Source organism: Culex pipiens, chromosome 1 (genome assembly GCF_016801865.2).
Source record: "Culex pipiens pallens isolate TS chromosome 1, TS_CPP_V2, whole genome shotgun sequence".
Classification (NCBI taxonomy): domain Eukaryota; kingdom Metazoa; phylum Arthropoda; class Insecta; order Diptera; family Culicidae; genus Culex; species Culex pipiens.
Window position 1 is genome coordinate 34303709 of NC_068937.1, and position 60948 is coordinate 34364656.

Below are 60948 nucleotides of genomic sequence, written 5' to 3' on the forward strand. Positions count from 1 at the left end.
TAATTTTTGTAATTTTTGTAATTTTTGTAATTTTTGTAATTTTTGTAATTTTTGTAATTTTTGTAATTTTTGTAATTTTTGTAATTTTTGTATTTTTTTTAATTTTTGTAATTTTTGTAATTTTTGTAATTTTTGTAATTTTTGTAATTTTTGTAATTTTTGTAATTTTTGTAATTTTTGTAATTTTTGTAATTTTTGTAATTTTTGTAATTTTTGTAATTTTTGTAATTTTTGTAATTTTTGTAATTTTTGTAATTTTTGTAATTTTTGTAATTTTTGTAATTTTTGTAATTTTTGTAATTTTTGTAATTTTTGTAATTTTTGTAATTTTTGTAATTTTTGTAATTTTTGTAATTTTTGTAATTTTTGTAATTTTTGTAATTTTTGTAATTTTTGTAATTTTTGTAATTTTTGTAATTTTTGTAATTTTTGAAATTTTTGTAATTTTTGTAATTTTTGTAATTTTTGTAATTTTTGTTATTTTTGTAATTTTTGTTATTTTTGTAACTTTTGTATTTTTTTAATTTTTGTGAAACCTACGTAGTCCTACGCCATTCCGGTTACGCTCAGTCACGACGTTCTAACATTAGAGCAGTTCTCTCAGATTTCGGTCATTCGATTTTTTTTTTGTATTTTTTAATCCTACTGAAACTTTTTTGGTGCCTTCGGTATGCCCAAAGAAGCCATTTTGCATCATTAGTTTGTCCATATAATTTTCCATACAAATTTGGCAGCTGGCCATACAAAAATGATGTATGAAAATTCAAAAATCTGTATCTTTTGAAGGAATTTTTTGATCGATTTGGTGTCTTGGGCAAAGTTGTAGGTATGGATATGGACTACACTGAAAAAAATGATACACGGTAAAAAAAATTGGTGATTTTTTATTTAACTTTTTGTCACTAAAACTTGATTTGCAAAACAACACTTTTTTTATTTTTTTTTATTTTTTGATATGTTTTAGAGGACATCAAATGCCAACTTTTCAGAAATTTCCAGGTTGTGCAAAAAATCTTTGAGCGAGTTATAAATTTTTGAATCAATACTGATTTTTTCAAAAAATCGAAAAATTGGTCGCAAAATTTTTTCAACTTCATTTTTCGATGTAAAATCAAATTTGCAATCAAAAAGTACTTTAGTGAAATTTTGATAAAGTGCACCGTTTTCAAGTTAAATCCATTTTTAGGTGACTTTTTTGAAAATAATCGCAGTTTTTAATTTTTTTAAATTAGTGCACATGTTTGCCCACTTTTGAAAAAAATATTTTTGAAGAGCTGAGAAAATTCTCTATATTTTGCTTTTTTGAACTTTGTTGATACGACCCTTAGTTGCTGAGATATTGCCATGCAAAGGTTTAAAAACAGGAAAATTGATGTTTTCTAAGTCTCACCCAAAAAACACACAATTTTCTAACGTCCATATCTCAGCATCTAATGGTCCGATTTTCAATGTTAACATATGAAACATTCGTGACAATTTTTGATCTTTTCGAAAAAAAATATTTTCAATTTTTAAACCAAGAATATTTGGCCCTATTGAAATGTTAGTCTTGGTCTAAAAAAATTTAAAATATTTTTTTCGAAAAGATCGGAAAATTTCACGAATGTTTCATATGTTAACATTGAAAATTAGACCATAAGTTGCTGAGATATCGACATTAGAAAATGGTGTGTTGTTTGGGTGAGACTTAGAAAACATCAATTTTCCTGTTTTTAAACCTTTGCATGGCAATATCTCAGCAACTAAGGGTCGTATCAACAAAGTTCATAAAAGCAAAATATAGAGAATTTTCTCAGCTTTTCAAAAATATTTTTTTCAAAAGTGGGCAAACATGTGCACTAATTTAAAAAAAAATAAAAACTGCGATTATTTTCGAAAAAGTCACCTAAAAATCGATTTAACTTGAAAGCGGTGCACTTTATCAAAAGTTCACTAAAGTATTTTTGATTGCAAATTTGATTTTACATGGAAAAATGAAGTTGAAAAAATGTTGCGACTAATTTTTCGATTTTTTGAAAAAATCAATATTGATTCAAAAATTCATAACTCGCTCAAAGATTTTTTGCACAACCTGGAAATTTCTGAAAAGTTGGCATTTGATGTCCTCTAAAACATATCAAAAAAAAAATTAAAAATAGTGTTTTTTTTGCAAATCAAGTTTTAGTGACAAAAAAGTAAATAAAAAATCACCATTTTTTTTACCGTGTATCATTTTTTTTCAGTGTAGTCCATATCCATACCTACAACTTTGCCGAAGACACAAAATCGATCAAAAAATTCCTTCAAAAGATACAGATTTTTGAATTTTCATACATCATTTTTGTATAGCCAGCTGCCAAATTTGTATGGAAAATTATATGGACAAACTAATGATGCAAAATGGCTTCTTTAGGCATACCGAAGGCACCAAAAAAGTTTCAGCCGGATTAAAAAATACAAAAATTAAAATTCTAAAAAAAAGATCGATTTCGTAGAGAACTGCTCATTAGCAAAGTTCTCACAGAGCTGGATATTCTTACAGCAATGGAGCACCGGATTCGAGTGGTAGAAATGAAAGTTCTCTCATAAGGAATACATTGTAGACAGAGCCGTACCTTGGATCCGCGGCGCCCTTGGCGAAGCTTCAATTTGGCGCCCCTCCCAAATTTACCAGCATTTTGATAAATTGATGTAAATTTGCAAGGATTGCTTCAAAGAGTTTTAATTTTTTAATTGCAATTGGAGACGATATTTAAAAAAAAAAACAAAGTTTTTTATGCCGATTTAGCAATTTTTAATTCCGTTGTATGATTATAATATTAAAACTTTCTCTTCCTGCTATACCTTGCAAAAAAATAATTCATTGAAATCGTATAAATCTAAAGAAAATTATCATTTCAATCGGTAAAAAGATCTGATACGGATTCCTATCCAGATAAGATTTAATTTACTGTAGAAATAAAGTTGACTTTTTTTTTTCAATTAAATTTCATTAAATCAATAATAAAAGCAAGGTTTTGCTCTTCCGATTATTTTTTTTTAATTTTAAATATTATTGAACAGGTTTGCATGTTCAGCCGTGTTAATTTTTTTCTTAAACTTGTTTAAAAAATTTGGGGTCGAATTAATTCGACCAAGGAACCCCAAACAAATTTTGAGCCGATCGGAGAACTTTTTTTCGAATCATGCTGTTTTCGTGGGGAATTGCTGAATAAAGATAATTTAAAATACAGAGCAATTTTAAATGAAACAAATTATTTTGAAAATAATAGAAACGTATTTGAAAAAAAAAACATATGAAGATAAGAAATTTCAATTGTTTTTTTTTATTGATTTGCACAGCATTAATTTGAACAATATTTTTTATTTTTTTTTTGTTTTGGAGAGTTATATTTAAAACGAAATCTATATTTTATGTGTAGTTTTTGTATTTTATTTTCAATTGGTAAAATTTAATACACTGGTTTTTGAACAAAGTCAATAATTCTTAATATTTGTAAACCTTAAAGAAAGCTGCGTTTGAAAAATCTCCTATTTAAAACAAAATTTGGGTTTTTGCGAAATAACACTTAAGATTTGCCATTTTTCAATAAAGTTAAAACTTAAACTGAAAACTTGATGTTTGGAGCTCGGAAAAATATTTTTTTTAAATGAATTTGGTCATATTGGTTAAAAAAATACAGCTTATTCAATGTTCAAACAATGCAATTTTTAAGAGCGAGTTCACGGGCAAAGCATACCCATCTCGCATCGACCTCACTAATCTGCCTGAAATTTTCAGGGGTTGTTTGTATACATATAAAACTAGCATCTGGCCAAAATATGAGCACTCTAGGTCAACGAGAAGTGGGGAAAATCGGGACACAAATTTTTATGGTTCAAAAACCTCAAAAATCTTAGAAAGGGCAAAAGTCAAATAAATTTAAAAATTCAAAATGCATCTGAAAGAGCATAAGAATGCAACAAAATGCAGGGTGGAGCCTCACAATTGGTTAAATCTAAAGCGAGTTATTGGCATTTAAGTGAAAAAATAGGGAGGGACATCTAAGAACCCATTTTCTTGATTTTCAATAAATGTGATTTGAAGATTTTTTTAACTTTAATTTTTTAAAGGTTAAAATGGATGAATATAAACATTTTTATGCGTATTTCTATTGTGAAATTTTCTCAGGAATACGAATATGATAAAATTATCACCAGAAAATGGGATCTTAGGGGTCCACCGAGCAAAAATTTATAACCTAAATTTGAGAAATAAAATAAACTTAGTTTTTATAAAAAAAATCCAAAACATTGCGGTGCAATTATTCAAACAGTTAATTTTGGCACCCCAAGTGTTTTACATTGAAACTATTTTTTGTTTTTAAATTCAAATTATCAAGTTATTGTTTAGCACTACCTTTGTTATAGGGGCCCTTTTCTTGTTTATTTACTTTGGATTTACTGACAAATTTGTTCAATCTACGATTTCGGCGCCCCAAAGGGCTGGCGCCCTTGGCGGTCGCCAACTGCGCCAACCCCTAGGTACGGCGCTGATTGTAGATAAAAGCAAAAACTGCTCGAATGGAAGTGATTCATTGTTCAGTACAACGCACTTCAAGTACTTCTACTGAAGTCGTGTGAATCCTCGTGATGTACTTTGATATGTCCCTACGCATGGACTTACAAATGTATCAAACAACATTGTAAAACAAACTGACCAGAAATCGAAAATCGACATAACCCAACCACGCCATTGCTAAACGACAATGCTCTGCTTCACCTGATGGATGACCACGCGGTAGCCTCTTATCCAACTCTCTTCGCAAAGCTAATCCCATTAGCTTTAAAATTAACACACTTCCGACTGCAGGGTAGGGTGGTCCTGCTGTCATCTCGTGCTAAAAGTGCTACGGGACAATCGGGACCACCCTGATTCTGCAAGTCCTGCTAATTGAGCCATTACCCCAATCCGTCTCAGCCAGGTCAGTTCAGAGGACAACTCCAGGTTAACCGGTCTGCCGGTTCGTGTAGGAGGACGCGTAATCTTATGGTTAAACTGCGGAGATTTCTTGGATTCCCATACACCTTGACCAAGAAATCGAAGAAGCTCGTGAAAAAACCGCATCGTTTGCGTTCGATAAACCCTTGATAAGATAGCGATGAACAATCGCCGCTGAACTGCTGGTGAAGAGTTGCAGTCTGTGTTTGCCATTGCCAGCTAGCGAGTGTTCTTCCGCGTGCAAAATGTCCTCCGAACGTGAGTCATCCGCCGTCGCTGCCACCGAAGGAGCCCTCGTAACGGTCCGCGCCAAATACGTCGAGGCCGGATCTACGTCGTCCGTGTCCTCGACCCCAACGAATAACCGGTCCACCGACAAGCACCACTCGCTGGTGTACAACGATGGCCAGTTCAGCATCACGTTGCACCACTACGACAGCATCGTCGGCGAACTCAAGTGTCCCGGGTGTGCCCAACCGATGTACGGACCGATCTACCTGTGCACCGCCGGCCACAGCATCTGTACGCACTGCTGTCGGAAGGTGGGGCTGGCCAGCTGTCCGCTGTGTCGCAACAAGATGACCGACATGCGGAACTACACGCTGGAGGCGATCGCGGCCAAGGTGCAGTTTCCGTGTACCCATGCGGCCCGCGGATGTACGGTGAGGTTACCGCTGGAGCTGCTGTGGTGGCACAAGGATCGGTGCGGGTTTAAGGTTAGTTTGGGGATGGTATTGCTATGTTGTAAATTTGTATGTGCAACGGTCAAAACACGCTTTAAAGTTTGCAAATTGAATTGATTGCGTCAAATTGACCATAAGGAAGGTTACATTTAGTTTTTGTATGAAAAATTCACAATTTATTTAAATAAGTTCATTACTTTTAAATAAATCTAATCTAATCTAATCGAACACAAGCGCAGCCAGTTCGAAGAAAGCATCCTGGTAGAACTTGCAGTTAGATTACGCCCCAAGTCCTTTCTTGTCAATTTTTTTTTCGTTAGTACATCCGAGTTACCCCGAAAATGTATAGCAAAAATTAAAGCGGCCAGGCCTACTGCGTTGCATTAACCGCAGAGACAGATTCTGTGAACGGATCACATACCACAGAATCATCAGGGGAGGAAGTGTATAAAAATAAATATGAGAAAAGGAGGTATTGGACTATGACAAACAAACAAACTCGCATTTTTTCTTGTTTGAGAAACACTTTTGAACACTTTTTTCACAAAACTTGTACACTTGTTTGCGGCAAACTCGCAAACAAACAAAGCAATATGTATTCAGTAGTCCAGATCAAATAAATGCTCAGATCAAAAAGTATATGAGATTGCCCAAAAGAGTACTAAAAAAAAAGCGCCCAGCCGAAATTTCTGTCCATTTGCTTTAAAACTAACTTGCTAATAGCAGGAACAAATTGAAATGGGATTTGACCGTTAAAACAGTTGTTTTTTTTACACATGTCACTTTTTATGGATTATAACGCGGTAATAACCAACATCAGTGGCAAGCCAGATCTTTGCGCAACTTTTGCTATACACTGAAACCCCGATGGTTTGACACCAACTGTTGTCGAACTAACGCTTCGCTTCACTAGGAATCGGTGATTTTAGCGGATTGCAGACTGGATTTCGCCATGTGATGTGATGATTGTCTAAACCCAAGTTGCCTAGGATTGATAATTGGGAATAGAACCAACTGTTGTCGAACCAACGAGGTACAAACTAAAAAAAGTGTCAAACGGAAAAGTGACCAACCACCAGGTGTTGAGTGTTTGTAACATTGAACTTTTGAGCTTCCTCCCAGTCAAATCAATCCGAATTCTGAAACGGAATCTAATTAGAATCGTACACAAATTCCGTTTCAAACGCAACAACCGGTTCGAACACGGAACCGGTTGTTGCGTTTGAAACGGAATTTGTATACGATTCTAACTAGATTCCGTTTCAGAATTCGTATTGAGTTAACTGGGCTGTGGCCCTGTCACAGTCCCTGCGAAATATGTTGGCTGACATATCGGGCTGTCAGTAACATTTTACACATTATGTCTGAACTTTTACGACGTCGTGCCTTCCGATCAACGATGATGTAGCAAGGACTTCTTGAATACACACAAAAAAAAATACATAGAATCACCGAATTATTATTTCACAAACACCTAAGGACAATTAAAAAGTAATGTTACACCTTACACCCGAAAAAATATACCTTTTTTAAGGAGATAAAAAGGTCAATTTTTGAGCCACCGTCTCAGGTGAGGCATTGGGTCTAACAAAAATGCAGAATTTTGCATGACCCAATCTCACCCCTGATTACGGTAAATAAAACGGTGGACAGAAATTAAAATTCAAGCAAAACAATGTAAATGTTTTTTTTTTGCATTTTTTTATCTGGTGGAAACTGTTCTTTTTATTTTTTGGCAGGTATCCATACAAAAATAGATTGTGAAAATTTAAAATTGTGTATCTTTTGCAGATTTTTTTTTTATTTTGATAGATGGGTCATTCTCCGCCAACTCACACAGCAGTTGCTCCGACCCCTCTTCAATTTTTTTTGTAATTGTCTGCTCCACAAATTTGTTATAATATACACTCTAAAAAATAACCCTGCAAAACTAGAAAAATCGTGAAATTTCAAAATGAAAAATTTTGCCTAAAAGAAAAAAATACCCTTTTGGGTTATTATAGATTCGAAAAGTAAATTGAATTTCTCTTTATACAACATGTTCAAAAAAAAAATAATTATTATACAAAAACATTTTTTTTCATACGGAATAATCCCGAAAAAATCAATTTCGCTTGCGAAATCACGCAAAAGAAAATCGCTCCCGAAATTCATCAACAAAATCAATCTGCTGATGATTTTTGTGAATTTCCTTGTTAGCACCACTCAAAAATATTTATTTCACTTTGTTTACACACATCTACAAAATGTGACAGGTCATTTTTCGACGTGTGACGTTACACTTGCAAGTGTAGTAGTGAAAAAGATGTTCCGCCGAATCATCAAGATGATGATTTTTTTAGATTCTTTTTACCGATCTTTCGTGCGCAAGAGAGGAGAGCCATGCTCCCTTTGGATTTTTTCTCTTGATGAACATCCAAAGATGTTCTTTTGATGATGATGATGCGATGGACGCTGGTTTCTATGTTTAAGGATACTGAACTGAATGTGTTTTTTTTTTTTAAATTGAAGCCAAAAATGTTTCAATGTAAAATTAAATTTGCAATAAAAAATTTTAATGAGTTTTTGATAAAGAGCACCATTTTCAAGTTACAGCCAATTTAAAGTATCTTTAAAAAAAAAACGTTAATTTGGAAAAAAAAATTCCACATTTTATATGGCCATGTCATGCAAACATGTAAAGATAAAAAAATAGTTTTTTTTCAGTGTGGCCCTCGTTTGTTTATCACCCATATCTCGGGAAGTAAATGTCAAATTTTCAATGCTAAAATAGTAGTTTTTGCAATTCCGTCGTGAAACTACTTACTTTTCCTGTCATTCTTGAACGACGAAATAGCCTACTTTTCTGTACCAAAAATAACAGAATCGAATAGCAACACTTTTCAAAATAAATGCTGAAAAGTTCTACTTTTCAGCACTGAAATGGGTGCTGAAAAGTTGAACTTTTCAGCACTTGTTTCGAAAAGTAACACTTTTCAACATTTTTTTGATTTAAACGATTTATTGACAAAATACATGAAATTGTCATTCTTGAACGACGAAATAGCCTACTTTTCTGTACCAAAAATAACAGAATCGAATAGCAACACTTTTCAAAATAAATGCTGAAAAGTTCTACTTTTCAGCACTGAAATGGGTGCTGAAAAGTTGAACTTTTCAGCACTTGCTTCGAAAAGAAACACTTTTCAACATTTTGTTGATTCAAACAATTTATTGACAAAATACATGAAAATTTGACATAAAATTTCACTCAATGGGTGTTTTTCGGAATTGCAAAAAATGTTGTATGGAACTCGTTGCAAAACTTGATTTTTTCAGCACTCTTCGTATTTATCCAACTCGGTGAACCTCGTTGGATAAATGTACGACTCGTGCTGAAAAAATCCTCTTTTTGCAACTTGTTGCATAAACTACTATTTTTAAATTATTCCTCTTCTAATTAAAAATGTTTTGAAATTTTTTAATTCAGAACAACTTTTTGAAAAGGAAAAAAAAACTTTTTTACATTTTAAAAATGTTGGGTTAATGTTTCGATCTCTACAATAAAAATATTCCAATTTTTTTTTAATTCACACTGACAATTGAAAAGTGATTAAAACAATGATTTGAAATTGAAAGGGGTCAATTTCAATTGATAAAGTTAACTTTGAAGTTTTGGATGCAGTTTTATTCGAAAAATTAAAAGTTTTACGGTTTACGTCATGGAACAGCTTAACTAACAGCAGCAGGGCTGTATAATGGATTTTAATTCTTTTACTGAAGCTTTTATTTTCAGTCCGAAGAAAGCATCCTGGAAGAACTTGCGAATTCGATTACGCCCCAAGTCCTTTCTTGTCAAAATTTATAATTCCAGTTCATCCAAGTAACTCCAAAAATGTACAGCAAAAATTAAAGCAACCAGGCCTACTGCGATGCATTAACCGCAGAGACAGATTCTGTGAACGGACCAAATTTCACAGAATCATCATGGGAGGAAGGATGCGTGGACATACCGTACCAAACGCTTCGAATCAAACTTACTGAAGCTTTATTTTATTTTTATAAATGTAACTGTTTTGAACGAATTTGATATTATTTTACAATTTTTCGCTACCGAAAAATCGGAGTAACTCAATCTAAATTCTGTAAATTCCGTTATTGTTTATGTCGCAATATGTTTTTTTTTTTTATTTTAACAGATCAAAACTTTACCGAATTTTAATACTTTTGAAGCAGATTAAACTTATTCAAATATGATTTATTTCCAGATTATTTAGAATGATTTAAGATACGTACCCTTCTAAAAGTGATCAAGAAAGTTTCTATCAAAAATAATTACTTTAAACAATGAAAATCGGTAATTTTAATAACAATGGAAATAAATCTTTAACATGCTAAACATTCGTGATTTTCCCATAACTCATTAAATCAAAATCAACCAAAATTTCATTTCATTTCCCAGCAAATCGAGTGCTTCATGGGCAAGGTGTGGGAAAACTGCTCGTGGCACGGCTGCGAAAAGGACTGGAACGAGCACTGCGTGGCGGACCACCAGGACAAGGTGTACAACTCGCCGGACATCGTCCTAACCTGGAACTACGCCTCCGACGATCGGCGCGGCCTGCAGCTCCAGTCGGTGATTGCGTACTACGTGATCCGCACGTTCGGCGAGTTCTTCAACGTGTACCAAATTCTGGACCAGAACAGTCGCCGCACCATTTGGACGGTGATTTGTGCCTCGAAGGAGGCGAAAACCAGCCAGCGGTTCGCGTTCGAGCTGGAGCTGTACTCGCCGATCGACAGTGCCAAGCTGCTGGTGCAACGGTTTCCGTGTCACGCCGAAACGGACGCCGATTTTTTGAAGGACGGCAACTGCGCCAAAATTGCGATCGAAGAAGCGGTGCGGTTCATGACCAAGGAAAAGGTGGGTGGAATGTTTTTATTTTATTTGTTGTTTTAAAATATAGATAACGTGTGACTTTTTTGGAATTTGCAAATTGCTGCGGTAATCTAGACCGGAGCAGACTGGCGCGTGTCGTTATCAATTTCCAATCTCGGACGTCAGTACGATGTACAGGAGTAAAAACTTAGTTTTTTTTTCTCGTTACGATAACAGAGCTCCTCATATATCTGCATCGTCCATGAAAACACAGTAAAAAAACGTTGAATTTTATGACCTCTATTTTTAATAATTTTCCTAAAATAAAGTGTGAAATAGTAGAATTCAACAGAAACAAATTTCACCAGTTCTTTACGTTAAATTACACATTTTTTAGAAATTTTCCAAAAATCAAGGTCTTGCGGTAGAACAACCGCGGGAATTTGCCGTATAGTAACCACCACAATTTGCGCACTTGACGCGCGACTTAAGTTGCTCAACTTTTTTTTTCTCTAGATGTGTACTTTGTGGAAATAACTGAAGCTTCTTATGCGAAAATTAAGCCTTATTTTCGTTGGCCAGAAAACGCTAACTTACATTAGTTTTTTTTTCAAGAATAATAATAAATAGCTTTTTTTCTTTTTAACAGGGTGACCACTCAAATCCCATTTTGAAATTCCCGACTTTTTCCCGACTTTTCCAGAATCTCAAATAATGGGCATTTCTTATCTAAAGAATGATTTCAAACAAAAAACTCTTTGTAAAAAGTCAATATCAACCATCAAAAAATCTAAATGAATTTAAAAAAATAAAACTGTTGACAATTTTCGCAAAAACAGGAATTTATCAACAAATTCCTTTAAAAAACACCTTTAAAATGAAAGCATTCATTATTTTGATTCAAATTAGAAACATAAAAAAAGAAGAAAAACAACCGAAAACTTAAGAATATTTAAAATTTAAATGTTTATTTTTAAAGTTGGCAAAAGTAAAGTTTTTGATACTTCGTTTCAACTGGAAATTACAAAAAGTTAAAGATAACTGAATTTAAAATTTTATTCTTTATCTTTAAACATGATTGCTGTTATTATTCTTTCAATGAATTTAGAAAATATCTAGGAATACGTAAAAAAATGTTTTTTACAAACATTCCTTTTAAATGTTGTTATTGAATATTTGAATTAATGTTGATTTATCTAGTTGTCAGTATTTAACTGCTTTAATTCTTTACAATGAAAAAACGAGTTTGACAGGATTCTAAGTTTTAAAAATTATTTTATGTAAAATGTTTGAAAGAACAAATTATTTAAACATATTTGCAATAACTTAAACCAAAATTTGTTGGATTTATTTTTTTGCAAATTCAATATTTTTTCATGTTTTCAAAACGTTAAAAAATAATCATTTTTTTCATTCAGAACGAACAACGAATGGATTTTTACTTTTTAAGTTTCCGGCAATTGAAGATCAAGCTTTATGTAAAGTAATTTATCCATACTCACAAAAAAGTTCAAGGGAATCATATGGATTTTTTTAAATGACCTGAATTTAGTTCAACAGTTAAAAATATTTACAGAAAAAAACATTGCCAAACTCAAGTTGGAATCTTTTTTCAAATATTCAATCGATGTGATAAAATAAAAAAGAATCCTACGTTTATGCAAGCCATAATCGTTAAAATTATGCTCAATTTTATATCAGTTTTTCATTAACTTTGTTGTTCAAAAACTATTATAAAAATCTGTGTCAAATACATTTAGTGTTTATTAAAAAAAAATAATGCATTAAAAAATCTTTTCATTCTCAAATAGGAAAGGAACCCTAAATTTAAAGTAAGTTACCAAAGAAGAATTGAGTGAATTTAATTTGAAAATTGTACAAAATATTACAAAATCATTCGAGAATTAGATTTTTATTCCAAGCTGGTATGCTTTGAATTCCCGACTATTCCCGACTTTCTGACTAAAAATCATAAATTCCCGACTTTTTCCCGATTTTTTGCGGATTTTAGCGAATTCCCGACTTTTCCCCGACTTTCCTGATTACCCGACTTAAGTGGCAACCCTGTAATTTTTATTTTACAGATAAATTAATTTTAGAGATGATGATTATTTTTCAAAAATCATGTATCTCTGTATTTTTTTCCAAATACATGGAATGTTTTCCCTTTTTTTAAATATGTTTCAATAAAGCTTTTTAATGCAATTTTTCACACATTAAAATATTAATTTTAAAAAGAAAAATCTCTTAATATCAGGAAGTTTTTCCAGTTTTCAAATATTATGCAGCATTTATTTTTTATATGCCAACCTCAAAAGGGATGTTAATTTTGTTCTTCTTAAAAACGAATTTAAATTATGTTTTTTTTTAAACAATTTTCCATTCTTTTGTCCTTTGCAATTATTGTTTTATGCAAATTTCCCTTCATTTATTTAATATTCAACCTAAATAAGAGACATACATATTTGACAGATGAATTCTTAAGAAATTCTTTTATTTTAAATACAATTTAGAGAAGAGAAAATCTCTCAAAAGATCAAGGTTGTTAACGATAAAATTATCGAGGTTCGATAAGGATATTTTTATCGACGATAATGGACGATAACGGACGACAACTTATAATTAATATATTTCTAAAATTGACTAAAACCAACCAAATTATGTTCAATTTTCAAGCTTCCTCTTAGTAAATATATTTTGATAATATGGTAACTTTCAAAGTATAAATACTAAAAAAAAACACAAAATACCGTATTTTTTGAAAGTACTAATATTTTTATAATTTGTTTCTTAACTGTTTTAGAGTTTTTTGAGTGAAGTACTAAAATGTTCACAAAATACCATATTTTGTTGAAAATACTCAAATTTTTATAATTTGCAATATGGGTGTAAAACGATTTGAAATTTTGCATGTATTTTAACTGTTATAGATTTTTTCAACGAAATACTGAAATGTTCACAAAACACCGTATTTTCTCGAAAATACTATTTTTTTTTAATTCGCGATATGGGTGTCAAACAATAAGAAATTTTGCATGCATTTTCAATGTGTAAGAGTTTTTTGAATGAAATACTCAAATTTTCACAAAATACCGTATTTTATCGAAAATACTCAAATTTGTATGATTCGCAATATGGGTATCAAACGATTCGAAATTTTGCATGTATTTTAACTGTTTTAGAGTTTTTTGAACGTAATATTAAAATTTTCACAAAATACCGTATATTTTTATGATGCGTATATGGGTATCAAACGATTCGAAATTTTGCATGCATTTTCAATGATTTAGAGTTTTTTAATGAGATACTCAAATTTTCACAAAATACCGTATTTTACCGATAAAAGAAGGGAAAATTGGAGTAAAAAAACTTAATGGCAAAATATTTAAAGAAGAGCTAAATCTACATCGAAAAATAATACACAATTCAAAAATAAAGGGAGCCTTTGAATGTATTTAGAAATTTTCGCTTCTTCAAGTTAGATTTTGAATAAAAGTTGTAAAAGTAAAATAATACACAATTCAAAAATAAAGGGAGCCTTTGAATGTATTTAGAAATTTTCGCTTCTTCAAGTTAGATTTTGAATAAAAGTTGGGAAAGTGGCATTGGAAAATCTCAATTGTCGAAAATTGAAATAGTACATCATTAACCCTCTACAACCCAACCCCGCCTCTAGACGGGCTTCGATTTAAACAATCGCAAAAAATCCATTTTTCAACCAATTTTTGATCTTCAAAAAGCATTGGAAAGAAGAACTTTTAAAATTTTGGAAAATTTTAGGGTTTGAAGTTTGACTTGTTTTTTGTGACTTTGCCAATGTTTTTAAAAATGTAATTTTTTAGGGGTCAACTTTGGCTGTGTTTTTTACTAACATTTCCTATATTTTAAGTAAAAAGAAGTATGCAGTAATTTTTCTAGTGCCCCAGACTATGCCTCTACGCATTTATTTACAATTTAAATGATAATGGTTCCATTTTATAGCAGAAAATGTGAAAAACATACAAAAATTGAAAAAGTTACTGTAAAAACATGAAAAAATTAGATAGGCAAAATTTAATGATAGGAGGTGGTAGAGTAGGCCAAATACTACCAAAAACAAACATAAACTAAACAAGATAAATGCAAATTAAAATACTAAAAATGAAACAAGAAAAACATAAATCAAGAGAAGTAAAGTTTTTCGTAGAACAAAAGTTGCTCAAAATGACCTCTAAACACGGTAAAAATAAAAATTTTCGAAAAAAAAATTTGGGCAGTAGAGGGTTAAGGGATGTCTCTTTTCTTTAGGTTGAATGTTAAATAAAAGAAGGGAAAATTTCATTTAATAAATTTTATTGCAAAATATTTTAAAACGGGAAAAATGCTAAGGTTTCAAGAAATTTTCCCTTCATTAAAAAAAGGACCAATTTACATCTATTAGAGAAAAAGTTCAGAGATACTAGATTCTTCCAAAAAATAAACCATAATCTCTATAATTAATAAAAAAAAAGAAGAAAAAAAATCATGGTTTAAAATAAGAAATACTAATCGAACAAAACAAAAAAAGCTAGAAATAATTAGGCTAAATGTCCATTATGACAAACGTCCCTGATGGTTTTTGAACAAGTTATGCCAAATGTGGTACACCCATTTTTAAATACTCACCCTAATTCTCCTCCCTTAGATCCTCTACTACCGCATCCGGATCGTCGAAGTTACCCCAACGCGCAGCCGCAGCCTGGTTCTGCTCAGCCCAACCCATCAACGTCACTCCACCAAACGCGACTCGACCCCCTCTTCGGGCTTCCTCCCGCTCGATTACTCCGCCACCCAGATCGAGAACGTCAACATGAAGGCCGTTCCGCAAGAGGACATAATCGTACGCGCCAGCAGCACTCCACGGCTGGCCCCAAACAAAGTCACGATCCGCTCCGACTCGTCGTCCTCATCTTCGTCGTCGTCCAACTCTTCGACGGTGGTCGACGAGGAGCAGCAACGCCAGCGGGATCTTCCCGAGGAGGACCAACAGTTGGGGGCAAAGGGTCTAGCCAGGGCAAACTCGATTCCGAAGCCCCCGCGGGCGTTGACATTCCAAAGCGACGGCGAAGATTCGTCTGTCGAGCAGAAGCTGGTAAGATGTCGGATCCTGGACCGGCAGGAGAGCATCAAGATGAAACCGATTTACAGCGGAACGGTGGCGGCTGGCGAGTTGAAGAAGGCAACGACGTCGTCGTCGTCCGTGAAGGCGTCCACCGAGAGTTTGAACTCGGCGCCGGCCAAGGGATTGTCAAAGTTTTACAACATCACCACGTATAAAGGGGCGAAGCTGTTCAACAAGAAGCTATTTAAGCAGTCGTAAACCGAAAGATTTTATTAACAAAAAAAGTTATTCATTGCCAAAATACCTAAACTCTTGGGCCTGGGCGCTTTACAGCTCGCTATCGTCCGGATGGTACAACTCGCTGAGCAGTCGGTAGACGTACGAAGGGGCGTTGCCACCGCTGTAAATAAAGAGCAAGCGGAGTTTTGATGTTACAAATCAATTATTTATATTTTTTGTTAAAGTTTAATGTAAAAAACTTATTAAATCAAGTTCCAGTTAGTTCCAGTTAGTTCCAGCCAGTTCAAGCCCAGTCCAGTTCCAGATCCTGAAGAAGCCCCAGACCAGCCGGACCCGCCAGCAGCCACCAGTAGCAGAGGCCCCAGTCCAGCCGGACTTAGCGGTGGAGGCCGCAGTCCGCCGGGACTTAGCCGCTGTGAAGAGTCCGCCGGGACTTAGCCGCTGTGAAGAGTCCGCCGGGACTTAGCCGCCGTGAAGAGTCCGCCGGGACTTAGCCGCCGTGAAGAGTCCACCCGGGACTTAGGAGTTCGGGTCTGGCATGGCTCGGCGAAGAGGTCTGGAGGACAAGTCTGGCTTCAACGTAGAGAACTGGCTCGACGAAGATCTTAATGCAAAGTGATGTGATCGTGCGCGTAAAAGTTGAAAGTGTTACCGCAAAAATGTAATCTTCAAAAAGTGTAATATACAGATAAGTGAAGTTTACTGATCTGTTTTGACTCTACGAGTAAATATCACAAAAATCCTGAAAGCCTAAACCGCTCGGGCCGTTCAGGTGGTTGTCGTAAGGTTGTCAGAATGGCGTAAGGTTGTCAGAATAATGTTTGAAATACAAACAAATTTAAATTATAGGATTTAAGGTAAATAATGTAAAGTAAAGTTAGATTTATGGCATTCACAAAAAATGTTTTCTTAATAAATATTGAATAAAAATATACAAAAAATAAAACAACATACTCAATTAAGAAGACAAGTAGCCTTCTCTTTTCAAATGGTCACAGAATGTTACAAACATTAAATTTAATTGTTTAATGTGAGCTTGATTTGTCTAAAAGAAGTTACACGAATCGATCTGAACGATCACGAAGTATTATCTTGTCGTATATCGTGGTTAGGTATGTTTAACTTAGAATAAATAAAAACTAGGGCAAGCAGTGTAAAATTACCCAAACACGTTTTGTTTGGCCGACATCTGTAGGTCGGATGATGAATAACTATTGCAAGAAAAAGAAATCCAAATTCTGATGCAAACAAATCAATTTGTGTGGTTTGAATGTGTTGATAAATTGTCGACAAAAAAGAACGAAATAAAAAAAAACAGTGCTAAAAGTGCTAAAAAACTGTTACATAAAAAAAAGTGCTAGAAATTCTATAAATATGGAGCAACGCGACAAAAAATCAGAAAAGCATTTGACAGCTGGAAAAAAACTTAACAAAATTTAAATTCAGAAAAAGTTTTAAAAATCTATCAAAAAAAAAAGTTCAAAAATTGTAACAAAAAAAAGTAAAAAAATACCAGCAAAAATTGAAAAAAAAATGAAATTCGAAAATAGAAACACAAGAAAACAAAAACTTCATAAAATTCCAAAATAGTAGTTTATGCAACAAGTTGCAAAAAGAGGATTTTTTCAGCACGAGTCGTACATTTATCCAACGAGGTTCACCGAGTTGGTCAAATACGACGAGTGCTGAAAAAATCAACTTTTGCAACGAGTTCCATACAACATTTTTTGCAATTTCGAAAAACACCCATTGAGTGAAATTTTAAGTCAAATTTTCATGTATTTTGTCAATAAATCGTTTAAATCAAAAAAATGTTGAAAAGTGTTACTTTTCGAAACAAGTGCTGAAAAGTGTTGCTATTCGATTACGTTATTTTTGGTACAGAAAAGTAGGCTATTTCGTCGTTCAAGAAAAGTAAGTAGTTTCACGACGGAATTGCAAAAAAACATGTTTTGTTTTAAAGATTGCAAAATTGAAAATCACTGAAAATAAAAAATAAATAAGCTGAAAAAATTAAAATTAAATGGAAAAGAAGTTGATTAATTTTGAAACATCAGGAAAATTCAGTAAGAAACATAATAAAAAATCAATAATAAGGAAAAAATATCAAGAAAATCAACAATTTAGAAAAAAAAGTCAAAACTGCACACAATTCAAAACATCTTAACAAATCAATAAATTTAAAACATAAAAAACCGTAACATCCACGAAAATTAAAAAAAAATGCTGGTTACTGAATAATTCCAAAGCGTTGAGAAAAATCGAAAAATTAAAAAAAAAAATTAAGTTAAAAAACGTTACTTAATCCACCTTTAGGTGGTTGGTGCCTTCCTCGCTTATTTTCATCAAAATATCTGAGATCCGGCCTCAAAAAAAGTTTATTAAAAACACTAAAGTACTTATAACTTTTGATAGAGTTGTCAAATCTTCAATCTTTTGGGCTTGTTGGTCTTTTGTTTATCTAGGTCTTTTGTTTACCTATTCAACGATGGGTCGTATGATAGATTCGGACAACTTTTTTATCAAAATATTTGAGATCCGGCCTCAGAAAAGTGTATAAATAACACTTAAGTGCTCATAACTACTTTTGATGGGGTTGTCAGATCTTCAATCTTTTAAACGCGTTGGAAAGGTCTTTCAAATGCCTTTCTAAAAATATATAGCATGACGGGTGTTCTTACAAAAACCACCCTTTTTTATAATATTTCAAACTCTAGACAAACCGTTTTTTTAGCATAACTTTTGAAGTACTTTTCTAAACTTCATAATATTAACTAGGGTCTTGTGGGACCCCAAGACGAATCGAATGAGACCAAAACGGTCCAAATCGGTTCAGCCAGTCCGGAGATAATCGTGTGCATATTTTTCGGTGCACGGACTCACATCCAGACACACGCACAGACATTTGTTCAGAATTTGATTCTGAGTCGATAGGTATACGTGAAGGTGGGTCTACGAGGTCAAATAAAGAAGTTCATTTTTCGAGTGATTTTATAGCTTTTCCTCATTGAGGTGAGGAAGGCAAAAAGTTAATATAAAACCAAAACTTAAACTGAAAAATGAAATATCTAAGAAGAATTCCAGATTTTTTTTAGATCGAAAACAGTTCAAACAAAGTTCAAACAAATATAAATAAGTTCTCAAAAAATCAACAAACTAAAAAAAACAAAAACTATACATAATGCGAAACATTAAAAAATGCAATGAATTATTTAAAAAAAATCAGCATAATAAATAAAGAAAAACATAAAAAAATCAGAAAAAATAGGAAAATTCAGAAAAAACAGGATTATCAAAAATTAAAACTAAAAAAATATCGAAAAGAATAAATAAAACAATGAAAAAGTTCAAAAAAAATAGAATAATGCTAAAAAAAATATGTAAAATATTATAATATTACACAAAAACCGTATTTTTCAAAAGTACTCAAATTTTTATAATTTGCAATATGTGTATCCAACGAAGTGAAATTTTATATTGGTGTCATACTGCGAGGTATGATAAATTTAGTAATTTCGAAAAATACATTATATTGTGAAAATTTGAGTAATTTACAAAAAACACTCGGTATTTTGTGAAAAAAAAATTTGAGTATGTGTACTAAGATGTAACAAAATGGGTGAATTTTGCGGGCCTTTCAGGACATGATGCCCTAGGTGTCCGAATCCCAAATATCAGCTCGATTGGTTGCGACAGGGCCTGGCGCTTTGACTTTGAAGTTTAAGGGGTTACATACATGTAGAAAATCACAAAATTTCGTATTACAGAAAATTCACTAAAACACTAAAATAGTAGTTTATGCAACAAGTTGCAAAAAGAGGATTTTTTCAGCACGAGTCGTAAATTTATCCAACGAGGTTCACCGAGTTGGATAAATACGACGAGTGCTGAAAAAATCAAGTTTTGCAACGAGTTCCATACAACATTTTTTTGCAATTTCGAAAAACACCCATTAAGTGAAATTTTAAGTCGAATTTTCATGTATTTTGTCAATAAATCGTCTAAATCAAAAAAATGTTGAAAAGTGTTACTTTTCAAAACAAGTGCTGAAAAGTTCAACTTTTCAGCACCCATTTCAGTGCTGAAAAGTAGAACTTTTCAGCATTTATTTTGAAAAGTGTTGCTATTCGATTCTGTTATTTTTGGTACAGAAAAGTAGGCTATTTCGTCGTTAAAGAATGACAGGAAAAGTAAGTAGTTTCACGACGGAATTGCAAAAAGATTATTTTCAATCACTACTGAAAGTTTCTAAAGATATTATATGATTAAACTGAGTTAGAGACGATTTTAAGCTCAACATTTTGCCGTGCGCAAAGTGGACTGTCAAACGTTCTGAGCATTTTTCTCGAAACACCGAGTTGATTTACGGGTGCCACGATATCTCGAGATGGGATGGACCAAATTGGCTGAAATTCGGGGTGAAGACTCTTAAGACATATCCCGTGTGCATGACGGAGCCCGATTTTGAAATTTTGCTTTTAAAAAAAATTAAAAAAATCTAAAGCTAATGTTTTTTTGTATGAAAAACATAAAAATATTTTTATCTTTTTTTTTTTAAATAAGTTCATTGAAAATCGGCCTTCGTCATGCACACAGGACCGGATTAACGAGTCTTCACTAAAATTTTGAGCCGATTTTCAAGGCAGTGTTGACATAGCGTGGCACCCGTTTTTTGAAACTGCTAACTTCAAACAGCTATATCTCGGCAATGATAAAACCAAATTTCTTCTAATTTGTTTTGATAATAGATAAAAATGTGTATTTTAATGCCCTGAAAACAGATTTTAAATAAAATTAAGTGTGTGCTCACACCAACCTCTAATTTTTTTTGTCGATTTACATGTATGTAACTCCTTAAATGGGATTTAACCCGTAAAATCGGTGCGTTTTGGTTTTTGCCAGTTTTGGGCCTCTTAACGATTTTTTACATTTTTCAAAAAACTCATGAGCTCATAGTTTGTGTTAAAGAGAACAACTTTGCCGAAGATTCTTAAAATATCAAGAATGTTACAGAATTTATAACACCGCCGCTGAAAACTTCAACTTTTTCTTCACTCTCTTCTTGCACTTGCACTTGCTGAGCACACCTTTAGAAAAGGTCAATCACAGCGTGTTTCTGCTCTAACATTTCGTCAGTGTACTCACGTGTTGGTAATAAACAGCGTCACCAGCTCCGGCGGCACGTAATCAAACACCGGATTGTACGCCTTGGCGAAGCGCGCCGCACGCGAATTGTACGCCAGCACGCCCTCCGTATTTGCGAGAATGTTGAAATCGTCCTGATCGTAACTGGACAGGTGCACCGGGGTCAGTTTGTACGTCGGCGCTAGCACAATCACCGGCACCGAAAAGTGTTTCGCCGCCAGGGCCAACGAATAGGCGCCACAGACGGCGCGTAGCCCACCGTTGGCCAACACGCACTGCGTTCCGATGATAACCTTGTTGACGCGCGACATCATGGCGAAGATGGCCGAATCTGGGATGAGGGTCGTTTGGATCTTGGCTTTACCCAGATTGGTGGCCAGCTGGTGGCCCTTGCAGACGGGGGCACACTCCGCCACGATCACCTCGATGTTCCGGTTCTCGGACGCTTTCTTGAGGAACTTCTCGACCGACTTGGAGTGGCCCAGCGTCATGATCAGTTCCGCCGAGTGGATGTGCTCCGTCGCCTGGGAGGTCAAGTTTTCCGCGCACGTTTCCAGCTCGGTTTCGATCTCGCTCAGGTGCTCCAGCAGCGCGTCCTTCAGTCCCTCCTGGGGCTTCGAGTAGTCGTTGGCGCGCTTGTGGTCGCTGGTTTGCGTGACCAGTTTGTGCAGCGAAAGCGAAGTTTGGGCATCGTCGTAGTGCACCCGCAGCTGGGCCGAATCGTACTCTTCGCGGACGATTTTCAGAATCCGGCGCACCGTGTTGGCAATCACAATGTCCTGGGGAAGGGCCGCCACCAGCAAGTGGCCCTGCTGGCGGATCTGCTCCAGCAGGTTCCTGTTGGGGAGGAAATTTCAATTAAGCAATCTGACTTAGAGAGCCCAAGAGACAAACTTACTCAGCCGTGCCCCATTCCGACTTGGAGATCAGGTTCGTTAGCAGGGCCAACGTCCGGGACGTGAGCTTGTGCGAGCCGACGATTTTGCTGAAATTATTCATAACAAAAGGTAAACACCAAAGCGAAACGTTTCAAAAAAAAATAAAAAATTACTCACTTTAGCCGCACATCGTGGATGAATTGGGCAATTTCCGGCGTAGGGCAAACATCCTCTTGTCCAGTCATTTCAATATTCACGTTAAAATGCAGAAATTGTAGACAAATTTCACTTCAAACTCTAAATTTCGTCCAACGAAACCGAACACGACGACCGAGAGTTGGGAAACGTCAAATAATATCAACAATCATTGAGGACTGCACGCAGTCATCATGATCATCAGTACACGGCTCAGGGAAAGAAGGGTAAATTTAGTGGAGCTTTTACCCAGTATCAGTTAAAGGTATAGAAAAACATTACTCAAAATTGAGTATTGCGAGTAGTCTTGCGTTCCCTCAAACAATTTTACGGGTTGTTTGGACATTTATAACTAGCTTCTGAGTCAAATATGATAGCTCAAAATAAAATTGGCAAAAATCGGGACTCAAAGTTTGAAGGTTTAATAAAGTCAACAATAAAAAAATGTCTGTACCTAAGGCAAAAATCAACTGAATGAGCTCAACATAAGCAACAAAATGGAGGGTGAAACATCCGAATTGGTTAAATCTAACGAATGTTTTCAACACTTTGATGAAAAAATAGAACAAGTTTAAACTCGAATACAAAAATAGAATGAGAGAATTTAGTATTTTTTTTTGTCCAGAGCACCTTTTTAAAGATAGTTTAACAATTTTATATGAGATTTCTTTGGAAAGTCACTGAAAATTTAATGAAACGTTTATATATTTCGATTCCAGCGTGCTCTCTTGTACTAAGCTTGCTAGAATTCCTATCTAGATAGTACAAGAGAGCACACGGGCATCGAATTGTCAAATTCATCATCAATATCTCGCTTGGAAGACCCCAAAAACATATTTTGCCAAAACATATTTGAACTTAAAAGTTTTCAATCCCAAAGGGCCCTGTTTTCTATATAATTACCCAAACAAATCGAGATAAAAGTAAACTATACACCAATAAATAGCTATACCATCAGGCAGAAAAATATTTTGTAGAATAAGCCTGTACGAGGTATGATTCAACAAAATTTTTGTTGAATATAATCAACGCCGATTTTGCGTTGACACAAACCTTGATTTTCTCAATTCCACAAAAATCTTTTGTTATTTTGAAAAAGTTGCTTTGACGTTTAGCGTTGATTCAACAAAAATCTTGATTTTCAAATCAACAAAACGTTTTGTTGATTCAAATATGCCTTATTTTTCTGCGTGATGCACAAAGATCATACGAAATTGGAAAAAGTTGCCCCGACCCCTCTTCGATTTGCGTGAAACTTTGTCTTATGAGATAATTTTGGTTCCTGATTACGAATCCGAGCTCTATTTTTTTATATCCCCTGACGGAGTGGCGGTACGACATTTGAAAAAAGACACGTCTTTTTCAATAATTTGCAGTCTGAAATGGTGGTGATTTGGAAATTTGAGTAGTATTGTTAATGTAATTTTGGTTAATCGCGGTGGATACTTTTTTAACACAGTTTTCTGTGCGATCAATGTGGTAGATGCTTTGGTGGATTATTGACAGTTCGAATTATTTCAATAAAATCTACCGCGGTTAACCAAAATCTAATTAACAATACAACTTTGGTGTCAAACAGATTTTTATGTCAAATTGGACGCCCGATGATGGCAAACTCAAAATTCCGAAAAAAAAAACGTTGGTATTCTTCATCGAAAAAAAAGCAAAAGTAGTTTTAAAAATTCTGGTATTTATCGTTACTCAACTGTAATTTTTTTTGGACATGTCATTTTTTGGAAAATTTAATGTACTTTTCGAATTTCCAATTACCCAAATGGTCATTTTTTATTTAACACAAAATTTTTCATTTTTGAATTTCGTGTTTTTTTTTAATATTTTTAGGGGTGGTATTTTAGAGTGTAACAAAGTTGTTCAAAGTTGAAGAAGAGACAATAATTTTTGAATTTGAGACAATTGATTGAGTTATCGTAATTTACTTTTTCAAATACTTGTTTTGTCGTTCGTGCCTGTCGCGGGTCATGCGCCATGATCAACGACGACTAGTTAACTTTTTTGGTAAAATCGCGATAACTCGTGAGCAAATTTCTTATTTTTATACGTATTTTTTTTAAATTTTCTGCTCTACAACTTTGTACAACATTGCTAAACTATACAAAATAACTCTGCAAAGTTAGAAAAAAACACGAAATTTTAAAATGAAAAATTGTTAACTAAATGACATGTCCATAAAATTTTACAATTAAGGAACGAAAAATGGCAGAAAAAAAACTATTTTTACAAAAATTACTTCTCAGGACAAATCTTGATGCAGTTAGAAGAGGGGTCGGGGCAACTTCTGTGTGAGTTGGTGGAGAACGTAGCAAATATTGGAAGAATATAGGAGTTTCGGATTGCTTCAGAATCAAGTAAAAAAACACGTCCCCTTTCTTCAAATAGAAGTTTTGCATCAAATCATTCAATAGGTATATATTTTAATTTAATAATAAGTTGACGCACAAGTTCCGCACACGGTTCAACGAGACGTTTGTACAATCCACATCGCGTTTCGCTTCAAGCTGCGCGCACTTTTCTCTGTTCTGTCGCTACTATAGTTTGAATATGTTTTGCCCCTTTCCGTCGGAAGGAAGAATGATTTTTGTTTAAAGATTGTTTTAAATTTTGCCTACCAACCAGAGTGCAAGGTATGATGACAGTTTTGTTTTTATTTTTTACGTTCCGAATATCCTGGTGAGTATAGTGTGGATGATTATTTTTAGGTTACTTTAGTGAGTGTGAGAGACATTTACTGGTATGATTTTCTCCATCCGTTTGCAACACGCAGCTTAGGATTTGTACAGATTAGAGTAAATAGTGTATAGTTTTCTTTTTGAGTAGTGAGTAGTGTTTCTGTGTTTAACATCCAATAGTGGTAATGGTTATTCAAAATTAATTTCGAAAAGAAAGAGCTCCCATAGTTTAGGTTATATTTTGAAAAAGATTGTAAACAAAATGATATGGCTTTAAGTTCACTCGTCTAAATCTTTAAATGCATTTTTAGAGCCTTCCATTGATGTTTTGTCAACTATATGATCAGAACGCATAACTAAAAAAGACAATTTGAAGTTGTTTTTTGTTGTAATTTTTCATTTGCTTTATTTTTCGACGCTTAATATTACCGCAACTTTAGTTGCTCAATTAACGCTAATATACGGTGTGTTTCAATTGGAGGATATATAATAATACAACTATCGAATAACGCTTAGTAGTAACGATTTAAAACGAACGAACAGAAAAAAATATTCTCAAAATCGGGTCACATTTGCTTTTCTCGTTGTCTATTCGATAAAACGTTTTTAAAACGATTTTTTTTACTCATGAAACTGTTCCTAGCCGGTTTTAGTTCTCTCTGCGCACGCTAATTATGTAGGCTTGCCGTACATAGTTTGCTGGGCGCATATTGTCGTTTTCATTAGATATTGATGTTTTTTTTTTCTCATTTTTTAAAGAAGTTTAATCAGATCAATTTTGAACAATGTTTTCCAAGAAGCAAACGAAAAATATGAATCTTTTTTTTTTGTTTAAAGCAAAATTGTTGGTTTTTACTCTTCTATTGGTTAGGAAAAATTACTCAATTGAAAGTAGTGTTTAAACCCACTGAAAAAATATGTTGGAAGTTGTTATAACTCAAAATGCATAATTTCCTGTCAGAGTGTAAGATGAAAAAGAATGACAACACTTTGTTTACATCGCAACACTCTAACGCGAAACCACACTTCTAAGTTAAAATACATTTCACCGTTATTTTTTCAGTGGGCTTACAAAGCATTTATGGTTGAAAACGTCATTTATTGAACGTAAGTCACAACAAACTAACCATCGCTTCATTTACGGTGAAATATTGTTCTAGTTAGGCTAAGCTTGCAATATCACGATACCTTCTGCTCTCTTCCCGGTTCGATATATGCCAGGCCGCAATTATTTTTTTAGGTTAGAACGAATGTTTGCTAACTGGAATGTGCATTCAGCGGGAGGGTGGAGGGGGTTTGCCCTAACACCTAATCTTCTGCTTCGTATCCCGACGAAAACTTGTCTTTTTGTTTCTTCTAAGTAACGAACACCAGGCCAAAGCTTGCGCCATGGCACGGCCAGGCAAATTTTGTTAATTTTATATGAGTTTGTGTAAATATACTTGCTTGTCTGTGTGGAAGTCGTCTGCCCGTCGTGCGCTTACTCGTGCGCTTCCGACTCCTGCTGGACCAGCTTGAAGCGTCGCGGCGACTTGATCGCACTGGGCAGGGACGCGAGCGCTTTGAGGTGGCCGGCCTGGGCCAGGTGTTTGCGGATCAACCGCGACACGAGAATCTGCGGCCGCTGCTGCCACTCGTTCATGACCTCCTTCGGCGACATCACCTGGTCGCCCTTGAGCCGGTCCAGCAGCGTGACGCACACGATCGCCGCCTTGATGCCGGCGTAGTGCGTGAGCGCCGCGAAGATGGTGCACTCCATCTCGATGTTCACGACGCCAAAGTCGTGCAGCTTCTCGAGGTACTCCATCTTTTCCGTCTCGCTAAACTCGCAGAACGCACCGTCCAGGCGACCTTGACCTAAAAGGGAAGTTGGGCGTACAATTTTCAAGAACTTCTTCACACTTTTGAACCGCTTACCTTCGTAAAAGTCCGACGTGCACATGGTCTTGCCGACGATCGTGTCGTAGGGGTCGTCCTGTGACGCAAGCGATTTCAGCTCCCGCACTAGGCGTTTGTCGAGAATAGCTGGACGATGGACAATTTTACCCAGGACAGCCTGAAATCAAACAAAAAAAAATCGTTAGGTAATTTTGAAAGTCAAATGGTCTAAACTTAATTGACCGTGTACAAAACTGTCATCGCGAGCGCGCTGTCAAACCATCAGTACACGCTGAAACGGAGAAACCCAAAAAAGAGAACCCCGAACTCTAAACTGAGTCCCACTCACCAGCTCGTGGGTACTCCGCAGCAGCCCGTCGACGGCGTCCTCGGTGATGACGACGGTGCCGCCCTCGACGCCGATTCCGCCGCACGTTCCGATCCGCATGAAGATCGGGTTCTTGCACTTGGCGTGGTACATCAGCTTGATCATCTCGTGCAGCAAAATACCGAGCGAGGGCACGCCCATGCCGTGGCTGATGGACAGCACTGGGCCGACCTTTGAAGAGAATTGTAAACATTCGGGTACTTGCTTGGCATTTAGGTAATTTAAAAACAAACCTTGTACATCGAGTACCGGTAGGAGAACGCGCTGATGTCCTGCAGCTGGGTTCCGGCGGGCAGCTTGTAGCCGATCTCGTCCATGATGAAGTGTGCAAAGTTCTCCATGCGCTTCGGGGTGCCGCCCATGCAGACAAACTGAAAAGAAAAGGAGAAAATGCAAACATAAATTGAAAGATATTTCAGTTTCGCTGAAACTTGATTTTTAGATGTCTCTTGAAACATAATAATCATGTTATGCCTTAAAACACACAGTAAAAAAATATGGTCGAAATAATGTAAACTCAAAATTGCTGTGTTTAAATAAGCGTGTATTGTGTCATACGTAGAGCTGTCATATTTGCCAAAAATCGAGTTAATTTTTGATCAGGATTTTTATGAAAAATGTTGTTGGATAATTAGGTTAACTTTAAACCAAACTTAAAAATATAACTTGATCATTAGTCATTGAGTAACGCACTCAGTCAACACGAAGATTTATTCCAATTTACTCAAACCAGAATAAAATCATAAATCCTTTAAAACAACACCTGGCTTCGTTTGTCTACCCTCAGAGGACAATTGATAGGGTGAAGTGATGATACCGAAACCAAAACAATACCTGTTGGCTAAACATTCATGAAAAAAAAATTCTACCTTGATTCTTCTACACGTTTCTACGTCTAGCATGGCCCAAAGGCAGAATCCGTACAGAAGAATAAATGTTTTCATATACACAATGCACGGTGTAGCAGCGCAGAGATAGTCAAAACAATGTGGTTCGAGTGGGTGCAGCACACGTTTTGTTGTTGAAAAGTGTTGATAAGGACATACACCTACACAAAACCATTTTTGATGGAACAAAGACCTGGATATTAGCTACATTTTCAGGTTAGGGTTATTGAATTTCCTGGTTCATCGAAATAAAATTTTATCGGGTTTTCATTACCAGGCAAATTTTTTTTGACATTAACTCTATATTGATTGACTTTTCTTAAGTCAATGAATCAATGTCAGTAAACATTGAGGTAATTAAAAGTTCCACTAAAAAACTATCTAATGAATTAGCCTTCAAATGAACCAAGCAAATGAAAGAGTTAATATTACAGGGGAAATTACCCAATTCGAATTTCACAAATCTAACTTCTCTTTAGTTCAAATGCATTCGAATTAAATATCACTTAAACGTCAAAAATGAGCAGTCAAACTGCAATTTAACTCCATTGTTTGACGATTTCTGCACCCTCATTTCATATAATTCTGTCAAAACCGAACCTACACAGAAAAAAAAATGTAAATTTACCCAACACTGAAACGATGTTTTCAACGTAAACATGCTCAATGTAATTTTGAAATTCATTGTAAAAGGATGTTTCGCATTTAAACAACCTTATTGTAAAACGAGATTCAACGTAATGCATGAATCACACTTAAATGGAATTTTTGTTCCTGAGAAATCAATAATTTGAAAATATGAAAAGCATGTAAATGCTCTTTTGATGTAAAATTTTGCTAACGTAAACGCATAAAGCATTTAAATTTCAACTTTGTTTTGAGAATGACAGCTAAGCGGATGACGACAACAAACCATTCGTTGCCGTTCAGTGCAATGTTATGAATGGTTTGCGCTAATCAAAATAATGTTGTTTGTGGATAGAGTGCCCAATTTTATGAAAACAATCTCGAAAAATGTCATGGTGGATGCAAGTATTCCGGGAGATTTGAAAAACAATGGATGCTGGTGAGGGGCAACTTAAAAATAGTCGCGGACGGCATCTATTTGTTAATTTAGCAATTAAATGGTTCAGCTTCGAAAACTTCAGTAAGTATTCTATTTCTTATTTAAAACTAATTAACTTTCGTTCATCTTTAACTGCTTTTGGCTGGTTCCGCTGCCTAATTGTGGAAGTATTACATCAAATTTAATTGAATTTGTTATTCTTTTAGAATGCAACGGAACAGCCAATCACAGAAGGCCCGTTATTGTTAAAAAAAGGATCGCGGTCTGAATTTGTGGGGGGAGAGCTTAACAGCTAGCCTTCATCGCAGGGGTCGCGGCCGATTCCTCGGTGTATTTGCCCTTGTCCTTGGAAAACGCCACCCTGCGTCCAGCGACGGCGACCCAGGATCCTCTTGCGAACCTTGTTCATCTTCAGCTTGACGATCAGACACATGAATGGGTGCAAACCGACGTACACGTTCGTTCCGTTGGCCTTCTTACGCTGGATCCGCTCAATGTGAACGACAACCTTCTAACGGTAAACCTGGAAGTTTTTGCCGATCTAGTTTCCCTTGTAGTGGCCACACACAACCTGAAATTCGTCGTCCTTGCGACTGGGATCATGCGGATGGTGTACTTCTGCTTCATCTCCTGCCTGAAGACAAAGGGCGAGCAGTATCTGGAGCGAGGAACCTTACAATTTCACCTTGGCACGCTTGGCGTGAATCACGCCAAAACTAACCAGTTTAACTTCATGTGCACTGATGGAGAGCCCAGATCAATGGAACGGAAAGGCACCGTATCTGGTATTTTTTCCAAGACAGTAAAATACGGGGCACTTAAATTATGGATCGTTACTGCTGCTATTTTTATATGCTTCAGCGGTAAAAAAAAATCTTTAATGTTTTTGTGATCATTGCTACGAAGAAAAACTGTCCAAAAGACTGCTACGAAAAAGAACTGTCACAGTTGTTGGAGTTTGCATTCATGTGCACGGCTATCTTGGCATACTTATGATTAAGATATTTTACAACTCCGACAAGAAATGCATTCTTATTTTAAAACACAGCTTTATCCAAAATTGAGTTTTTTCTCAAGCTTGGGAGTAAAATTGTTTGTGAAACTGGAGCAAAACCTAAAGGGATTTTTCCCCTTATTTTTCCCAAATTTGAACTGTTCTAGTGCTTTTTTATAAACTATTGTCTTTTGTATGTTTATAGGACCTATTAAAAAAACTCTGGATTTAAAGTTTTTGTCATCCCTTCAATGTTGGACCGAAAAATCAGGGGGCAAGAAAAATATCATTAGAATCATTTTCAGCATGTTCAGGTTGATTTTGAATTTTTGAAAATGTTCGATGTTTCGTATCGCTATATGTTTTTTTTTCGCTATAATTTTTGTTTTCGTCAAATCTTACTTTTTTTTTAAACTGATGATTGAAAAACAACTGAACTAGTGTAAAATTTTAACGAAAAACCTGTTTCAAAATAGGGTGACAATAAAAAAATCGAAATTAGGGTACCCCCTGATTCGATTCCTTAGGTAAAAATAAGTATCTGTATCACCCAACATTTTCCAGTATGAGATTCTTGAAGGAAATTCAATTCCCTACAACTTTGTCGAAATGTGCAAAACGCTCCGAGTCTGCAATCACCTGCCGGCTAAATTCTGAAGCGATGTTTTTCATCATACATTTTTGCGATTTTTTCCATACAAACTTCAACGATCTATGGAGACACTTATCTGCTTAAAGATTGGAACAGTTTCTTACTATTGCCTAAGGCATCGAACCAGGGGATATCTCTTGAGGTTTTCCAAATTTCCAACTTTTCTTTTCACCCTACTGTACAAACATGCTCCTTGTGTTGCAAGAAGAAAAATAAAATATTTCGTTTAAAATTCAGGGTTACCCTAAATTGGGTAATTTGAACTCCGAAAAAAAATCAACATTTTAGTTTACCGGTCTATTCATTTTCAATTTCATTGATTGCCAAACGTCAAGCTTTGTTTATAGCATTTTTGACGTGCTCGTAAAAAAGTAAATTTCGGCGAGCGGAACATTTTCCAGCTTTCCCGGTATAATTCCATCGTTTTTCGTTGTTAAACTAGCAGTTGAGTAAAGTTCACGACGATGCCGGCGCTCGACGAAATTAAATCCTCCTGGGCCGATGAGGTCGAGCTGGACTCGGGATCGCTGCCGCCGCCGACGGAGATCGTCGAGAACGGCCAGAAGGTGGTCACCGAGTACAAGTACAAGGACGTCAAAAAGGTGAAAGTGGTCCGGACGTACAAGATTACGCGGCTCGTCGTGCCGAAGAGTTTGGCCAAGCGCAAGAACTGGACCAAGTTTGGCGACTCGGCCGGGGCCGAACCCGCAGACGACGTTCGTATCGAAAGACATTTACATGCAGTTTGTGAGCAACAAGGAGGAGGAGCAAAAGTCCGGCAACGCGCTGGACTCGCTGAAGAACATTGCCAAGTGTCGTATCTGCGAGGGTGAGCATTGGTCCGTGCAGTGTCCGTACAAGGGCACGTCGTACGAGGCGGGCAAGGCAAACCCGGTGCCGGCGGCTCAGCCGGAGTCGTCGAGCGCGCCGATCAAGAGTGGCAAGTATGTGCCGCCAAGCATGCGCGACAGCCAGAAGGCGGCGCTGGGTGCGAATCCGCGCGGCCGTGACGACACCACGGCGATCCACATCTCCAACTTGTCCGAGACGATGACCGATCCGATCTGGAGGAGCTGGTGAAGAAGATTGGGCCGCACAGCAAGCTGTTCCTGGCCCGCGACAAGAACACCGGCCTGTGCAAGGGTTTCGCGTACGTGCACTTCAAGTCCCACCGCGACGCCGCCACCGCCATCGAGCTACTCAACGGACACGGCTACGACCATCTGATTTTGAACGTGGAATGGTCCAAGCCGCAGAATCCGCCATAAACGGGAAGCGCACAAGTGGACGGTTCTTTTTCTTTAGTGTAAGTGGATTGTGAGGAATTCGATGGATGATGAAGGGAAATAAAAGGAGAGAGCGGGGGAGTGATGACCCGTAAAAAAAAGGTTTGTTTATAAATATTTGGGAGGGCTGTTTGCTGTTACCCACAGCGTCGCCTACTGCGATCGTTGAAAAATGTGTGTGTCGGAAGTGTGACCTCGACTGAGAAAGTCCATCCCGCTAGTGATCTATCTGACGAAATTGAGAACTGTTTTGCTGGCGGATGGCGCTGGTGGACAACCCGTCCGTTGGTGCAGTGTTTTTTTAGATATACGGTGGCGAAAGCGGTGTTGCCGGAAAAATAACGCTGGCGCACGGAAAGGCCGGAGGCAGCAACGGGTGGTCACATTTAAGGGTAAGTTTTTTGGAATGATAGTGAGACGTTGCAGAATTACGTACTAATATTTGATAGACCTCTCTCTCTCCTCCAATCTGACAAAACCAAAGTTCTATCAATACGCCCAAGACCAACAACAAAAACAGCTCAAGCAGATGCAGCAGCAGAAGCCGCTCAATATGCTACAGGACAATTAGATCATGACGATGGCAGCCCGAGTAACGACTTTGCGATTGTGTTCCCCATTGGTGAGTTGACGGGGGGGGGGGGGGGGGGTGTACTAAAGTGTGTTTTTTTTTCGATTTTAGTAACGGCATTGTACTCCAAAATACACCCCGAGTATGCGTCGTACATCTACCTGTTGGCGCCGATCTCGCTGGCGTTCCTCAACCCAATCGGATACGTTTTGTGCGAGATCTCCAAGATCAAAGCCAACGCGGCCGCGGAAGATGAGCCCGTTGAATCTGCTAATGGCCGTTGGCCGTCGATTCCACTATGCTCCCAGATGGCGTACTCGGCTTACTCCACCCTTAAACTTTTGAAGGGAAAAGTTATAGTCATAGTTAAGATTATCGAGTCCGTTTTCTTCAACTCGGTGATCGGAGGTTGCATCTTCGAGAACGTTTTTGCCAGTGTTTATATTCAGCATTCTTAAGGTCCTGGGCAACTCCTTCTCCGGAACGGTATTATTCTTGCTGGGACTGCGGATGGTATGCAAGGCAGCTACGGTAGACGGGCAGGAACAGCTGATCGACACTTCACTGCTGACTTCCAGAGGAAATAATCTCAAGATGCAAACTTGAACAACTGACAATCAACGACTTCGCGTCGGCCGATGACAGGATTCAATAAATTCAATAAATAGAGTATGGTTGGCATATTCAAAAAAGTTCTTTGACGCTCTGTTGGATTTGAGGTTCGATGTTGTTTCCAAAATATTTGATTTTATACTGTTTTTGGAAGCTTTCAATGAAATGTTTTTGTTGTTGTTCATTATTAACAAAAAAAACATTGGTTTTGAAACAGCCTTTGAGTACAGCATAAAACCAAAAGTATGAAAATTACATCGAATTTCAGATTCAACGGAGCAAAAAAATTTTTACCCTTGGTAAATTTACGTAGATTTGATTGGAAATTTACATGTTTTCAAAGCGGTTTTTGTTCTGCTCAATTACATCGGAAGGCATTTAAATTTCCAATGAACATAACTTAAATTTACATCATTAATGACGTGCACTTTTGGTACATCATAAATGATGTAAATTTACCGGATTTTTTTTTTCTGTGTACTCAGAAATGAGTAAATGGGGAATCTGTCAGATATGACTGAATATCACTCAGATCTGGGAGAATTCCACTCAATTTTCTTGGAATTCTGAGTATAATTTAGTCAAATCTGACAGATGCATTATTTACTCATTGCTGAGTAGGTTCGGATTTGACGAAAACTGAGTGATTTTGAACGTGCGTGTGGACACCAAGGTATGTAGATTAGTTAAGGTATGGGGGATTTTTCAGCTGTCAAAAGTAGTTAAATGATGTGGATTTTATAGAAATTTTCAGAAAGGTGAAAATTTGACCTTTTTCCGGGCACTTTTCTGAAAATATGGAGTTACAAATTACGATTTTTGGTGCTAACTATTTGTTGACAGCTGGAACACCCGCCTTACCTTATCTAATCTGAACACCTTGCGTGGTTTCAGACTTCTGACAGCTGTCAGCTGTTCGATTAGCGAAATATCTCTGCACGCTTATTTCAAATAACTCGCTTCTGAGTTATTTGCACTAAGATTTTGTCAAAATCGTACTTAATCAGGAATGAGTTTAAGGTTGTCTTCTTTTCACTCATTTTTGGGTTAATTCCACTGAACTCATTTCTGAGTTTGTTTAGTTTGACGAAATCTAAGAGAAAATAACTCAGAAGAGAGTTAGTTGAAATCAGCGTTTGTACACAACTAATCACAAATTTTAAAAATGATCTTGTACAGTTAACGCCAAGTTCAAGGTGCAACGTCTTAACGTTATTTTGACAACCGCTGTCATTCAATCGTTACGCCATCGTCGGCCGCCCTAAAAATAAAGCCACCGGCCATTATCAGCCGCGAAAAAAAAATTCTCTCGCCTGCCTCACACGAGATGATGCTGGTAATCTCACTCACGAGTTAATCACGTTCGACATTCTACATCGGGGAATAATGACTACGTTGTGCGTCCTATTGGCAGCAGGCCGACAAACAAAACAACAACAGTTACGTCAATCGATGAAAGTTATGTGTCGGAAGATTGTTATCAGCAAATCACGAAAACAGAAATCGCAACTTCAATAAAAGAAACTTGCCGATGTTTATCACGAATGATAACATTTCTTGTAACACACTACCATTTGACCTTCAAACGAAATTTGGCTGCACGCCCAGCTAGGGAAACACAATTTACCCATCAAATTGATAAACTCAATTTGACGTGCCTCCTGCGCTACCTTTTGGTGAATCACCTTGCGCCCCCATAAAGTGTAGCGGACAAAGAGCTGGGGGGACGGAAATTGATTTATGGCGCAAATGGCACAATTAGGGGTAATCCGATTTTGTAACACAATTTTCTCGACATAAACCCGCCCCCCGTACGGTCCGCAACACCGTCGTTGTCACGTAGCCGTAACGGGGGGGTGTGGGTTATAAGTCATTGATTACCCACATCTTCGTTATCAATAAACGTGACATAACCCTTTTCTATACTTTCTTTTCTTCAAGTTTACTCTTGTGAAGCTGTCGTCTGGTAACGGCTATGACTTGCAAGTAATTCCGGGAATTACGGGTGACAGCACCCGGCTACGGCTACGGTCGATGTAGAGCAAATGTCTGGTCCGCCCACTTGAGCTGATAAAACGGTTATGGGTTTCTTGGAATAATGGCAGTTTGCGAAAGCTAAACAAAACACAACGCTCGTGCATTCTGTTTTAAAATAGACAAAAAGATTTGACAGCTCCCATACTAAATGTCTCGATTTTCATACTTTTTGTTAATTTTCTTTTGAAATCAAATACTTAATATATGAAAACTATATATTTTTGGTGTACAAAATTCCTGCTGAATCGAATGGTGTACTTATTTCGATTGCAAATTATTCAAACAGTTTTTGTTTTAATAACATTCTAGACACATTTTGTACACCTAATCAATTAATACTTTTATCATAAATAACCATTTTATTGCTTAAAAATTGAGTTGTCCTGAGTTCCCATATTCAAATACATGGAAGCTGTCATTTTGGCCACCTAGCGGCCATTTCAAAGTGGATTCGTCTATAGCTGATGACCGATTTAATCTATTTCAGGTGCGTTAATAAAAGGATCGATTATTGAATTGATTTTTTTTTTTTCAAAAATAAAGATATTTTTGAACCCTTTAAAATGTAAATTTGTTCTGATTTTTTTTACCGAATTATAATAATAAAATGAAAATTCAGCAAATCACATTTCCAAAAAATAAACCAAAACTGGTACCATTACCCTATGAGTCCGCAGCGCCAGCGTTTTTGCAATCGATGCAAATTTGATCGCACCAGGATTGTTATGGCGAGTCATCGAGTGAAATTTGTGAACTAATCAACAAATGGAAAAACAGTAGTTTCAAATTCGGTGGAATTCAAAGCAATGCACATGGGAACTTTAGTTGCCATGCAAAGTGTTGATATTGCATAAACGTACTAAAACAAACTTTAAATTTTATTTTGCTTTTTAGATCAGAGTATTTCTGGGCTTAAAGTTCATGGAAAAACAAACCATTTATTTCAAACAACTCAAAAATTTCAAAAGATTGAAAAATGCAATCAACGTAGAAGGTTAAAAATTGTAATTTATGCAAAAAATTGCAAAATGGAGATTTTTTCAGCACAAGATTTAAAAAATAATTCAAAGAGACTCTGTCGAATCGGATAAATACCACGAGTGCTGAAAAAACGAATTTTGCAAAAAGTTCCATACAAAATTGTTTGCAATTCCATAACACAATATTGAAAAGAATTGGTCAACAATGTCGAAAAGTATTACTTTTCATAACAAGTGCTGAAAAATAAACTTTAACTTTAAAAGTTGAACTTTTCAGCACTTGTTTTGAAAAGTCATACTTTACAACATCATTTTGATTCAAACGGCAAAATACATGGACATTTGTCTTAAAATTCCAAACAAAGGGTGTTTTTCGGAATAGGGTCCTACCCAAGTAACATTTTAAACCAACTAGCCACCACTTAGTTTTATTAAGGTTTTATTGTAGCATCTTGATGACTTTATAGTTTTATTTGGGCATTTACCGCAACCAATAAGCAAGAGTTAATTAAAAAGACATAAAACCTGGTGAAAATAAAAGCCGACTGGCTTTTTCAATAAGGTTTTATAAAAGTTTTAATAGAGGCTTGAAAACCAGATGGCAATGCCATGCCAAACGCTTTTATCGCATGCTTCTTTAAAACCTGTTGTGTTCTAGCTGTCAAGTGCAAAAAAAAAACCATAAGCTCCTAAAAGAGCATTTAAAGCAGCCAAATAGCAATGCTTAAATATGGCGCCAAACGCATGGTCTGATTGAATATGATTGACCGCCATCCTCGCAGAAAAAATAGAAAGGCATAAATTTGATTCATTTGATGAAAACACACAATTATGTTGAATTGCTGACATCGTTAGTATAGCCATAGAAGTTCAAAATTAATTTTAACTTTTTTTTGCAAAAATAATTGCGAACAAAAAAAAATCATTAAAAGCTGTGAATGCATTAGAAATATTTTGAGAAATATATGAGCGAGTTGATTTTTTTGGCTCTATCTCCCCCACATTAATCGATCAAATTTCGACCGCCGCTGAATTTGAGCCACCAATTTCGAGCTTTGAAATTACCTCCAATATTTATCACATCATCATCGCCATTTTTGACCACCTTCTCCATAATTTCACTTGGCAAGACGAAGACTTATTTTTGCCAGAATAAAATCTGTTTGTCATAAGACGCGCGTATGAAATGTCATTTTCCCTAACTCCTAACAAGGTTTTAACAAAGGTTTTATCAAGGCTTCGAGGAGCTTGTTAGGATTCAGTTGTAAAGCCTTGAACACTCCTATGTAGGTTTTATAAATAGGCCGGAACAACCTTTTGCGAAGGTCCTTTTGGGTTTCAAGTGGGGTTTATCCAGGTTCTGAGGAGTTTGTTACGACTAGGTGGTTTTAATGTTGGTTTTGGCTGATAGGTTTTATAGCGGTTGTGACAGCTTTGATAAAGCCTAAAATGTTACTTGGGATAAAGCCCTATATAAATTTTGATGTAAAATGATTAAAAACACGCTTAAAAGCCATTTCTGATCACTTTTTTTTAATGCAAAAAAAAGGTGACGAGACAACATTTTTTCGATGGATTAACTATGGTCCCCTTGGAAAGAGCTGTCAAGTAGGACCTTTTCTGTCAAGAAGGGCCGCGAGGTTAATTTTTCAAAATTGATTTAAAAATCCATTTTATACTCTTTGTGGTCGTACAAAGGGTCATTGTATTCAGAAAAATAAGCTTTATCGCTGTAAACAATAATATCAGCAATCTAAGCTTCATTACAGGACCCAGTTACAAACAATGTTGTATGGAACTCGTTTCAAAACGAATTTTTTCAGCACTCGTCATATTTATCCAACTCGGTGAACCTCGTTAAATCTACGACTTGTGCTGAAAAAATCTTCTTTTTGCAACTTGTTGCATACATTAATATTTTAGAAATGGGCAGTCATGAGCACTATTTTGAAAATCAAAAAAACTAAAAAAATCTGCAAAATCAAATTTTAAGTAGCCGTTTCCTATTATTATTTTTTTTTGTTAAAGCCGTTGCAAATATTTTTAAGAAGTTTTTGTCGCGAATTGCAAATTTTATTTTCAATAAAAAAACATTTGTTTCGACAAAAAAATATTTTTTGACCACATTTTTTTTTAAATTATAACTCTTTGGTTGAAAATATGCATTTTTTGGTCCCCTAAAATATAAATAAAAATCTAAAATCTAATAAAACAATTTTTCGAATTAAAATTTTCATGAAAAGTAAATAAAATTAAGATAGTTTTTAAGGGCAGTATTTTTTTCTGAAAAGTCCTAATTACTACCCACAACTTAATCAAAAACACCAAAACGGTTGTTTCTGGCCAGTGGGAAGGCTCCCACAAAGTTTATAAATCTCAACTCACCTTGACATCTCCAAACATCTCCACCAGATCATGGCTGCCGCTGCCCAGTGCCAGATGGTACAGAATGTCCTGGTCCATGAGTTCGATGTTGGGATTCCGAAGCCGAACTGATCCATCATTGTATCTGCAAAGCGAAAGAGAAAAAATACAATATACTTTGAATCATGGTATATTTAAACCCCAAAGTAAACTCTGGAAGCCATTTACTATATGACACAAAGTTGAATAAACAATGCAAAGCCCCAGTTTCCAGCATCGGAGAGTGGGTTGTGCAAGTCCCAACCCAAAGAGTGGATTAGCCCTTGAATCAACAGTTGCTCTAAGCCCCGCGCTCTCTCTGTCGCAAACATGCCAATTTTGGTAAATTTATTCACCAACGCCACCCAGAATAGCCAACTCCGCGTTTCGGTGTAGGGCTCGACTGTTTGCCTCTCGCATTCCAAGTCAAACCCGTAAAAAAAAGTGAGGTTTGGTTTACTTTAGACCCCTCAAATGACCCACCACTGCCTTCGTTATGGCAACAACAAAAAAACGACTTTTCCGATTTTTCTCCCCATTTTTTCGGGCGACAGCAAATTAAACATTGAATTTGGAGTCGTTCTTCTTCTCAGCGGGATGTCACCCACAAAACCGGCAACCACCCACTGAGTATTACTGACCAACTCCACCCCAGCCCCACCCAGCAAAGATATACCACACAAATTCAATTAACTTTGGAACATTGTTACAGCTAGCAGACCACAAGTTGATGAAATTTGCTGATGATAGACTTACACAATGTAGGTAGGTAATGTATGCAACTTCGTTAGCATTATTGAGGATGGAATTCTGATGATTGAACATTGTGTAAAGCAAGGTTGTTAATCGATAGAATTATCGTCGATAATATTATCGTCTAACGATAACGATAATGGTTATCGTTATCGTCGGGAGGATAATGATAATCAATCGGACGATAACTCATTTTTTGAATCTTTCTTAAATTGGCTTAGTCCATCAATATCATTGTTTTTTAATTTTCAATGCATTTGCTTAGAATATATTTTTTGATAATGTAGCATGTTTTAAGGCATAAATACAAAAAAAAATTAAACTATAACATATTTTTTGAAAGTACTAATTTTTTTTTTTCAATACGGGCATTATTATTTTCCAATTATGGCATTTTCATTGTTTTAGAGTTTTTTGAATGAAATACTTAAACTATCACAAAATACCGTATTTTCTCGGAAATACCTTTTTTTTTTAATTCGCAATCTAAGTATCAAACGATTCGAAATTTTGCATGCATTTTCACTGTTTTAGAGTTTTTTGAATGAAATACTTAAATTTTCACAAAATACCGTATTTTCTCGAAAATACTCAAATTTCTATAATTCGCAATATGGGTGTCAAACGATTCGAAATTTTGCTTGCATTCACTGTTTTAGAGTTTTTTGAGTATTTCATTAAAAAAAAAAAAACATTCTAAAATAGGTAAAATTTCACTTCGTTTGATACTTATATTGAAAATTATAAAAATTTCAGTACTTAAAAAAACGGTGTTTTGTAAAAAATTAGTATTTCATTCAAAAAACTCTAAAACAGTGAAAATGCATGCAAAATTTTGATTTTGAATTATAGAAATTTGAGTATTTTCGAGAAAATACGGTATTTTGTGAAAATTTTAGTGTTTCATTCAAAAAACCTAAAACAGTGACGATGTATGCAAAATTTTGAAACGTTTGATACCCATATTGCGATTTTTCTTGTATTTTCAGAAAATACGGTATTTTGTGAAAAGTTTTGTATTCCAATAAAATAAACTCTAAAACAATAAAAATGCAAGCAAAATTTCGAATCGCTCGATAGCCATATTGCGAATTATAAAAATTTGAGTATTTTCAAGAAAATACGGTATTTTTTGAAAATTTTAGTATTTCATTAAAAAAAAACTCTAAAACAGTGAAGATGCATGCAAAATTTTGAATCGTTTGATACCCATATTGCGATTTTTTTATTTATTTTTTGTAATTTCAAGAAAATACGGTATTTTGTGAAAAGTTTAGTATTCCAATAAAAAGAAAAATCTAAAACAGTGAAAATGCAAGCTAAATTTCGAATTGTTCAATACCCATATTGCGAATTATAAAAAATTTAGTATTTTCGAGAAAATACGGTAATTTGTGAAAAGTTTAGTATTTTATTCAAAAACTTTAAAACAGTTGAACAGTGAAAATACATGCAAAATTTCGAATCATTTGATACCCGTATTGCGAATTTTAAAAATTTGAGTATTTTCGAGAAAATACGGTATTTTGTGATTTTATATTTATTTATACTTTAACCCTCTACAACCCAACCCCGCCTCTAGACGGGCTTCGATTTAAAAAATCGCCAAAAATCCATTTTTCAACCAATTTTTGATCTTCAAAAAGCATTGGAAAGAAGAACTTTTAAAATTTTGGAAAATTTTAGTGTTGGAAGATAAATGCAAATTAAAATACTAAAAATGAAACAAGAAAAACATAAAACAAGAGAAGTAAAGTTTTTCGTAGAACAAAAGTTGCTCAAAATGACCTCCTGAACACGGGAAAAATAAAAATTTTCGAAAAAAAAATTTGGGCAGTAGAGGGTTAAAACTTACCATATTATCAAGCAAATATTTTCTAAGAGGAAGCTTGAAATATCAACATAATTTGGTTGGACTTAGTAAATTTTAGAAATATATTTAATATAAGTTAATGTCCGTTATCGCCGACAAAATTATCGCCGATAGAATTATCGGAATAACGATAGATCGTCGAAAAATCTAAAACAGTGAAAATGCAAGCTAAATTTCGAATCGTTCGATACCCATATTGCGAATTATAAAAATTTGAGTATTTTCGAGAAAATACGGTAATTTGTGAAAAGTTTAAAAGTTTATTCAAAAACTCTAAAACAACAGTGAAAATACATGCAAAATTTCGAATCATTTGATACCCGTATTGCGAATTTTAAGAATTTGAGTATTTTCGAGAAAATACGGTATTTTGTGATTTTATATTTATTTATACTTTAAAACTTACCATATTATCAAGCAAATATTTTCTAAGAGGAAGCTTGAAATATCAACATAATTTGGTTGGACTTAGTCAATTTTAGAAATTTATTTAATATAAGTTATTGTCCGTTATCGACGACAAAATTATCGCCGATAGAATTATCGGAATAACGATAGATCGTCCTGACGATAACGGTAAAACTATCGTTATTGAACCTCGATAATTTTATCGTTAACAACCTTGGTGTAAAGATACTTTTGGAATAGGGTCCTAAAGCCCTATGTGAAAAGGGTGGAAGGTTTGTGGGAAATCTGAGGATTAGGAATAATGAATTAATTTTAGATACACCTTTTGCAGATAAATTGGGTCATTTACCCTTATGCCCTATCTACAACCTTTAAGGCCGTTGCAAATATGTTATGTCGCCCTCCCCTTCAAAGTTGGCCTGAATAATGAGGGGGCGAAAAAAATATTTGCTCGAAAAACTTCAAAATTTTAATGAAAGGTCAAGTTTAATCAGCTGAAAACCAGTTAAAATGCATTTTCCTGCGTTTATAACCTTATTTAGCATGTTTGAACTCCTGTAAAATATTTTACATTTCCATGAATGTTTTTTTGCGAAACAAATATTTCCGTCAATACCTCGATATTTTGAAAACTAACGATTGGAAAACAGCTGGGTGTGTGTAAATTGCATTTAAAACACTTTTTTCATCCAAATGTTGAAACCTTGGCCCGTAATTAAATTTTTTATTGTGTTAAAGCTACAGGAAAATTCAACCCTCCCTTCCACGAAGAACGGGACCAAATTCAATCGCACCAAGCTGCGACATAACCTCAATCTCCACGACCCAAACAGTTAACGGGCGCGTGGGTGTCAACGTCTAATCCAGCAGGACAGAGGAGACAGACCGATCCACGACACCTCCTGCCTCGGTCCTTCCTGGAAAAACGCCTCAACAGCCCTCAGGAAAAGAAAAGGAAGCCTCAACAAAAGTAAAAGTGTATAGTACACATGAACAACTTTGTGTCCTTTTTTTTGCTGACAGCGCGACCGCGCCGCACCAGCCGGTCTGACCTGGACCAAACAGCAACAAAACCATTAAAGTTACTTCCATCTACTTTGGGAGACGGTCCGACTTCGTCGTGGTGGTGCAATTTTGACGCAATGTTGACAGTTTTGACGTTTCTGATTGTTTGGAAATGTTGACAGTCGAAAAAGTGGGGTTGTACTGTAATGTAAACAAGGAGTTTGACAGATTTTTTAGCTGTCAAACCTAATGATGTGATAAATGTGACAAGACAGCACAACGGTGACCAACTTAAGGCACCGTTCCGGAAACTTTTTTTTTTATATCCGTCTGTTAAAGATTTGGAAATCTGTGGCGCCAACTCAATAAATGTTTTCATTAAAAGTTTTCCCCAACCTTACCTCGTGTCCGGATGATAAACCGTTTCTTCCTCCTCATCCTGCTTCCGGTGCTGGTTCCCGTTCTCGTGGGACCCATTCTGGGAATCGCTGGAACCACCGTTCTTGAACCCGTTGGAATCACACATTTTGAGATCAGTCAATCACTCTCTCCCTCTCACTTGTACGAAACCCTACTGACAGGTGTGAATTGTTTCTGAAAACCCTGATTTATGATTGACACACTGATGAAAGGAGTGGCATGGCTTGCTTAGTTTGTGACTGCTCCACTAGCGGCCCCGTTGGTTAGTTCGGTAAACCGGTTCCAGTGCGCGGACTTTAATTAATAATTCTCAGTGAAAAATTCATTTTAAGATTGTTTTGTTTAAAACATTCTTGTCAATAAATTCATCCAAAATTCGCTTGTTCCAATCCAATACCCGGTGGCCGGCAGCGAAATTATGAGAAAGTTTCATTTTTATCAGACTTGTAATTAGTTAACATTAATTTCAAATATCAAGGGAACCGAACGGAATTTGATTCCAGAATCTTCTGCTTGTGAGACATAAGCCTAAAATAAAAGTACATTCGAGTACATTTTTGTTATTTAAACTGAGATTAATTTTGATTGCAAATTTCGTAAAGAATCGCACAAATTGCCTCCATCACGTCAATGTCAATTCTCGGGCAAGTCGGCCAAATCGACCAAATAATCATACAAGAACGTGCACAAAAAAGCAAATAACAAGAAAAACAGTGACGAAAGAATACAGTAGCTCTCATCAGCTGAACAGCAAATTACCGCAAATCGACATTCCAGGGTGACCATCTCGAGAAAAAAGAGGTGGGTAAGACCACGCCATCGCCGATAATAAGCCCTAATTAGAGATGGTCGGTCATTTCCCGTGCTGAAGTCGCACATGGACCACGGACTGAAGGTGATGAACCTGGTGATAGTGATGACTTTTGGCAGTGAAGAAGAGAGTCGCTAATTTGCAGTTGCTTTCAGGGAATTTACTGTGAAAGTTGGCACAGAAAGTTGTTTTTTTTTGGAAAAAATATGTTACAGAATTTACAAAAAAAGAAGAGATAACGAGAAATGACACAACAAAATGCAAAAAAAAATGCACGATTCCGGTTGTCTCCAGCCAGATGTTTTCTTCAATTTGATATTATTCAAAACAGTTCCTTTTCATCACGACATTAAATCTAATTCGTCCATAGCGATGAATTTTGAAGATGCTCATCAAATATGCATCATAAAATTCGGCTATATATCTGCAAATAAAACATTTACTGCACAGTGAAAAAAAAATATTTTTTTTAATATTTTTCATCTTAACTGATTTTTTGAATTCAAAATAAGCAGAAAAAAACTTTTGAAAACATTGTATTATATTTTTATACAGTGTATAATACTTCTGCAGATAAAAGTCACCGCGCCTCATCTGACTTGCAAATTGTGCTCCCTCTCTCCTTCGAAGAGAAGAAGCTGCCAGTTCCAAAAAACCAGCAGCAGTAAAATATGTTAAAATAGATCAGCGAAAATACGAAACTTATTGTAAGTCAAATTTTGGGGCAGGATTCTGGAGATTGCCGAAATGTCACCTAAAGCAGCACTGACTGCCTTGAGCTGCTGGGTAAGTTGCAGAAATTAACATTTTCGGCTAGATCGAAAATTTCAAACTGCGCAGAAACAAAACAAAACGTGTCTAACCGCGATTTGGATTCAAGGTTAGACAGCTGTTTTTTTGGTAAAAGTTGTTTTTTAACCCTCGTTGATTCCAGTCATGTTCAATCGCTATCTGACAAACAGGAAAATAACTTCAAATATTAAAGTTGCAGTAAATTGCATCACCGGATTTTAAATTATTTATTTTTTAATCTAGGTTTAATTGACCCGCCCGTGTGGATCAATCGGACCGCGCACTGGACTCACAATCCAGAGGTCGCCGGTTCGAATCCCGCGGCGGGCGCTCTAAAAATTCTTTGTGTAAATATGGGTATTCGGCGCCGTCGCTCCGTGCCATACTTTCATACACTTAGGAGCCCAGGGCGGCGAAGTCCTTGTAGATAAAAGGAAGACACTAGTGGTTGGTACTAGCAATGGTGGCTGACAGCTATAAAGTCAACTTCGTTTCGTTTTAATTTTTTACAATTCTAGCATAAAATTCCAAATAAAAAAGCAAAATATAATTAACTGTCAAAATAGAGTCCAGACTCCACTGTCCCAAATCCTCGAAAAAAATCACTTCGAATTTTCGGATAATCAAATCACGATTTTTCGGTGTCTTTTTGAGCAATTTATGCAAATATGACATAATGATCCAAAAAAAATCCAACATGACGACAAATATGGAGGTAACTGGATCAAACATTCGATTCGCACTAAATTGGGGTCTCTCAACTCAAATTTGCTATTGAAAATAAAATGAAAAAAAAAATACAATAAAATACAGTTACATTGATCCAACTAATTTCACAGCGGCGAGATAGCCGAGATGGTTGGGGCGCGGACTTGGTAATCTGAATGTGACTCTCACCAGATTGATGTTATTTTTAGGGTGTGCAAAACTTATTTTGTTTTCTTTTGTACATGCTTTTTGTGTACACGTTTTCTCATAGAATATTACATGCTTTTGCTCACAAAGGTGATGTGCATGCTTTTGCTTGCGATTTTACATGGGTAATTCTCCGCCAACTCACACAGCAGTTGCCCCGACCCCTCTTCGATTTGCGTGAAACTTTGTCCTAAGGGGTAACTTTTGTCCCTGATCACGAATCCAAGGTCCGTTTTTTGATATCTCGTGACGGAGGGGCGGTACGACCCCTTCCATTTTTGAACATGCAAAAAAAGAGAATGTTTTCAATAATTTGCAGCCTGAAACGGTGATGAGATAGAAATTTGGTGTCAAATGGACTTTTATGTAAAATTAGACGCCCGATTTGATGGCGTACTCAGAATTCCGAAAAAACGTATTTTTCATCGAAAAAAACACTAAAAAAGTTTTAAAAATTGTCCCATTTTCCGTTACTCGACTGTAAAAAATTTTGGAACATGTCATTTAATGGGAAATTTAATGTACTTTTCGAATCTACATTGACCCAGAAGGGTCATTTTTTCATTTAGAACAAAATTTTTCATTTTAAAATTTCAAGTTTTTTCTAACTTTGCAGGGTTATTTTTTAGAGTGTAACAATGTTCTACAAAGTTGTAGAGCAGACAATTACAAAAATTTTGATATATAGACATAAGGGGTTTGCTTATAAACATCACGAGTTATCGCGATTTTACGAAAAAAAGTTTTGAAAAAGTTACTTTTTGCGTTTCTCTTTGTTTCGTCGTCCGTGTCTGTCGCGGGTGACCGTGAACGGCCATGATCGATGACGACCAACTTTTTCAAAACTTTTTTTCGTAAAATCGCGATAACTCGTGATGTTTATAAGCAAACCCCTTATGTCTATATATCAAAATTTTTGTAATTGTCTACTCTACAACTTTGTTGAACATTGTTACACTCTAAAAAATAACCCTGCAAAGTTAGAAAAAACACGAAATTTTAAAATGAAAAATTTTGTTCTAAATGAAAAAATGACCCTTCTGGGTCAATGTAGATTCGAAAAGTACATTAAATTTCCCATTAAATGACATGTTCCAAAATTTTTTACAGTCGAGTAACGGAAAATGGGACAATTTTTAAAACTTTTTTAGTGTTTTTTTCGATGAAAAATACGTTTTTTCGGAATTCTGATTACGCCACCAAATCGGGCGTCTAATTTTACATAAAAGTCCCTTTGACACCAAATTTCTATCTCATCACCGTTTTGTGCTGCAAATTATTGAAAAACACCTCTTTTTTCGCATGTTCAAAAATGGAAGGGGTCGTACCGCCCCTACGTCACGATATATCAAAAAACGGACCTCGGATTCGTGATCAGGGACAAAAGTTACCCCTTAGGACAAAGTTTCACGCAAATCGAAGAGGGGTCGGGGCAACTTTTCTCGATTTCGTGTGAGTTGTTAGAGAATTACCCACATAGATTTTTTTTACTGTGTATCCCAGAAACTATTCGTTTGATTTTAAAAGTAAAAAAACTCAAATTTTAGGCTATTCCCTGAAATACTAAAAATAATTGAAAATATGATTTTGGGAAAATGAGAAACTCATTAGCCCATTTTATATGACGAAAGCCTGAAATTGTTTAGTGACTTGTGTGGAAATAAATAATAAATGGTTTCTTTTGACATTTGCTTGGATTTTTTTTACAAAGCCAAGAACACAACAATAAAAAATCTTAAAAAAATAGCGAAATTCTATCACAGTAAAAAATATTGTAAATTTAGAAGGTGTGATTTTTGAAGGTTGAAAATAACCTATTTAATGTTGTAATTTTACCTAAATTTAGACTGAAAAAGTGCCATTACACCAGAAAAGCGGTAAAATTACAAAATTTCAGAGCTAAAATTATACATTTTTTCGGTCATAAAAGATATTCTCCTTCCCAGATGTAATATTACCATGATTTTTTTACTGTGAAGTGAAATACTCAACTTAAAAACGACATATTCACATTCAATAAATAACTTCGCAATTTCACTCTTTGATAGAAAATTTGCTATTATATCACAAATGAAGTAGTGATTTTAGGTTGACGATGTAGTATTTTTTGTGACTTTTCAGGGTTAGTTGTTGAATAAATACAAATGTTCTACAAAGCTTATAAAAAAATACTCTAAATTTCCCAACAAAAGACTTTTCTCTCAATTTTTTATGTTAAGAAAAGAAAAGTGCCTGATGTTTTAAAACCAGTGTTAACCTTTTTTAGCATAGCATAGCATAGCATTGGTGTCTACCCGTAGTTGCTACTCTGTTATTGACCAGGACCTCCAAGAATTGCTCCGTGGACCACAAGATGAGGAGTAGGAACCAATCATCACCACTTCGCAACTTTCAAATGTCCCTATCATGCTAGTCAATCACAGCGCCGGCCACGACCAGTGGTAAGACACGGGGAAGTGGATAGGATTTTTTAGTCCGATACTTGAGTGATGAAGACCGCTAAATCGGCTACGTCTTCGACAAAGTATCACGTGAGATTTGAGGGGATTAGTAAGATGGGTGTGAAGCCAGGATTCTTCGTGGCAAGTGATGTGGCCGGTCAAAGTTATTTATAGTCCTTAATTCTTCGTATGTTCTTAATTTCACCTTGAATGCTTTCAAATTCGGTTCACCAAGCTTTTTTTGTGGTGAATTCTGGTCGTGTTGAAAGTTCAATATTCGCCTAACGAGTATGCAACGAGTATGCAACCAGTATTGTTCTTGAATTCAACTTTGCATTCAATATTGCATTGTCGTCCTGTTCTTAGGTTCACAGATTCCAATCAAGTTTCTTGGATTCTTATAGCATTCTTAATCCTTCTAGTCAACTAAGCCTCGATGGTCTGGTGGTTAGCATTTTTGTCTGCTGACCCAAAGGACGGGTGATCGAACCCCGCCGCGAGCTAATGAATTTTACGTTCATATTCAAGTGTTCAGAATTCCTTCTTTCCATAATTTCTCGATGTTGTTCTGTTCTTTAAATGCGTTTTCTTACCTTTAACGCCAAAAATATTGACCAAATAAGGTCTGCAAGCAGTCATGCCAGATATACATATAAATCTGAATTTGACAGATTTTTCAATCCCAAAAATCCTAAAAATCTGTATTTACATATTTTTTTAAAATGATTATATTTGAGAATTTCAACAATTTAGTGATTGAATTATGCTTTAATATGATTAAAAAGCCTAAATCTACTGTTAAAAATTTAAAAATGTCTTCCATGGCTGCGAATTCGACATGATATAGAAAAATTACAGATTTATTTTTAAGAAAATACAGATGTGTCGTAAAATAATCTGGCATCGTTGTCTGCAAGCCATTGAATGGGAGAGGAGTTTTTTCATAAATCTGCTCCTTTCGTTGTCCCGTTACGCAAAGAAATGGCTGGTAAAAACTCAAATTTGAACCAATTCGTTTAGTTCAAAGAGCAAAAGATTCGTTTTTCAATAGGTGATAATGTGTTGAAGAGCAAAAAATGTAAACTGACAAAACTGTAGCGATTATTTTGGTGTGCCTTTTAAAAGTCTAGTTTTACGATGTTGTCCCGTCACGCTACATTTTCATTGCAAAGGCAAGCACAGGTACAATATTGATCATTCTACATTTCACATTCGACATTTCTATGTAGGAAAATCAATTATCTTTCCAAACATGTAGAAACATTGGAGGTTTTTTTTCATGTATTGTGCCATTACTGCCAAAACGCCTAAAACAACTTGAGAATTTTTCGAAAAGGAGCCAAAGAATCGGTCATTATATGAATTTGTCAGCACAATTAAAGAAATATCAAAAGTAAGCATTATGAATAAATTTAAGTAACTTTTATTTTTATATTTCATCGGCAAAATATTATGCATCGGTGATCCCCTCGTAATTTTTTGTTCAGTCCAGTTAGCAAGCAGCATTCGGTGACTGGGCTACGTTCTCATCCCAGTTACCGAACAAGTACTGTAGTCTCTTTTGACATTTCGAGCCAAACATTTCATTAGGGCACAAAACCAAAAACCATGATTCGAGAAAATCGCTTGCAACTTGTTTCAAATCCTATTTTAAAAATAAGCTTGACTGGTGGAATTTTCATTGAAGATACTATAAAACACATCATTACCCTCAATTCTGCTTTCATGCTTCTTAATTTATGTTGATTTTCGCAGTTAAAATAATAATTTTAAAAAAATCTCGTAATTAGGTCCTTTTAACTTTCCAACTGTTGTTCAAATGGGCCATTTCTCAATGCAATTTCGAAGAGAACTGAGAGGGCACTAAAGCGCTGTTACCGGATTGTTGTTTTGCATGGTGTTTATGGGCCCTTTTGTTTAGTTAGAAATAATGAGTAATTCAGTGGAAATTTTGATAATAGGTGAAGTTTTGTGATTGAATAGTATAGATAAGGTATGTGATCGTTTTAAATTTTGTATTTCGACGAAGTTTTTCTATGCAGAAATCCTTGGTAACTAGTATACCAAACTTTGTTTTGAAGTGAATTAGTGTTAAGAATGTATGAAAAGTTCACCTTATAACACAAAAGTTCCTCAACTATGAAAAACTAACGAAAAATAAAAAAACACATTTGAACTTTTTTGTTGGTTTTGAGTAAACATTGATATGTGCCCTTTTGTGTTATTCATTTTTTCAATAAGAAATTGTTTGCTATCAATCTAATTCTTGGAAGGCATGTAAAGAGTGCACTAATGAATGGAATAGTGGAATAATCCCGAATGTTTACTTTTTGGTTTTGTGCCCCAATGAAATGTTTGGCTCGATTTGCTTGTGCATTTGTTTTTCACCAGACCAAATAATTAAATATTAAAATATCTCGAAAAAATAGGTAAATTTTAGTGAAATACCGTAAAACGGGGTGACTGTGATAGCGGGGGTGACTTTAATAGGTTTGAGATTTTTTTTCCGCAAAATGAAGAGTAAATTAAATTTGGGATTTTTCCGCAAAATGAAGAGTGAATTAAATACGTACGGAATGGTAAGGAATCATACTGACCGAGGCATAGAAGTGTTCAAAGTACTTCGCTTCGCTAGGAGACGGTGATTTTAGCGGATGGCGGACTGGACTTCACCATGTGATGTGATGATTGTCTTAGCCCAAGTTGCCTAGGAATTCATATTTAGGAGTAGAACCAATTTAACCTGAACCAGAATCTCAACACCATGACAGCCGTCCATTGGCGTAGAAGTGTTCAAAGTACTTGTAGAAAAAGTTTTCATAAAATTTTGAAAGGTTTAAAAACTTTGTTAACTGACTGAAAACAGTTTTAAAAACTCTGACATTTTTCGTTGCCATTGTTAAATTTCAAGGAAATGTAATGTTTATAAGAAATCAGCTATAGCCCTGATACTTAGTATTAAAATCTGTTGTTTTTTTTTGCTATTGTAACTTTTCAGGGTATGTTTTCAGATTGTGAAAATTGTCTACACAGTAAGCACAAATCCAACATAAATTTCCTAGTAAATGACTTGTCTCAAGCTTTTTTTAAGTTGAATACTTTTCGTTACAACATTTTCGTACAAACTTTTTTGAACTTTTTTGATGATAAATACGTTTTTTTGTAATGTTGATTTCCGAATTTCCAGACTATCACCATTTTAAATTGCAAATTACCGAACATCAAAAATGAAAGAGTTTACACATTTTTTGACAAGGACAGTGTTGCTTGTTTTTACATATGAATGCAGTGATGCCACTTGTATTTTGTCAATACAATTGCATAATTTATAACTAATCAGTTTATATTTGCTTACTTAACCAAAAAAGTACTGAAAATAAGATAAATTTTCCGTTACAAGTTTATTGCAAACCAAAAAATGCCAACGTTTCAAATTCCAGTCCAAAATAACCTTATTTTCCTCAAAGATACCCACAACAACAACAAAACAGCAACACCGTTGACGACTCATTTGTTGACTTGGCAACGTTATCACGAGCGCGCAAAATACCTACATTTAAAAAAAAAACATGTGTTCGTTTGATATGTGTCAGTGTGTGGTGGGGCACGATAGGTCGCGCACGAGAAGTTGACTTTTGCACCACCCCACTGACTGCTGCTGGTTCTTGTCGTCGTCGACGACGAGTTGGCACTTTTTGGGGGCTCGTCATTCCAAGACAGCCACACACACATGTTCATGCTATGTGGGAAAATGTGAACAAACACACCCCATTTATTGCGTTTCTATTTTAGAGGTTGAAATTTGGCAAATGATTCATTGATTTAAGGTTGTTCTTTTGCTATTTTGGGCTAGTTTTCTGGAAATTTGAAGCTAATTGTCTTTATTAAATCGATAAAGTCGTGTTGTCGATCTTGATAAAAATATCTGTTTATTTTTTAAACTTGTTGCACAAAAATTGCATCATGTTTGTTTTGTTGCACTAGAGTTGCACAATCTTGCGTTGTCTTTTAGAAACGTGATTCGTCTATATAAAATTAAATTAAACGAATAAAATCATCACTTTGGTCTCGTGCCCATAAGTCCCCGTTTCCGATCTGTCACAAACCCCTCAGGACAAGCATCAATGATCACAATTTTCTATTTCGTTATCCTCTCTCTTTTTTGTCATCTGTTGTCGATGACTCTCTTCCTCTCTTTTATTGCAGATTTCGATGTCAGTGAGAAAATTTCACTAGAATGACACCAAAAAAATAGCCGTGCAAAACAAGACCGGCAAATGTTTGCACGTGTCACGACGACGGTGTTTAAAATTGATTTTGTTGCATAATCCAGCGTTTGCGAGAAAGGATTTCAATCTGCATGATTATTGATTGCTCACGACTCGGGGATGATGTTTTTGAAAAGGGCGTAATAAATGAGGAAACAATTTACTAGACTAAACACACAAACTAAGCCGCAAGTAACCATGCCATCCAATCGAGAGACTAGCTAGCTAAACATGAAAACAAACTGCCACGCTCTCACATTTTTTTTTGTTTTTTTTTTTAATCTAGTCTAATTTTAGAACACCCTCTCACTTGAATTTGACTGTTCAATGTGATCAAAAATTTATTTCAACCTTTGATTTAACCAGGAAGCGAGAAACAAAAAACACTTTTCACGTAACACGAACTTTTCGGAACAGAAAAATCTACACCAAGATCGCAAACACTTTTTAAACAACTTTTTTCAAATGTAAAAAAAGCCGACGATCGACAAGAAACCGAACGCGACGCGACGACTTCCGTCCAACTCAGCGGTACGTGCAAGACTAGCGAGCAAACTTCTAGTCGGCACGTTGTTTTATTTATTTAGTTTTGAGAGTGAAGGAAACGGACCGCCGACCGGTGTGTGCGGCGGTAGTTGGTCTCCGGCTAGCTAGATCTCTTTGCGACCCGATTGGTTGTGTTTTGAGAGAGCATTTACAATTTTACAAAAAAAAAAAAACTTACGCCCTTTTAAAATGTAACTCTACAATTCAAAGTTTTGAAATTATAAATTTCACGAAACGTTATTTTTTAACATTGAAAATTTAGAAAGCATTAGAAAGTTGATTGGAATAATAACCAAACAACCTTATTTTTTCCTGTTTTATTTAAACCTTACTTTTCAAACAGTATTTTTTGATTTCGAATCAAATTTTCTTTCAACAATACAATAAAAAAAATCACCATTGTTTTCGATGTTTTCCAAAAATGTAGATATTTTCAGAAAAATGGCAACACTGCCAAATATTGTATGCCCAATGACCAAGAAAATTATGTGGAATTGATTTAAACTCACTGTACAAAACGAACATATTTGTTTAATTTTCGAATTGGGTAGCTTGTCTTAAAGAGATGTTATCCAAAAAAAAATTAAAAATGCTTTTTTCTTTGCTTCTATTTATGTACAAAACTTTTTAAATTTTCAAAATATAAGGACAATGCAGCATATCTGTAAATGTGTAGAAAGCATTTTGTGATACATTTTTTCAGTGTTTTAGAAATTATGCTTGAAATTATAAATTTATAATTTTTAAGAATATTTTTTAAAAGGGGGTCAAGTCTACCCGATCACTTCTTCCTCAAGGATGATGTTTTTGATCCTTTAGTACATCCAAAAAGGATTTGTTTCAAAATGATAAATTGATTTTTGACAGGGTGACCACTCAAATCCCATTTTCGAATTCCCAACTTTTTCCCGACTTTTTAAAAAGCTCAAATAATAGCCATTTCTAATATAAAAACTGATTTCAAACAAAAAACTCTTTATAAAAAGTAAATATCAACAATCTAAAAGAAAAATCTAAATGAATTTTTAAACAACCAAGCTATTGAAAGTTTTCGAAAAAAACGAAATTTTACATAAATTTCCAAAAATTACTTAAGTTTTGATTCAAACAAGAAACATAAGCAATTAGTTATTGAAAAATAACCGAAAGCTTAACAGTACTTATTATTTCAATGCCTATTTCTAAAATTGGCAAACGAATAGTTTTTGATACTTTTTTTCAACTGGTAATGGCTTGAATTTATAAATAACTCAATTTAAAATTTGATTTTTAATTTTATTTTAAATCAATAAATTGACTTATACTTACAAAAAAGAATCTCTTTTCTAATAATCAATCAATGTGACAAAATGAAGAGAATCATAACTTTACGCTGACCATAGCCCAAGTAACATTTTTTTCCAGGAGTTCTACAAGAGCTCTTCAAGATAGCTACAGCATAGCAGTTTGGACCGCGGTAGGATAAAACTCTCTTCAAGTACTCTTCCAAACCCCTGAAGAAGCTTTGAAGAGAATTTTATCCTACCGCGGTCCAAACTGCTATGCTGTAGCTATCTTGAAGAGTTCTTGTAGATCTCCTGGAAAAAAATGTTACTTGGGTAGTTGTTATAATTAGGCTCAATTTTTATATTAGTTTTTTGAACATTGTTACTGTTTTTAGTTACATATTGTTTGATAAACTAAAATTATTGATAATATAATTTAATGAAAATCTGTGTCAAATGCACCCAATATTTATAAGAATTTTTAATGTCTTAAATAACCTTTTTATTCTCAAAAAGATTGAAATAGTGAAAGGAACCTTAAATTTAACCCTTTGGGTCATTATGGGTTATGTCTCAAATATCGAAATTTCCTAAACTAGCGTAAGAAAAAAGAATCATTTTCCCATCATTAACTTAGTAAATCTATATATATAAAAAATTTCGACGGTTTTGTTCGAACGCGAATCAGTTCAATACGGAGCGTCGGATCAAGGCGCTCTTTGTTGCGTTGGGTTTGTATAAGCCTAAGGAAGGTTCTTACGCCAAGAAATTTCCACTTTGGCCACTCTGAAACCGATTCCGGAAAATCTGCAGATTGTGTGGAAAAAGTTGCGTAAAATCTAATTTTGATCATAGGAGGCTGAACAAGGAAAAAGCTAAAAACGTCAACAAACGAAAAAAGGAAAAGACGAAGTTTTTCGGGTAAGGCTTGTATATTTTGAAAATTTAGGCCTGAAGGGGTAAAGTAAGTCACTAAAGTAGAATGTTGTTGTTTATTTTATCAACGTGACTTCAACCTAGAAAGGTCACTATTAAAGAAAAGTAGAATGAATTAAAGGAATACGATTCGAAAATTGTATAAAATATTACAAAATTATTCAAGAGAGTTATAATTTCCATACAAGTATGCTTAATATTCCCGACTTTTGACAAAAAATTGCAAATTCCCGACTTTTTCCAGATTTTTTGAGGATTTTGGCGAATTCCCGACTTTCCCAATTTCCCGACTTGAGTAGCCACCCTGTTTTTGAGTATATCGATTTTTTTTGTATAAGATTTTTACACAAGATTTTCATCAGATTTTTTTCAATCAAGCAATTGTTGATACAGAAATGTCATTTTTAAATCGCTAATAACTTTTTAGGATCGAGTTTTACAGCTTTGGTATGTTGTACAAAGTTGTAGAGCAATAAATTTCCGATCAGAATCTCACTTTTGGGAATATTTGGATGGAAGAAGTGCAACATGCAGACCAAACAGTAAGAAAATCTAGTTTTTCTTAAACTTTTTTGGATTTTCCACGTACAAATTTCACCTTCGAGTATAAATTAGAACATTTTCAATTTGTTTTTAAGAATCATGCATTTAAACAAATTCTGTACATTTCTTTTGTTGTAAGAATAAATCATATACTTTTCTTTTATAAGAAAGACCAAAATCCGATGATTATTCCCATTTGTGTGAAGAACTGCTCAAGTTTCAAACAATGCAAAAGTTTTCAAAAACAAATTTAAAACATTTTCCTATTCGCAAAAAAGGAAACAACTGCTCAAGTCACGTGATAAATGTCTCAAAAAATACTCTTTAAAAATTGTTCCTCTTGAAAAAATTATTCCAAAACCTTCCCAAAGCAGAAGATCTTGACAACTCATGAAACTGAAATATTGAAAATCTGATTCTCCATTTAACAACGGGTCATGTTTGAAGGAATTGAAAAACTCACAAGAAACATCTTGCAGGAAAATCAAATCAAGGGATCAAAACTAGTTTGCATTCATTACTTTTTAATTTTTCGGAATGGAAATGCTGAAATTTGTATGACCCAATCTCACCCCCCAGACCCAATTTCACCCCTGATGGCGGTACTAAATTAAGCGACTTAAACAAAAATGGAAAATCAATTGGCGTATTAAACTTAATTTAGAAATCTAACAGAAAAAAACGGATCGCAAAGTGTTTATTCAAAAACGACGCTTTGACGAAACATCAGCCGATGCTGACGAAGCTGCGGCTACGTCAACAGAAACAAAAACACGATTCCTGCAAACTAAACCCAAATAAACGCGCTTGCAAGTGGAGAAGAGAAACACAAATATAAGAGAGAAGTGTGAGGGAAGAAATGAGTAGTCATAACATAACAAACCACGCGGTTTTCATGTTTCTTTTATTTTGCTTCAAATCCTGCTACTCACGCCGAGAATGAAACGCGTGAGAAACTGAAGTTAGGCAAAGCAGCAAACATCGTAAAATTCTATGCTGGCGACGAAATTAGTTCGTACATTTTCCGCAAGGTAGCGCACTCGTCAAATACACATTCAATTTTGTTGCGCCCGTTTCGATTTGTCGCACAGACGTTGCACAAGCGCTACAGATAATGTTGCAGAGTTGAAATTTTGGGTTGAAACGTGCAAATTTAAGAAAATTGAGGTTATTCGCTTTTACTCGAATAAATAAATAAAATCTTCCATAGGTGGGACATCCTTCGCCGAAATGCAATCAACGTTAAGCCGTTATAATCCTTTTTCCCACGTCCCACGAAGGGTCTTCCGATACTTTAACATTCCACCTTGCACTATCCTGGTCAGGTCCGATCCCAGGTATTTTGCATCTGAACGAGTTGGAAATGTTTACCTTACCCTCTCGAGAAACCCCTTTTCCTTCTTCAAGCCGGAGTTATTTTTAAACTCCGACGGACTCCCGCCTCAGTCGGCACAAAATCAATAAACGTCAAAAGCTTTGGCTTTCAAATCGAGGATAAATCACGTATTAGCACCCCCAGGGCCAGGGTGTTACCTGCGATGGGAAGGGACTGCACAAGAAATACTTCCGGTAAACGAAACCCACCTGGGACGATATTGCCTGTCTAATCCAGAAACAGCGCTTACAGTAGGACCTCGGTGGAGCGACACGTTCCAATCGGTGTCGAGATGCCACTTTCTGAGAACAGTCCCAGTAGGGAACTGTAGGGAATATGGGACTACCAGAGAGAAGAACTGCGTGTGACATGTCGGCAGGTTTGCGCCGAACGCAATCAATTGGATAATTCCCCCTCCGTGTCAATTATTAATCGCACTCCTGAATGGTTTCGTTTTGTATGGAGAAGATCCCGCTGGGCGGGAGATTCCACCGAACTCGTCTCGGAAAAAGGAAATTGAAACGGTTGATTGAGCCGTAATCGAGGGCGAATCATCATCATCTTTCACACCTCGTCGGAGGATGATTGACAAATTGGGGGTCATGTTTGGAGATGTGTTTGTCTCTAATAAAGGTGTTTACAGTGGGGAAATATTCCGAATAGATTATATTTTCTTACCTTGTTGCACCAAGTTTAGGGTTTTGAAGGTAAGTTGAGGTTTAGTTTGTCTATCATGTAAGGCTTCATCCATTAAGTACGTCATTTTGGCTGATTTTAGCCAAAATTTACAAATCCACAAACTTTTTAACTAATTCATATCCTACTTCCCCTAACCCTAACCTAATTCATTATTGTAGGATTTTTGTCTGCTAGATTTTTCCAGATTTGTTTCGGTACTTGGCCAGACTTTTTTTCAATTTTGACCTGGCAACTCTGGACATAATTGCCAAATTTTCAAACTTGTAGACTCGTTGGGAATAACATCCGGATAAATGTGGAAACACATTTAATGTCTCCACTTCCATTTCCCACCTTTCAGTTTTTAGCTTGGTTTTGTTGTTGTTGTTTTTCTCTCCGCCTCTCTTTCTTACTCGCTCTCTTTTCCGTTGTTGGTCGTCTGACAGCTGAACAAAAAGTTCAAACGCAGACAGTTTCTTTGCACTCGCAGTCAACAAACAATTTTGGGTTTTGTTTTTTTTTTTCGAAGTTTTTTTAATATTTCGTTGCGTAATCACAACAATTCCAAGATGAATCAATCAGCTGCATCGAAGGTAAGTAAAAAGACAGTGTAGTGTGTGTTTTAGAATTTCAGTTTAGTATTGTTTACTTTGTTTACAGAAACACTTTCAAATTGGTTTCTGGAGGAATGTTGAGGCCGAGATGGGGCTCGTGACGGAGTCGCTAAAGGTGTTCCTAAACTTTTTAGGAATCAGCGCCAGCGCCAGCCTGAGCAGTTGTGAAAACGAGGTCACCGTCAACGAGCCGAAGAAAGCGGTTTTACAGGGTTTTACCCATTATTGCAGTTATATTTCTGTCAAAAAAGTGAAAAATAACAATGATTGCAAGGAAAAAAATACCAAAAGTGGTACGTCTTTTCCCAATCTGTACAAAACTGTCTCAAAAATCTAAATTTGGTAAAATTCTTAAAGTTCAATTATTGGTTTTATGTACAAAAAATATACAACTTTGTATAAGTAGATTACAATCAAGTTCAAGTTTGTTCAATGAAAATTTCAATTGTAAGTTTTACATTTCTTTGCTTCTTGATTTCTAGGGGAAAAGTTTTAAAAAAAATATTTAAGAGATAAAATTCTTGAGCAATTTTGACCGCAGATATTGTGAAAACTCAAACAAAATTTTGTGCTGTTAAATTCTCAAGTTGCATGTAATAAAAACCTGAGTATTTAAAAAAAAACTTAGTTTTTTAAATTATAGTATTTTAGATCAAAAGCTCAAATGCCACAAATTTTAAAAATTCAAGAATGTAAAAATGATAAAATTTAAATAACAAGCCTAAATTTCAACATTTCAATGATAAAAGGAATGGAAAATGCGGTATAATCGATTCTGGACTGTATTTAAAAGTCTCAGAGAAACAATCTAAAAAATATTTCTTGTTTTTGAGTAATAACCTGGAAATTTTTAATGTGCTTTTATTTTTGACTGAAATGCACTTTATTTTGCAATAGTTATAAGACATTTTTTGCAAAACATCAAATTTCTCACAAACTTCTGCTAAATTATTTAGTGGAAAAAGGTTACAGAAAAAGATAAGGAACAAAGAGTTCAAAAAAATCATGACGTAAATAGCATCAGACGCTACGCAATTTCGTAATCAGCTTCTAATCAGAGAAGAGCAGTGCTAGAACTCTCATTGAAAATAAAAACAACCAAACAAAACATCAGAGGCAAGATAATCACTATAATTACGAAAACATGACCGATGATCGCTTCATTGCCACGGCCATCACGGTTTTGATAGAACAAAATTTTAATGGGGAATGCAATTTAACGCCAATTTTTGATAGGTAAGGTTATCATTTATGCAATTTAATTGAAATATCGGGGAAGTTTTTTGGGTTTCGTGATTTTTTTTTTAATTGAATCGTGCATCACAGACAAACAGGTGTGAATAATTGTAAGTCCTGTAAAATGTGTGTAAAGAGTTGTGGTGAGTTCAAAACTGGCGAGGTGAGTTTCCGTTTCTCAAATTGATCGATTTAACTTCCAGAGACCTTCGTGCACATAATTATATGCTCTAAATTAATTGTGCATTGCCCCATTCAATTTCAACAGGTCCTTATTTTATTGTATATTTTTTTCCTCCGCAGAACCAGGATAACGACGAGACATAAGGTTAACAAAAAAAAACACGCGTAATTCATGTAAAACAATGAACCCCGTTGAAGCTCTTTGTGCTTGACTAATTTAACCTATACTCGCTTTGTTTGTGTTCCAGCAGTCAGTGTTGAAGCAAACTGTATGACGATGGAGAGGGTAACGAAAAATAAACGTTTCCTTTTGAGATTTGACCTTTTGAATAATGCATGTTTGAGCGAACGGAAGAATGCCGGAAAATAAGTGGAAACTCAAATTTGGAGAATACTGCTGATACATTAAAATTCAATTTCGGTTAACCTAAATTTCCAGAGAAATTAATTAAACTTTGTTTCAGAAGAAACCCCCGCACAACTCCAAAGTCCAATCAGTAAAACATAACCAAAAACGCAAGAAAATAAGAAGAAACCTCCCCAGAAAATCCCATTACTTACTCGTCACGTTCCTCCTCCGACAGTGATGGATGGTAGTTCCAGGCCGACATGGTTCAGGAGTGTGTAGGTTCCTTTTTCTTCCGCTGAGGTCCTTTCGGTCGAAGATTTCCACTTGCTCTTCCTTGGGTTGTTTTTTGTTCACTACCAACACTTATTGATTCAATTACACGTGCAAAACTTGGCAGCTACACTTCACACAGGATCCGGAAGAAATTGAATTCGATTGAATCGAGAGCGAAATCACACACTTCAAGAGGTTCTTCTTGGGAAACTCGTTCAATTTGTGCTGTAGCACTAGGAAAATGAACTTTTCCGGTGTTGATTCGTTGGAACTACTCAATTTAATTGTTGAATCATGAACTATGCTGCCGTTCTACGCATAATTGTCCCATGTTCAAAAAAGTGCAACTGAGAAAAACGCGATTGAAGTTTTTCGACCGTTTTTTATGTTTCTACGCATAATTGTCCCGTGGGTCCCAATTCACCCCATAAGTCCCTAATCATCCCAGAAAGCAGGTTATCGCACTAATTTGTAATCCTCTTGCTATACTATAGGTAATCAAGACACAATACTTAGTTAAACTGATGATTTCGTGAAAGAAAATTCTTGGTGGGACAATTATGCGTAGAAGTACAACGATGGGACAAACAGACTTGATGTTGTTTTCAATGAGTTTCTGAACAAAGTAATAGATTTTATGTGTTTTTCGAAAAGTACACGTCAAACTAAAACTAAACATGAACAAAAGTCAGAATCGACCAAAAATGACATGGGACAATTATGCGTAGAACGGCAGTATGAGCTCTGAAGAAAATTACTTAATTTGCAGTCTGCTTTTGATGAT

General features: G+C 35.4%; 3 protein-coding genes, 1 long non-coding RNA gene and 1 pseudogene across 11 annotated transcripts; 2 read left to right on the plus strand and 3 right to left on the minus strand.

The window, feature by feature from the left end:
* The first annotated feature begins 4974 nt into the window (after positions 1 to 4974).
* On the plus strand, positions 4975 to 15839 carry LOC120418122 (uncharacterized). Its single transcript, XM_039580400.2, has 3 exons — positions 4975 to 5676; positions 10085 to 10546; positions 15165 to 15839. Exons 1-3 carry the CDS (start codon positions 5206 to 5208, stop codon positions 15837 to 15839), a joined length of 1608 nt encoding a protein of 535 aa, XP_039436334.1. The 5' UTR covers positions 4975 to 5205.
* On the minus strand, positions 15825 to 22176 carry LOC120418123 (translation initiation factor eIF-2B subunit beta). Its single transcript, XM_039580401.2, has 4 exons — positions 22022 to 22176; positions 21865 to 21951; positions 20967 to 21803; positions 15825 to 15981 (listed from the first exon to the last, which is right to left on the minus strand). Exons 1-4 carry the CDS (start codon positions 22087 to 22089, stop codon positions 15909 to 15911), a joined length of 1065 nt encoding a protein of 354 aa, XP_039436335.1. The 5' UTR covers positions 22090 to 22176; the 3' UTR covers positions 15825 to 15908.
* Positions 22177 to 24858: 2682 nt separating this feature from the next.
* Positions 24859 to 60427, minus strand: LOC120418112 (uridine phosphorylase 1). 8 transcript variants are annotated; one of them, XM_039580385.2, is made up of 7 exons: positions 52518 to 52705; positions 42921 to 43090; positions 38463 to 38586; positions 27226 to 27363; positions 26954 to 27163; positions 26644 to 26782; positions 24859 to 26583 (listed from the first exon to the last, which is right to left on the minus strand). In XM_039580385.2, the coding sequence occupies exons 2-7, from the start codon at positions 43043 to 43045 to the stop codon at positions 26207 to 26209; spliced, it is 1113 nt and encodes a 370-aa protein (XP_039436319.1). In that variant the 5' UTR covers positions 43046 to 43090; positions 52518 to 52705; the 3' UTR covers positions 24859 to 26206. The 8 variants fall into 8 exon arrangements, with proteins under 8 accessions (XP_039436319.1, XP_052562798.1, XP_039436318.1 ...); XM_052706838.1 differs by having other exon boundaries at positions 42921 to 43093; XM_039580384.2 differs by having other exon boundaries at positions 42921 to 43113.
* Positions 29008 to 29684, minus strand: LOC120418113 (uncharacterized). Its single transcript, XR_005605557.2, has 2 exons — positions 29623 to 29684; positions 29008 to 29468 (listed from the first exon to the last, which is right to left on the minus strand). It is a non-coding gene; the product is annotated as an uncharacterized LOC120418113 (long non-coding RNA).
* Positions 30945 to 31884, plus strand: LOC120418106 (eukaryotic translation initiation factor 3 subunit G-like; annotated as a pseudogene).
* Positions 60428 to 60948: the final 521 nt, after the last annotated feature.

Coding starts and splice junctions, on each gene's coding strand:
- LOC120418112 (XM_039580385.2), bottom strand. CDS start 43,045: ATGTGTGATTCCAACGGGTTCAAGAACGGTGGTTCCAGCGATTCCCAG. Junction 27,364..38,462: donor AGATGTTTGGAGATGTCAAG/GTGAGTTGAGAT, acceptor TTTTCTTTTCAG/TTTGTCTGCATGGGCGGCAC. Junction 26,584..26,643: donor CACGTCGGACTTTTACGAAG/GTAAGCGGTTCA, acceptor CTTCCCTTTTAG/GTCAAGGTCGCCTGGACGGT.
- LOC120418122 (XM_039580400.2), top strand. CDS start 5,206: ATGTCCTCCGAACGTGAGTCATCCGCCGTCGCTGCCACCGAAGGAGCC. Junction 5,677..10,084: donor AGGATCGGTGCGGGTTTAAG/GTTAGTTTGGGG, acceptor TTCATTTCCCAG/CAAATCGAGTGCTTCATGGG. Junction 10,547..15,164: donor GGTTCATGACCAAGGAAAAG/GTGGGTGGAATG, acceptor CTCCTCCCTTAG/ATCCTCTACTACCGCATCCG.
- LOC120418123 (XM_039580401.2), bottom strand. CDS start 22,089: ATGACTGGACAAGAGGATGTTTGCCCTACGCCGGAAATTGCCCAATTC. Junction 21,804..21,864: donor TCGGAATGGGGCACGGCTGA/GTAAGTTTGTCT, acceptor CCTCCCCAACAG/GAACCTGCTGGAGCAGATCC. Junction 15,982..20,966: donor ACGCTGTTTATTACCAACAC/GTGAGTACACTG, acceptor CTTTATTTACAG/CGGTGGCAACGCCCCTTCGT.